Source organism: Cannabis sativa, chromosome 4, assembly GCF_029168945.1.
Source record: "Cannabis sativa cultivar Pink pepper isolate KNU-18-1 chromosome 4, ASM2916894v1, whole genome shotgun sequence".
Taxonomy (NCBI): Eukaryota; Viridiplantae; Streptophyta; class Magnoliopsida; order Rosales; family Cannabaceae; genus Cannabis; species Cannabis sativa.
This window is the reverse complement of record NC_083604.1, coordinates 71,627,830-71,689,337: the sequence shown is the minus strand read 5'-3', so window position 1 is coordinate 71,689,337 and position 61,508 is coordinate 71,627,830. Positions and strand designations below refer to the sequence as shown.

Sequence of the window (61,508 nt, the reverse complement as noted above, 5' to 3'; positions counted from 1 at the left end):
TAATCTCCTCCAGCAGCTTCATGGTCATCTGGTTGATTCAGAAGCCTCAGCGTTTTGGAAAAATCTTTGGAAATTAAGAGTTCCTCCAAAACTTTAAAACTTGCTTTAGCATGCTACTATGGGTTCTCTTCCAACAATGAATTAACTTCGTACAAAAACATGTAGAGGTAGCTTCTCTATGTTCTCTTTGCAATGTGGAAGATGTGTCTACCATTCATCGTCTAGTTACTTGTATAAAAGTGCAATTGGCTTTCAATAGAGTTGGAATTGGCACCTTGGTTTCACTAGGTACGAACTTCTACGAATGGTGTATGGACTCTTAAGAATGTGGATAATGAGTTGAATTATTTAATTTCTACTATTTGTTGGGCTATTTGGGGGACAAAATGATCTAGTTTAGAATAGATAGAGTTTTATGGCTGAGAATGTTATTACATATGCTAGAGATTATCTTGATCAATGGAGAAATACTTAAAACTCTAATAAAGAGTCGTCTTGGTCTAGCTTACAGGCAGGGGACAATGCTGAGCAATGAACTTTACCCCATGCTAATAGCATCAAGGTCAATGTAGATGTAATGATATTTGAAGTGGGTCGAAGTTATGGGATTGGAATATTAGCTCAGGATTATAAAGGCCTTCTCATTTAGGGATGTACCTTGTTGAGTCCTTGGAGGTTAAGGAAGTCGTGAGTTGGATCAAGAAAAAAGAATGGACAAACATGTATGTGAGACATATTGTCTTAAGGTTGTACACACTTTACGGAGTCCCATTATTATGATTTCTTTATTTGGTTGTGTTATTCAAGATCATACATCTTTACTTTAAGATTTGAGAAATGTTTCAGTTTTTTCATTAAGCGATCAACTAATAGGGTGATTTATAGTTACGCTAGATCTTTTATTTTATACCTTAGTCGTTGTTTCAATTTGGAGTCCGTTCCAACTAATTTTTTACCTAGTTTGATAACAGAGTTTAATTATTAATAAAGATGATTTTTTTATTTAAAAAAGAAAAAGATAAATACGTGAAAAATACATAAAGTTTTTTTTTTTTTTTGTGCTTAGAAAAATATCCAATAAAGATCTAAATAGTGTCAACTTTGATTAATATATTTATATATTATATTTTTTACTGTAATTATACTCCAATACATAATAGTATTTTAAAATAAAAATTAGTATAAAAAGTAAAATATTATTGTGATTATTAATAAAAATATTTAAGAAATAATTAGTAAAATATTGTAATTAAAAAATTTGTATTAAAACCAATCATTATTAATCTTATGTTAAATTTAATACACAATTTTATTTTATTTTATTTATTATTTTTTATTTTTGAAATGATAACACACAACAATTCTTTTTTTTTTTTTTTTTTGAACAGAATAATTCAAAATACCTAATACCAACTATTATTTTTTCTGGCGTTATTTAGTTCATAAAAATATAATGTGTAGAGATAGAGGACATGGTCATCCGAGTTGGAGAAACACATCCATTTGGATAAACCATGTGGAGCCACTTATGTGATACATTATTTGGAGTTGGAATTATTCAATGAAATCCATTAATTAATGTGGTTAAGTCGCGCCATTCACTATCAACGCTCGCTAGGAGTTGTAGTTTTCAATCATCACTAAAAAAAAGGGCCCTTAAATTGCATGATGGCCATAACTATTTCCCACAAGAAGCCTATTAACCTTTAAGAGCATCTTCATCCTAAAAATTTGTTGAGTTGTTTGGCAAAATAAATGGACCCATATGGATCCCCATTTAATTTTGTAGCCGAAGTAAACATAATTTGTGACATTGCTATTGGGCACTACTAGTGCTTAACATTTTCTAAACGTGTAACTTTGTGATTGACTAATGATACTCTCTAAACATTATTAAATAAAATTATATGAGACTCGATACTTAGTTGGATCAATAACAATATTGACACGTAAGAGGGTGTTTGACACCACTAGTATCTTTTAGCATTTCTCTTTGCAGCTATAACATTAACACCGTTGTTGCTCAATTTTTTTTTCTCTTTTATAATTGGCTAACATAATTAAAAAAACATAAAAGTGGGTGGAGCATTGTTGCCTCCACTCGTAGATGATTTTTTTTTTTTTTCTATTATTGATTGAGTTGTGAGTTTATATACAAACAATAGATAACAACTAATTGAACCAAATCATAACAAATTCTCTAATGATATCTAACTAGAATTAACAGCTCTAACACTCATATATAGTCAGTGGCTAGCTCAAATTAGAATAATATACTCATTTTGTTTAATACAATAGATAAGACTATTGCATAGTATGAAGAGAATTATACATTTATTAATCAATTATTTCAACAGTTATATATAAAACTTAGTCTACTAGTACTAATAGTTTGGTTCTATATTCACTCCCATCTGAGGTGAGGTAAGCTAGCTTCTTCCTAAAATAGGAAAATGAAAATAGAACTAGCATCAATCCTTTTGTTGTGAAACTATTCTTCGATTCGATCATCTTTTGATGTAGTCGTGTATATTTTGTAGGCAAATTCAAGTACTCAAAAAAAAAAAAAAAAGTACCCCATTGCAAAAATATTTATGCTTAAGATACCCAATTAATAAGTGACATTTACAATAAAAGTATCCAAGCTGTTGAAAAATTTGTGTACCGTGCCTTTATATTTAATTGAGAAAGGATAAACTACAAAGATATTAGATAAATATGTAAAATGCTATTAGAAATAATTCTAAATTGAGAATATATGGGAAGCAATATAGGAATTGAGCTACTCCACTTAGTACCAATTGATTTTAAGTTGGAACTTAAACCCCTGTCCAAGAAACATTCTCTTTCAATTTGTAAAAAATGCAACAAAAGTACCTTATAGCAAATGTATCAGCATCAGAGCTGACTTTATGCTAATTTGAGCCTTAAGCAAAAATAAAAAATGAGACCCAATAAAAAAGAGGATAAGTTGAAAAATACTTTTTTTTATTAATCAATTAACTAAATTTAGCTTTAATTTTTATTTAATTGAAACATACCTCTTTTTATATATACAGTACCTAAAATATTTTGACATAAAGGAGTCACATGGAGAGTATCTTGAAGTGACAGAGGCAAAATTGGTACAATGTTTTAAAAAAGAAGTAAAAATGATAGACTTTAAAAAAGAGGATAAAAATAAAAGAGACAATATAAAAAATGTATAGAGTCTAATTTTCTCATAAAAAGTAAGATTGTTGGAATTTGAATACCGAACATCTTAGATATTACTCTAATTAAATTACCACTGAACCGTGTAACATGTATTTGGTATTATGTATTATTTTTTATTTTATTTTATTATTAACTATATTTTAATTTTTTTTTCAAAATAGATGCCCTAAGTGGTGGGGGCATAAGGTGGCTGCCTCCTTCGTCTCGCTTCAGAACCGACCCTGATCAACATGAGTCATTTCTTCCAACAAAAGCGAGAACGAGACCCCCTATATATTGCTAATTGTATTACTTTGTGTAGCTAGCTAGCTTCTTCCTAACAACATACCCTTGAAAATAATTTAAGTTTCTAAGGACAATTAATCAAGTACCAATAGATAATTGATGGGCTTATCAATGTATAATATGTTAACTCAACGTCCATAATGGGTCCCTTGTACAATGGTTGGAAAAACTTTCATCTCATCTTAATGGAGCAGTTGTTTTCATGTATGCCCATCTTTAATTTATTATGGATTAAGTTTATTACATTCCTTGTCGTTTGCAATAAGTTAATAACTGTGTATAGTATTATCTTTTTTGATAATCAACTGAATAGTATTATCTAGTCTAAAACGGTTATCCTTTAATTTAAATCATCATATTTGTAACGATAAAAGGTAGGTGAGAGACTCACAGAGTGACCCATATATCCCATTACTATTGCATTCTTTCTTCTTTTTTTCAGGCAAAATAAAAGAAATTCCCTTCATGAATGAAAACATGCAGAAATATTTGGAAAATTATTAGTAGGAAAAACTTTACATAAGAGTACAAAAAGAAAAGGAACATAATAGTAAAAAGAAGTGGTAGATAGCTAGTTTGAACTTGTGCATTTTAAATGCTTGTCTACTTCCATGTGAGAATATTAATATGATTATGGATTTGACCAAAGTGGTAAGGAGTTTAATTTAGTTAATTATATATATAGCTTTATGGATACATATGATTCTCGAAAGATCACAGTTTCTACTTGGGGAGTTTATTAGAGTCTGTCACCTGGTTCTATTTTGCCTAATAATGTACTTAAAAAGCAACTTTGGTGATATTGTTTTGTAATATCCGTTTGTACTGTTGGGAAACAACTTTTTCTCCGAAAATTTTAATAACTCCACCTTGTTAGATTCTTGGTTTTTTTTCTGTCAAAATCATGAAAACTTGTGTATATATAATTTCTCAGGCTAAGGCTTTCATAACCCTAATATTGGTCATTTTTCTCTGGACTGAATCTCATTAGCTAGAGTAATGGAAATCTCAAGGGAAAAATGGGAAAGATGGGAACTTTTGTGGATGGGATTGGTTCTCAAGTGGGAACTTTATATCATTAGCAGCCAATCAACATTCAACTATCTGATCCTTTCACAAAATCCCCAACCCAACACCACACACTGTGAGCACCATATGTTCCTTTATTACCCCTTTGAAATCCACTAATTCCATTTATACCCTTTATTTGTTATCCCACTGTCCTCTCACAGCCGGAGAAAAAGAGAGAGGGGTCATTTTGGATAATTCATCAACCGTTATTCGTAACGTGAGGTGTTGTTTAATGATGCTGAAGAAAGATGGATAATTTAGTTACTAAAAGAATGACCAAAAAGTTTTGAGCTTCATTTTTTTTTATCCTTTTTTTCCCTCAGTACTGGCTATATTATTGCATAATGTTTTAGTTTCTGTTGCTGAATGAAAACTTTTGAAAAAAAGGTCCAAAAGAAACAAAAGAGTACCCTGGATTAGACATACAATTAGTGTTGCCTCATCACTACCTTTTGGGACAGCAGCATCTGAACTGAAGCTCTCTCTCTCTCTCTCTCTCTCTCTCTCTCTCTCTCTCTCTCTCTCTCTCTCTCTCTCTCATTATTTCACTCTGTAGTTTAGTATATATGATGCAGAAATGATCATGACAAAGGACTCTTCTGTCACTGCCATGGTAGATCTTGATCAGGAGCAACCTGCACCTATTGATGTAAATATGACCTCCAAAAAGAAGGAACTTCTTTCCACTGCTCTGAAGAGAACCAGTGAATGGTCTTATTTCCATTAATATTCTTTTCTTTTATCTATTTAGTTTCCCAACTCTTATTTATTCAATTATTATGTCATACTACTACTCGTGCTACTATATTGGTGACCTTTTCTTACCAAGATTGACTTTAAATTTTGCAGGATTTTCTCTCAAGAGATTCCCAGTGATGTTACTATCAAAGTTGGAGAAGTTTCATTCTCATTACACAAGGTATTATTCATCTCAATTTCAAACACTAAATTATGAATTTGTATGGTAAAAGAATACAATAACTATTCATATAGAACTAACATGGCTATACTATTGCACATAAACTATTCATATAAGAATTGAGCAGCACCAAGTTTTTACTCAGTTATCAATTGTATGACAACTATAACTTAATTCATTATCTATTGCATACTTTATTGGCAGTTTCCATTAGTTTCGAAGAGTGGACATATACGAAAACTGGTATCGGATTCTAATGATCCTGATCTTTGTGTAATCGCTCTTGCTGATGTTCCTGGTGGGGCAGAAGCGTTTGAACTTGCTGCCAAATTCTGCTATGGAATAAATTTCGAGATAAGCACAGAAAATATTGTCATGCTGAGATGTGTAGCAGAGTATCTTGGGATGACTGAGGAGTATGCAGTTGGAAACTTAGTTGGAAGAACTGAAGCCTTCTTGAGTGAAGTGGCACTCAAAACTCTTGCAGGAGCAGCCTCTATTCTACATATTTCAGAAAATTTTCTACCAATAGCAGAGAAAGTTAAATTGGTCAGCAAATGCATAGATGCAATTGCCTATATAGCCTGCAAAGATAGCCAATTCTGTATGTCCGGAAGGAGCACTGAAAGTGGAAGTGAGGGTGTGATTTCTTCCTTAGTTTCTGGTTCAAAACCAGTTGTTGATTGGTGGGCTGAAGATCTGACCGTTCTTCGAATCGATATGTTCCAAAGAGTTCTAGTTGCCATGATGGCAAGAGGGTTCAAGCAATACGCTCTTGGGCCAATTCTCATGCTTTATGCTCAAAAATCACTGAGAGGTTTGGTAAGAACTATGCTGTTTTTCATTGTTTCAATCAATGTTAAGAACTGAAAGCTAAAAGTACTCTTTTCTGGTGCAGGAAATATTTGGTAAGGGAAGGAAGAAAATCGAGCCAAGACAAGAACATGAGAAGAGAGTTGTGCTAGAAACAATAGTTAGTCTTCTACCAAAGGAGAAAAATGCTATGTCAGTTAGTTTTCTTTCAATGCTCCTGCGAGCAGCGCTCTATCTCGAGACAACAGTTGCTTGCCGCCTAGATTTGGAGAAAAGGATGGGAATGCAGTTGGGGCAGGCTGTTTTGGATGATCTCTTAATTCCTTCATATTCATTCACTGGTGACACATTGTTTGATGTGGACAGTGTTCAGAGAATCATGACAAATTTCCTTGATTACGAAATGAGTGGTACTCGTTACGTGTTTAATGGAGATGAGGATTATGTCTCCCCTCCACAAAGTGAGCTCGAACGAGTTGGGAAGCTAATGGAAAACTACCTAGCTGAAATAGCTTCTGATAGAAACTTACCTGTTTCAAAATTCAACAGTCTTGCTGAACTTATTCCAGAGCAATCAAGGGTAACCGAAGATGGGATGTATAGAGCCATTGACATTTATCTAAAGGTGAACACACTCACCCAACTCTTTCTTCAGTTTAACATTCTTAAAACTCCATTAACACAATCAGCATTACATTTATCATCAATAACAGTTATGTTCATTTAAACAATTATCACTTATCTCATGAAAATGTTTTGACATGTGAATTAATCAAAGAATATTAGACTCACATACATTGGTGAAACGAGTTGTGATTTTTTTTTTCCTTTTCTGTTAAACTCACAAAACGATAGGCTCATCCTGCTCTAAGTGACATGGAGAGGAAGAAGGTATGCAGCTTGATGGACTGCCAGAAGCTGTCTCGGGAGGCCTGCGCCCACGCGGCTCAAAATGATAGGCTGCCAGTACAAACTGTGGTCCAAGTGCTTTACTACGAACAACAAAGATTCAGAGAAGTGATGAATGGTAGCCTATCAGGCAGCGAATCACCTGCTATTCCTTCAGTGAAGATGAACTTATATTCCAATGACATGCACCCGATTTCAGACGAGCTCTCCAGCCTGCGCAGAGAAAATGATGAACTCAAATTAGAACTAGTGAAAATGAAAATGAAGCTAAAAGAAATTGAAAGATCAAACACAGGAAGGTCAACTGCTGCGAATAGTCCTATTGGAACAATCATGTCATCACCTGCTGATAAGCCTCCTCAGCCAAGAAAATCATTCATGAACTCAGTGTCAAAGAAACTTGGGAGGCTTTACCCTTTTGTCCGCTCAGATGGAATGACACCTTCATACAAAACTCGGACAAAACCAGCTAAAGATCGGCGGCATTCAATATCCTGATGAGCCATTGTTTTACTTTCTGAGCTATGTCATACACTGTAAGAAGTTCAGTTTTTTCTTTATTGTTTTGTCTTACAACTCTTGAGAATGATTACTAGCTAAGAATGTGTTTTTTTTTCTTTTCGGTTTTCGTGATTAATTTTACTTCTTTCTTTTGTCCTGTTCTGTATGGAAGATTGTTGTAAATAATAATTATGTTTTTGTGTAAGATGAAGCCATATAATTTAATAATGGGGTGGAAGAATGTAAAGTAGAGTGGAATCATTCAAAGTATTTTGATTTTTGGGACTCTGATGATGTTTCTAACATACTAGACAAAAAACAAATGCTGACTCCCCTTGTTCTTAGTGCCATTCTATTAATCACACGGATTGACATCATAATCAAGGTGAGTGAAACAGAATCCAATGCTTGGAATCACTTTTTAATTCGGTAATTTTTATTCATACCTCTCTCTCAACACATGTGTAAATGTAATGATAGATCCAACTTTGATGAAATCATAACTTTTCGAATCTATTTTTTTTTAAATCCAAATAGTTTGTCCTTTGAATAAACAGGTAGATGGTTTTAAAAACACCTTCCATCTTGATCAGTTAAAAAATGATTAAATTCAATTTAGAACCTGTATGTTCTAAGCTGAATAAGTTTACTACTACTTTTATTTTTTTGGTGGGGGGGCAGAAGAAGGAGCTTGTGTTGTGGGGTCTGTATATGAATTATTGAATGCTTTAAGATAAAGAGCTTTTACGAAAGTAAGACTCGCTTGCGAGACAGGCTAGGAGTGTTGAGCATGTTAATGTCGGGGCATATCATCATGGAATCTAAAAGATGGCTCCTTAAATTATGAGACTCTTTCAAATGATTTTACATAAATAATTAAATTAAATTATCCTACTTTATTATAATTGTTTCTTGATGGACTTTGTTCAAAGCTTTTTAGAGGTCTTTTTCTGCTTTAAATTTTATTATTGATATGATGTTCTTCTTTTGCTTCTCTATTGATGATGAAGTTTATATCTATATCTATGGATACCAAAACACACACACACATGATCACACTTAGAAACATTATAGATCTGATAAGAAAAATTAACACACAAATGAAGAATATGGCTATATGGTTCAAGAGTCAATGTCTCAACTCTCGAATCAGCTTTAATATGATAATTTTACATATAGTCAAAATGGAATCTCAGATCAAATCTGCTTTTAAGCTTAGTAGCCTGCCACTAACTGATGAAGCAGCCTGCCACAGACACCAGACTGAAAATTGGTCAAATTTTCAGTACTGTTTGTTATACACACACACACACACAATATACTAGAGCGAAATTCCAAGAACTAGACTAAGGTAAATACAATAAATTTTATAATAAAGAAACCCATTTGGCAATACTTCTATTCAGAATCTAATATTTTAAATAATTTTTGTTTCTGTAAATATAATTTGCTGTACAACATTGAACAGTCCTCCATTGGATTTTTTATTTTTTAAATGTAAATTCATGAGCTGACAATAGCTAGATTAGTGTCCAATACAGTGAATGTCCCAGTTGTTTAGATTTCATTGGATTTTATTCTTATAATTAGTAATTAAAAAAAAAATATATGCAAGAAGAATATGTATTAGTAATCAAAGAGTCACGTTTTTAGATTAGATGGGGACTTTGCATAATAATAGCAAGCCAAGGAAAGACAAGTGCTAAATTCTATACAAGACTTTCCATCACCATATTAGGCTATTACAACATTGAATTTCTGAAAAATAAAACTAATTAGAAAATTCCACCCCTAAAAAAAAAAATCAAATCAGAAAATTAGCCAAAAAAAAAAAAAGGATGGAAAATGAAAAAAGAAAATCTAAAAATATCCAAATGACCAAGAATTACAAAATATATTCTCATTCACAAGTCATATTCAAGCTCAAAACTTGAAATAACCAAGGTGGTTGATGTTTTAGTCTCTCCCGTCGCAATTCCCCTCCGACGACGCCATGGTATCCAGACGGCGTCGCATCAGGGACCTGTCCCCTACCACCACCGCTGTCGTTTAACTCTACTCTTGTCGTTTCTCTCGATCTGTTGTTGTAATGATTTCGAGAGTTCATCTGGCTGGATCCAGTTGAAGAGGAAGAGAAACTTGGGCCGGAATCTGATGTTTTCCGGCTTCGACTTCGACTATAACTGGTGGGCCCAAGGCCCAAGCCCAAAGTGAGCTCAATCTCACTCTCGTCTATAATCTCCAGATTAACAACATTATTATTGTTGTTATTATTATTATTGTTGTTACTGTCAGTATTGTTATTATTAATATCACCGTCGTCTGAGTCTTCTGCGATGTTAATTTTATTGAACTGGTCTTCAGTTACTGAAGGCTGCTCCAAATCCAGTATCATAAATTGTCGTCTGTTTTGAGATTCAAGCTGATTATTGAAATGGGTTTCTTTCATTCTGCTCCGTCCGATGTTTTTCATCAAAATCTTCTGGATTTGGTATAAACGATGAAGTTCATACACCTAACAATAATTTTGAATAAAAAACACTATATGTTAATTTCGACCCCATGAATAATTACCATGATATAGATTTTTCCTAAATTAGTATATAATAATGTATAATATTAAAAAAAAAATACCTGTTCTTTAAAAGTTTCTTCATGCTTTATCATAGCCATCTTCATGAATTCCTTGTCGTATGGTTTAAAGAGGGGTTTCTCCATTGTTGTGCTTTAGATTTCGAATCTTTATATATATATATATATGGAGGTTGACCTGTATATATATATAATTATCTTCTTGAAGAAAAGCTAGTATGTGCTCAGAAATGCATATATATCCGGATCTAGCTAGTATTAATGCCCTTTTCACCTCTCACGCTTCTATACCTGTCAAACGAGGAAAAGTAGTAAACATTTAAAGCAGACTGAATAATAATATATATTTATAATAATATCAATATCAGCACCATCCTCCTCATTCATGGTATATAATAGGTTTATGAGAATATTTCTTTTTAAGAAAAGAAAGAAGAGTAGTGAGGTTTTCAAATACCTAAATCAATATAGAGATAACGAAAAACAGTACTGGGTACTACTTTTAGCACAATTTGTCGGTTTGTTTTGATTGTCCTCCTTCATGTTAAAGCCATTTTGGGCCACAATATAATAGTTTGATACAAAAAAATATCTCCCTGGCCCCTATATACAGTTACAAAAAAGTGGGACACCATCTCCATCATCATAGTAGTATAAATACCTAGCTAACTAAATATCATGTGCAGCTTCTTAATTTGTTATATTTATATATAAATATATTATTATTATTATTATATGTACACATGTTCTCCAATCTTGATTTCTGTAATCCGCATTCTTTGCCGATTATATACCCTACTGGCCTGAATTTTGAATTTTCTTCTTAAAATCAAAATTTTCAATTTTTTTATGACGTAGATTATACTCTTGCCTAGATAGCTATGTAGCAAACTATATATGACAAAAGCTATGGTGTGTTTGCTAATATTAAGGGTTGGAATACCAATTATTTTTGGTTGGTTGTACATACATATCAAAAAACAGCTACATTCTGTCTTATATAGGAAAACTTGTGAATAATATCGATCATAATAATAAGGTTCTTATAATTTGGCTATAGCCTATCTACGCTTAAATGTGGTATATATATACACACATAATATTGATGATCATGCGAACAAGTAATTATTTTAGTAAAAAACCAAAAACAAATCACAATATCTTAATTATTAGTAGTAGTACGTACCAACCCAAATATATCAGTTAGCTTCATTATTTTAGCATGGTTATAATAAATCCGATAATTATTATCCTTTGAAAATATTTTTGGCTGATGGATCAGATCAATTACGTACAGTTCGAATTATTAATGTTTCTAAAAGCAAGAGTAAAAATATAAACCATAAACCCCGGCACTAGTGTAGTTTTGTTATGTGTATATAGATCGGAGGGATAGAGAGAAATAGAAAGAGAAAGAGTATTTGGAACTTATTATATATACTCAAAATATATAGACAAAACTAATCATCAAAGCCTGCAAATTCATCAACTAAGCAGTTGTAGATCCTATACTAAATTATGATTCAAACAGAAGATATACAAAAGGAAAACTAATATATGTATAGTATAATAGTAATAATTCTAACCTGTTATTTTGGTTAAAAGGAGCTGAAAGAAGAGAAGACTACTAGCTAGAAGCCTAGAAAGCTTTTTCTTTGAGAGTCTCTTTTTGTTTCAGATCAGAAGAAGAAGAAGAACGTAGAAGAGAGAGCACTGTACTTTTACTTCCAAAACCCCAACTTGAAAAACAGCTACATGTGTCTTTATTTGATACAGAGAAAGAACTTATTTATCTTGCTCTCATATTCCCCATCAGTATATACTGCAACACACACATATATACATTTATATATATAAAATATAATAATTAATAAAGGAGAGAGATGAAGAATTTAAGATTCTCTCTCACGCAGAACCCAAAGTGTTTGTTGCACTTGGGTTTTGAGGCATGCCAAACAAATCCCAGTGCCTTAGCCAATCTGATTCAAGTTTTGTGAAATAGATGCCCCAGACAACTCCAGCAATGCAATAAATATTAAATTAAATATAATAATAATAACAAACGAGACATAATTTAATTATTAATAATTATTAACTTAATTACAATTAATTTCTATATGAAAATTTGTTGAGAATCACAAGGGTTTTTATTTTTTTTAAAAAAAAATTATTTAGATAATAAACACAAAGACATTAATCATCAAAATAACGTATATACAGCTTAGCTAGCCTGCCAAGGTGAGAATCACATGCACCCGAGAATATTATATGTCTGTCTTTGATAACCACTAATATTATAAAATTTATATATATATAAATATTTAAAAATTTCTCTCTATCTCTATATATATCTAATTAATCTATTTATTATTGTGTTATTTGTCCAATTCAAAGGCACATTTATATGAAATAAAAATGATTTAATATATAAGTTGGCATGTCCTGGCCCGCCGACAATTAGATCACGACCGTACGATAAACTAGGTACCTCTTTGAATAGTCCAAAAGCTTGATACTGGCCACAGGATCTCCATCAAATATCCAACATTATTAAGCACAAACTTAATTATTGCTATATCTTCATATATTATTATATAATATAATTTGTATTATATATAGATCAGGATAATACCGAGAAATTAAGATATAATTTGGTAATGAAATACAAGATTAAGAGATATTTTGCTTATTTTTCAATAATTTAGCTAAAATATACCATGAAAATTATGCACTAATATTAGTGCATCATCATCAGTAGACAGTAGTGTATATATATTATTTATTATAATTATATTTTTCATATATATATATATAGTATAGATTATGATGAATGAGATTATTGGTGGGGGTCTGAGTTGTTATACTTTATCACAACCCACAAGGAAGACCCAGCACAATGATTGTAACCGTTAATTGGCCATGTGGGTGTGTAGAGGTGTCAAAAGAATCAGAGAGGCCCATATATCGAATCGGACGGTCCTTATTTATAGGGCCCTCCTCTGAACATAATTTTCATTTCATAAAAATTGTGCACGACTAGACTGTGAATGAATGAATGAAACTGCAATGTATGACAGGTGGATAAACATGATATCTCTTTTTTCCTTTTTTCTCACTCTTTTATAATTTTAAGAACTTAGGTGGGTTTCCATCCTTGTTGAGTGGTAGCTGTACAGATAGATATATGAATGATAAGAATAGAGAAAGATTTGAGGTCAAAATTAGACAAGGGATGGATTTTGTTACAAACTTACAAATCATTAAAGCTGTATATCTTTATCTTATAAATATATGTATATATATAAATAACTACATTGACATATATAAAATCGGTAATTAAAAAGTGATCCGTAAGGGGAAATACGGAGTAATGCAATCCCACCGCCCTAAGGTCAAGTGGGATGATTACGAAGCTTGTGTAGGTATGGGACTACACAAGAGGGCTTAAATGTATTGATTGGTACTACCTATGTCAACAAGGTGCATCTTGTTTTTCGGTAGCCCATCACGAAAGAACTCCACAGTTAAGCGTGCTTGGCTTGGGAGCAATTTCAGGATGGGTGACCTCCTGGGAAGTTTTTCCAGGAAGCGTGCGAGTGAGGACAAAGCACGCTGGAAACACTCGTGTTGGTTTGTAGGGCCAGTCATCAGTCCATGAAGCAACCTTAGTGACGTACTCGTGTATAAGAGCCATGATTCCGTGGGTGTAAGGACCCAATGGAGGCTTGAAGCGGGGACGTTACAAATGGTATCAGAGCCTTGACCTAGCCGGAAGTGTGGTCGACGAGGACGTCGGACCCCGTAAGGGGGGGTGATTGTGACAGTCAGTAGTCCCGTGATCCGTAAGGGGAAATACCGGGTAAGCTGTGCAATCCCACACCGCCTGGGGAAGGTCAAGTGGGATGATTCTGAGACTGTGTAGGTATGGGACTACACAGCTGAAGAGGGCTTAAATGTATTGATTGGTACTACCTATGTCAACAAGGTGCATCTTGTTTTTCGGTAGCCCATCACGAAAGAACTCCACAGTTAAGCGTGCTTGGCTTGGGAGCAATTTCAGGATGGGTGACCTCCTGGGAAGTTTTTCCAGGAAGCGTGCGAGTGAGGACAAAGCACGCTGGAAACACTCGTGTTGGTTTGTAGGGCCAGTCATCAGTCCATGAAGCAACCTTAGTGACGTACTCGTGTATAAGAGCCATGATTCCGTGGGTGTAAGGACCCAATGGAGGCTTGAAGCGGGGACGTTACAAAAACAAATGGATTTGGATCCACATGTCTTCTCTAACTTCTCCCTAAATCTAACTTAAGTCTCCCATTAATTATCAGAAAGCAACGTTTTGGTTCTCAGTTATATATATAGAATGAAAAAGTTGTCTTAAGTAAACACATTCTTAGCAAATTATAATGACATATATACTATATTAAACGTTGATGTGATATTTGAGACTTGTGATATTTTCCCTTTCATATGCTCTAATTTTTTGCACAATTAGAAAGAAAAAAGAGAAATTCTTTTTTATATAATACCAACTTTTGAGAAAAAAAGGGTCCAATATTAAGTAACCTTAAAGAGAGAGAATTATTAGGGAAAGAAATTAATACTGTTTTGCCATACTACCATAAGTCGGTCTATAAATATATGTGTTGATGATTCTATATTATATAAATGAGAAATTCGTGTGAAATATTCATCATATATATATATAGTGCTTCTGAATATTGAGAGAGAGAGAGAGGCATGTATTTATGAACTTAATTAATTTTAATAATTCGGATGATGTTCGAACAACAAAGTTCGTTTTTTAAAGAATTTTCAATTTCTTATTTTGGATGAACAAACAAAACATTGATAATTTTTGCATATTTAATAAAACATTGAATAATTACTGAAAAAAAAAAGAAAAAAGAAATATTGAATAATTGAATCTCAAAAGAAAGGGTAGAAAGAAATGCAACTATATTTGGTGGACTTGGTGAGGATGACGATTATAAGCTATAGTAAGAAGACTTTTCTAAGTCGAGGTATTTCTCTACTTTATTGAAAGCCATTAATTTTGATTGATTGGAGAGAGAGAGAGAGAAATGGACATGGAAAGCACGCGTTGCCGGTGTGGGGAGGTGCAGTCGTATGGGGCGGTGGGTCCGATATCGAGTTTGCTGAAAAGCCTGAGCCATGGCCTTGCGCTGTTTTTTGGTCCCACCTCGATACACAACCTTATCAACACATACAATTTATTTTATTTTATTTTATTATTATTTTAAATAAAAATATCATTATCGTATATACTGAGGTGGAAATATTAATTCGAATTAATGTCTGTTTTTGAGTGATCACAGACTAGCTAATATATTTTCATCACCATCATCATCCCAACCCAACGCTAGCCGAGTCTCAATACATTTTATGGAATTTGATGAAATAATTTTTAATTATCAAATTTAAAATATATATTTAATTTTTTTAGTGTATATATAATATACCCCAAGCAATGAATGGGTAGGTCCCTGATTACCGATTGTCATCATAATAAACAGATTTAATTCAATTTTTTTTTTACGAATCTCCCCAAAGAATATTCGAAATTGATCAAGAAGTTATTATGTTGAACAGTACATATATAATAGGGAAAATTGTAATCCAAATCAGTTATATTTTGTTTAATTAGTTATGTAAAATAGCTATACCTCTCAGTCTGAGCAAGTGTTTCAGGATTTGAATACATAAATCAGAATGAGAATCTGATTGCTGCCATAATGTCGGTGTGATCTAATCAATATATAAATATACAAATTTGTGTGTATATATATACTAATACTTGGCAACGTCACCTACTCTCTTGCGAAATTTCGTCACGATATATTATTCATATTGAGATCGTTTATAGTCTTTATTTAATAGTGATTATATTATTGCATCTACACATGTTATGATCTTGAATTTTTCATAAGATATATCTACCTTCCAATTAATTTGTAAAGACCAAAACTAAAAGATAGATATGTTACCAATTATTTATATAAATTGTTAATTTAATTTCAATTTTTTTAAAAAATAAAAATAAAATGAAATGATTCATGAACGATTAAGGTGTTAATAGCTAATCAACGCGTCTTAAAAGAATAAAATTTATGAGGCCAACTATGTATGTAAGTGTATATATATACGTACTCTCCTATTAATAATTAAATATTGGTATAAATAATTAATACGTAATTTGCTAAAAAAAAAATAATATTCAGTACGATTGAGGCTTTATTTAAATACACATTTATATAATGATAAAAACTGTTCAACTTAATTAGTTTTGCTTTAGTAGTTTTGTAATAATATTAAATTACATATATTGGTAAATTTTGGAAGGAATATTAAGCAATAAGATTTATTTTTTTTGGATACATATGCTCTATATTATTATGAGTTTTAAGCTTGTTATATTAATTTTCCTTGAAACTTTTTCAATGAAAAATCATATATTGAACGCAGAATTGTAGAGTCGTAGTAGAGGATTAATGTAAAAAGTGAGAATTAATGAATTTAGAAATTCCTAAGTGTTGACTTAAGAAGGCACAAACAATAATAATCCAAAACTACTTTTTTTTTTTAACTTTAAATAATACAAAGATTCGATCGAAGAGAACTACTCATGATATTTCCTCCTTTCCCATGCCAAATGCCAACATCCTCATAAAGTTGTAACAAATAGGAACTATTAATATGGCCAAACCACATGTTTGATAAGATTTTTCATTCTATAATTTTAGAGATTTAAGGATTATACAATTAATAAAGATTATTCTTGTATGAGATGTACTACAGATTATATGTATTTCTATGACATGGATTTTATAATTTATTAATGTATGCTTAACTCTTGAGACTATCAAAGAGGCACGACCATCCGACTGCGCTTATTATTGTTTTTTTTTTTTTTTTTTTTGCATTAATTAATTAAATTATATATACTTTGAGTTTGTTAATTATAAAAAACAAAAGCTCTGTGTCAGCCATTAACCAGTACTAATCTTTCTCACTCTCTCTCATCTATTAATAAGAATGGTAATGATGATCAATGGTGGAATCTTTATTAATTTAATAACAAAATGTTAGATAGCTAATCTGTAGTTTTCTCATTTTTGAGCTGTGAGATTAAATTAATAATAAGATTATTAATTATTAATAATGTGAGATCGATCTATAGTAAGTGGTGGGACACGTGGTGCTTGCCCCTCCATCACATAGCACATTCAGATATTTATTAAATATGGTTTATGAATTTTGGTGATAACATTAATTATTAATTATATATTCTACCTTTTTATTAATAAGACAGTATTATATGGACTATGAAGTCTAACATGGTTGTCTCTGTCCCTACATGCACACTTTGTGGCACGGGCTAAAAAAAAACTTACAATATATCCAGAAACAAGAACTATTCTCTTTATCCTCCCAAAAAAATAACATAAATAATAAATATTATAATTAATTAAAACAAAGGAAAAAATAATAACATGAAAACAAGAAACGAAAAAGCGTGTTGATTTATATTCATTGTATCCTTGTTTTTATATTCTGTTCTTGAGAAATCGAGATCTTCGAGTGGTGTTATATGCTCAGGTTTTATTATATATATAGATTAAAATATAAATGGATCAAAATTATTTCTGATACAAGCACTTTGAGATGGGCTACGTTTGGTAATTGGTCTGATCTTGTCCTGTGTGCCTAGATTCTAATAGGTATGTTTATTACCAACTAGTATAAGAGACAACGAGGCACTCTTTTTGTATAATTATAATAGAAATTAATGTCACCACCTTTGTCAAAATCAAATAATTAAAGCTATACTTATATTTCTTTAATATATAGCATGCATAATCCACCTATATCTATATATATGTACATTTGATAAAGATCAAGATGACGTGATAAGTAGTGAGTTTTAGACTTACTTTAGGACACCATTTTATAGGTTGAGTCTTATACGTGTTTAAGTTTATTATTTTGTGTGGTGTTATACTTGTTTAGATGTGTTTTCAAATTTAAGGGCTCGTTTGGAATGCCGTATTAAGTCGTATTGTATTGTATTATATTATATTGAATTGGATTATACATTATATTTTTATATAATACTATGTCAAACTTTAAGTTATACTAAAATATTATATATTTAGGTGTCTATAAAATTTAATACCACATATAGTTTTACATAAAAATATTGCATAAAATATAATTCAATATAATACAATACAATACAATACAATACGACCTAATACGGCGTTCCAAACGAGCCCTAAATAAATTTGGAGTGACTTGGAGTAGAAACAGTGCGAAAATCTCAAAGAGGCGGTGAAAATGAGGAAAATTGAAAAATGTTTTTTCTGTGGAGTTGTATAGTCGTGTAGTATTTGGGAGGAAATTACATTGTATATTCATTTTATTTTATTTGTTTTTAATTTTTACTTTCATTTTCATATTCATATTCATTAGTATATACACACTTTTATAAATGATGTCTCTATTAAACCCCTTAAGTTAATGTAAATTAGTGCTAAACATAAGTGGAGGGTGAGAGTATATTAAGCAACTCACTCACAAAGGTAGGTATATTTTAATAAAATATAATAGAGGATATTTGTAGTTGATGAATACAAAAAAAAAAGTATTTCTCAACTTATCCTTAGTATTTGATGTGACCGCGCACATGTGTTAGAAATGTGTAACGAGCGAAGAATTTAATGATTATTTTTGTTATTTAACATGAAGAAAAACGATGCAATTAATTAGGTTTTAAAAATGATGAGACTTCTTGGGCCTTCTGAATCAGAAAAGAGTGCATGGGTTGCTTTTAGAGTTTTTCTTCCTTTTCTTTCTTTTATTTTTAGTTTAGTGGATGTTTTCACCGTGATGATGAACTAAATTACTTTTCTAGAATTTCAATGAAGTATTTTGAAACTCTAATATAGATTAATGAAATTTCTTTAATTTTCTTCTTCATTATTGTAATATATGACATTTATGTTTAATGTTTGTGAATGTTTGAGCACTAATTTTGTGAAGACAGATAGTCAATTGTCAGCTAATTAAATGTTAGTTGCGTTTGTTTAGAATTAGTTGGGAGTTAGTTACAAGCTACTTGAGTATAACAATTTCTAACTCAAGTTGTTAGCTTCTTAAGCTTATATATATAGTTGTACATTTTTCATTAATAAACTAGATGATTCTTTTTACTCACAACCTTTTCAATCTTTCTCTACCTTTTTCTCTATCTTCTTCTCTCTTTCTTTATTTCTCTCTCTTCTGTTACTCTAATCTTATTACTTTGTAAAAATGGCGAGGAATCCTCACAATTCTAATATGGTATCAGAATCATTCACTCCCTTAACGGTTACTAACATATGTATTCGCTAACATTGCTAACATAGGTGTTATTTGATTTTTCAGACACCAACCAGTGTTAAACTGGCATTACAATTAGATAAGTGGAGAAATATAATGTCAGATGAAATGGGAGCACTAAGGAGAAATGTAACTTGGACCTATGTTCCTCTACCAGAAGGAAGAACACCTATTGGCTGTAAGTGGGTGTACAAAATTAACTTAATCCTGACACTATTACAAAGTTCAAAGCTAGATTAGTTGTAAAAGGATTTCATCAAAAATCTGGCTTTGACTTTACTGAGACCTTTAGTCCAGTGGTAAAGCATGTGATTATCAGGATTGTGCTATCTTTATTAGCTCTAGCAAATGGGTGGTGCATTCAACAACTTGATGTTAATACTACTTTTTTGAATGGGGACTTAAAAGAGGAGGTCTACATGACTCAACCTCTAAGTTTTGAGTTGCCTAATGTGTTGGGTTTTGTGCCCTAAATAAAATTCATTTCAATATAATCAAATTTACTAATTAATAAAAGATCAAAAATTATTTTATGTTGCATGGTTTACATAATTTATTTCATGATTATATATGCTTAATGCATAAATTTCTTAAGTCCAGAACATATATTTCTTCATGATTATAGTGTTGTCCACACAGTGGAATGTAATCATGATTATATGTTCAAAAGTTTGAGTCTCATAATTTGTCAGTAGACTTGATTTAGACTGACATGATAATCAGCGATAAGATATACTTACACTTTGGATAAGTGTTATGTCCTTTCCAAGACATTGACAAAGTATGTCAGTATAGGATGTATGGAGTATACATTGGATTGAACCGATATTGAACTTGGATAAGATATCATAAACTTACTGTTATATCTTTCTAAGTCAATATCACTGGTTGATCTTAGGTCGATAGATCTTAATCCTAAGATGGTTAAACTCGGTCTTAATTGTATTATTTGTATTCTTCAATTTGCTCGTTAAAGTCGACTAATTGGATCGTGACATACAGATTAAGGACATGATAGTTCAATTGAGTGGGAGCGCTAATCATAGATATAGAATCTATAGCTTCTATAAGTATTTAAAAGTGAAACAGTGATTTTCTTTGAGCTTGGCTTAATAGAGATAAATTATAGAGACCTCATTTCAGTAATTATATTAGTTAACTAAAATATCATTTATAGGTAGCTAAGTATTTTAAGGATAAAATACATTGAAGGGAAGAACGGTAAATTTGTCCCTATTCGATGTAGATCATCTATAGAGGATCTTTGACTATTTGGATTGTAACAATAGATAATTCATAATATATTTATATCTTGGTACAAGCATTCTATATAATTAAGAGTGTAATTCCGAATCTATAGTGGCGAAAGGAGAAATTAATAAGTTAGAGAATTTACTTAGTAAATTCTAGATCTACTTATTGGAAGCTTGATTATATAGGCACATAGTCCCCACACTAGTTAAGATAATACTACTTACAGACTTAGTTAATTGGTTTTAATTAATCAATTATAATTCTAAAATTAAACTATGTCCTATTTGTAAATTTTCACTAAGCAAAGACTTAATTGTGAAGAAAAGAGATTTTGAGGTTTATTTGTTTAATTAAGAGACTTTGTTAAGTCTAATTAAGAAATAAAATAAATGATAATTTTATTTGACAATTAATTATAATTATTAAATAAATATTTTTTTTTTACATTTATAGGATTAAAATTAGAAAATATGACATTATTGAAAGAAGAATAAGTGGTTGAAATAAAGTGGAAAAATTATAACTAGTGAGGCCTATTAGTGTGGTCGACCACTTAGTGATTTTTGCCCATTATTTTATTCTTTTTTAATTCATACAATTAAATCCTAAACCCTAGTTGAAATACTATAAAAGGAACATGATGCTCTCATTCTCATCCAACTCTTTTCAACATACCAAATCTACTTTTCTAACTCTATCAGACAACTAGTAGATGAGAGACTCCTTTCATAGTGATTTTGCACCTTATTTATTGTTCTTCACCAATTCGAGCTATAGTGATAGAGTACCATGCCCACACATAGCTTGTCAAGTACTCAATCATAGTATTGATAACCAACCCAAATGAGAGAAAGAGATCCAGACTCAGATCTTGTTAATACTCTGCGACAGAAAGAAACAAGGGTTAGAAATCTGAGCGGAAGAAATCATTATTATTATGCTGCATCAATGTAAAGTTTCTAAACTCTTATGTGTTTAATTTTATCGTATTAGAGAATTCATATTTAGGGTGTTAATGAAACATACATGTTAATAAATCTAGATTCTAGTAAAATAAATCTCAACATAATGCTCCTCACTTGGTCTGCAAATTGAATAAGGCTTTATATGGGCTCAAATAGGCACCAAGGGCCTAGTTTGAGAAGCTGCAACAATGCTTGATGAATTTTGGTTTTGTCTCCTCCAAATCAAACCATAACTTTTTTATTCAACACACTTCCAGGTATGTGACTTAAATACTTGTGTATGTGGATGACATAATCATCACAGGTAATAATCCAGATATTGTTTCAACATTGATCAAAGCATTGGACTTTAAGTTTTCACTAAAAAATCTTGGTAGTCTTCATTATTTTCTTAGTATTAAGGTTCACCACATTGAAGAAGATTTGCATCTATCCCAGGCAAAATATATATGTTCGAGACTTACTGTCCATGGATGAATACTCCAGCTTTCATAGTAAGATGCATGTGGCTGATCAAGAACATACTAGTTTCCAAACTGACAAAGACATCTATTGTTACATGGTTATACATTTTGGATTGAAGAATGTTAGAGCCACATATCAACATCTAGTCAACAAAATGTTTAAAGATGTAATGGGGAAGAATATAGAGGTCTACATCGACGATATGCTGGTAAAGTCAAAGACTTCTGTAAGCCATAACAAAAATCTAGAAGAAGCTTTCTCCATTATCTGAAAGTATGGAATGAAACTAAATCCAAAGAAATGTACTTTTTGAATTTTCTTAGGGAAATTTTTGGGTTTCATTGTTAGTTCTAGAGGAATCGAAGCGAATCTAAAAAAAATTAAAGCCCTTCTAGGCATGCCTTCACCTAGGAAGCACAAGGATTTCTAAAGTCTAACTGGAAGAATTGCAACACTCAGCAGATTTGTTTCCAAATCAACAGACAAATACATTCCATTCTTTAATGTCCTCCATGGAAATAATAAGTTTTAATGGACAACCGAGTGTGAAGATGCCTTTTTAGAAACTCAAGGAACATTTGACTAAGGCTCCAATATTGTCCAAGACAATCAGGGGCATTTTCTTTGTACCTGTCATTGTCAGATCATACCATAAGTGGTTCCTTAGTGTGAGAAGAAGGAAGGGTACAACTTTCAGCATATTATGTGAGCAAAAAATTGTTGGGCGCAGAGTCCAAATATCCAATGATTGAAAAGCTTTAGACCGTACTTTTAAGCCCTTGCAATCAGGGTACTGATAAATCATCCTCTCCATTAAGTATTGTAGAAGTCAAAGTCATCTGGAAGACTCTTGAAATAGGCAATGGAGCTAAGCCACTTTGATATTCAATATCAACTGAGAATCTCCATCAAAGGTCAAGCCTTGGCAAATTTTATTGTAGAGTGTACAGGGATGAACAACAATGTTGAAGAATCCATCCTGAAGCTTGAAATCTGGAAGATTTATGTAGATGGAGCGTCAAATGAGAAAGGATCTGGAGGTAGAATCATTCTAATTTCTCCGCAAAAACATCGACTTCAAAGTGCACTCCAGTTTGAGTTTGAAGCCTTCAATAATAAGGCAGAACATGAGGCAACAATGATAAATGGCTTACAATTAGCTAAAGAAGTCGGAGCCCAAAATATTGAGCTCTATAGTGACTCACAGTTGGTATTCAACCAAATTTACAGGTAGTACCAAACCAAAGGGGAAAAGATGGCTAATTACATAGCAAAATCTAGATAGCTATTGCAACATTTTAAGCATCATTTCGTTATAAGTGAATCCCCAAGGATGAAAATGCTTTCGTAGATATGCTAGCAAAATTAGCAATTGATCTAGAAATAGAAAAATACAAATTAGTCCCCATCGCCCATCTATCGGTTCCAAGCACAAATACACTAGGGTAACAGTATTTGATCATTTAACTTCCTGGATGGCTCCAATCTAAAAGTACCTAGAATTTGGAACACTTCCGGATGATAGAGAAGCTTCATGGTAGGTTCAATATCAGGCCCCAATATATTTGCTCATGGATGGAAATTTATATAAAAGAGGGTTGTCAATACCATACTTGAGATGCATCGCTAGATAAACTACTGCTTGTCCTCAAGTAATGAAAAAGAATGAAACTAAAACTAAAAACTAAAAACTAAAAAGTCAATTATTGGATGACAAATCAAGAAACTTAGACCAAAGGTAATTTATCTCAAAATTCAAACTCGCTTTCCATTATTCAATATGCACTTTAAACAAAGGACTAAAATTTAAACCCATTTAAACTTAACTTTCAATATTGTATGCCAATTCTACTAACTCTATATACATGTAATTCATGTGCATAAAGACTTCCCTTACCACAAAACATTCTAGATAACTATAGGCATGTATATCCAATTTATCTCCACTAATGTAAACCAAAGTTATGTAGATCAAAATGACTTTATAGGCATGTAATGTTACGCTTAGATAAATGGTAAATAAGAATGTTATTTAGTTTCACACCATAAATTTACAAATCTAATCAAAAATAAAAAACTTTCATCATAAATCATCTTTTCTCCCGATAATATTTTTTCTCATTTGATGCCCCTTTGTTCACATAATTAGAGTTATAATCCTATCAAATTTATCTCTTACTATTTTTTTTTTTTTTTCATATTATGAATTTTTTCTCTTCAAAGCTGTTGTTGTTGTATTTTTTTTTTTTTTTTTTTCACAAGAGAGCTTTTTAGCATAATGTACTTAGATCATAACTCTGTACGCACAAGAAGTACTCTGAAAGATTTCAACATCAACTTGAAAATATTATATATTATCAAATTAGCTAGTAAGTTTAAATTCCTATGAGAAATGTGTTTTGTTGTTGGTTGTTGATGAGTAATTATTGATATATTATACATCACTTAATAATTCTCACAAAAGTAAATACACAAAAAGAAAAAGAAAAAATACATATCCTGATGTTGATGTGTAAGTTACTATAATATGTTCAGTTTCCAAAAAAAAAAAAAAAAAAAAAAATTATCTCATATACTGTTTTTTTAATTTTTTTTTCTTTTTAAATTTACGGTTTGAGTTTCTAAAGTGGTTGCAGCGCTAGTTGCAATAAGGGTTTCTATACGATTTTTTGTTGCAATTTAGGTTGCAGCGCTAGTTGGAATAGGAGTTTCTATGTAGAATTCCGTAAAAATACAAAAAAAGCTATTTTGAAGTGTAAAAAAGCTAGTTACTCTAATATGTGTAGTATTACACTTACGTATAAATTATAACATTTGTCTAATTATTTATTAATATAAAATGGTAATATTTTCTTGGGGCTTTTTTTATTTTTAAACTTTTAAACAGTTTTTTTTTTTTTTTTTTTTTTTTTTTTTAATTTTTACGAAATTTTATATAGAAACCCTTATTGCAATTAGCGCTGCAACTTAAATTGCAATAAAAAATCGTATAGATTCTCTTATTGCAACTAGCGCTGCAACCACTAAAAAAATCCAAACCGTAAATTTTAAAAAAACTTAAAAAAAAATAGTATATAAAGTAATTCCCTTTATCTTCTTTAATTGTTTAGAAGAAAAAAAATAATACATCTTTTCAAGACTCCTTTGATTGAGGGTCGACTCCATACTTTGGGTCTGGCCTCATAACTAATTCTCAGCCTGAGCGAATGCTATCTAGGGCTAAGATTTTTTTGTCGAGATTTTAGGAATTCAATTTTAATTTTATACAGTTCAAAAAATAAAATAAAAATAAAAAAATTTGATTTTATATTTTGAGTGGTAATGTAGTATTATTTTTTATCACTTGAATGAGAGAAGTTGAAAAATACTTATTTTTTGTATGATCATTAATTAAAAATACCCTCATATTATATATACTAGGTGATTGTTACGTGCCAAGCCACGTAGTGTTAGTTTTATTTAATATTTTAGTTTTTTTATTTTAATTAATAATTAAAATAGTATAATTATTTGAATGATTTGTTTTATAAAAATAAAATATGTGTCAGTATATTTAGTAAGTAAAACATAGTTGTGTTATAATAATGTAAGTTATTAATAGTAAAATGTATATTAATCTTCTAACTGAAAAAAATTCTATTATTTCATTTCATATCTAATAATAGCTACACAACTATATATTTATAGATTTTCACATTCTTTGCAAAATTACTAATAAGCATCAATAATATTTTCATATTCTAATATTTTTCAACCTTCTCCTTTTAGTGGTAAAATTAAAAATAAAACTAAAAATAAACACAAACATATAAGGTAAATACTAATTACAGCCAATTTCATCTTCTTTTTATTTTTTTAAGCTATTTTATCTTTTCTAGACATTTTATCTATATTTTTTCTTTTTTAAAAAATAAATAAAAAAAATTATTAATATTCTTTTTTAAGATAAGTTTGTTAGTGAGATATGTGGCTAAGATGATTTTTTTAATTTAAAAAGAGATTATTAATATTTAAAAGATTGTTTGATTTTTTGGGTTTAATTATTGGGTTTATTTGTTAAAGGCAGATCAAACCTAATCGTTAAATTTAACAGAATATTCTTTTATTTTTAAGTATATTCTGTTAAACCAAGAAATGCCGTTAGATAGGCACTTTTAATATATAAAGATATATATATATATTTTAAAAAAATATACACCAACTTTTTTGAGTGGGTTGCCCAATATACCTTCACTCTCTACTTAAGCTTAACATATAATTTACATTAACCTAAGAGGTTTAATGGAGATATCATCTATAAAAGTGGATAAAGAATATGAAAACAGAGGTAAAAATTAAACAAGTAAAATAAAATGGGTATACCATGTAATTTCCTCTATTTTATTTGTTATTATTGTAAGTCCATCATCTAGGTTGACTATGTAAGTTATTTTTTTTTTTGGCTAATTTACACCACATACTGAAATTTTTCACTTTTTGTTTTTTTTTTTTATTGTGGGATAGAATTTTTTTTTCTTTCTAAATAAGTATTATACTGTGTATTGTGTTAAGTTTTTACTGTTGTTCTACGGTTATTTTTTAGTTGTTCTACTGTTGTTTTTAATTGTTCTGTTTTGTTGTTTTACGATTATTTTAGGTTTTTTTTTTGAAAGAAACGATTGTTTTAGGTTGTTTTATAAAAAAGATAGTATTTTTGTAAAAACAATGATGTGTAACACTAAAATTGTAAACTTTTGCCTAAAATCCAGTATTTTTGTAAAATCCCATTTTTTTTTTTGACATTTGATCAAAAAGGAAATTTAATTTGGAAATTTTACACAAAGTACCTAAAATTATTACATATATTATTTGGGGTAAGTTGAAAAATGCCTCTTTTATTCATCAATTAATCAAATTTACCTCTAATTTTATATTTATTTAAAATATACCTCTTTTTATATGTATTGTACCCAAAATACCCTTACATAAGAGAATCACATGGAGAATATCTTGAAGTGACAGGGGCAAAATTGGTACAATGTTTAAAAAAAGAGGTAAAAATGATAGATTTTAAAAAAGAAGGTAAAAATGAAAGAGGACAATATCAAAAGGGTATAGAGTGTAATTTCCTCATATTATTTTAACAATTTTTCTTAAAAGTTTCTTTAAGTTACATTTTTACAAAAATAACATTATTTTCATGCTAGGGCAATACAGTATAATGTAACAGTAACATAAAAACAGCACAAAAAATCATTCGTCTTTTTGTAGAAAATGTTTAAATTCGTTAAAATATTGAAAAACTATAAATCTGTATTTTTGTAAACTTATTTTGTTATTTTTAAGTATTTATAAAAATAGTCCTTATATTGTTAGTAGTAGAAAACGTATCATTTGACTATGACCACTTAGGTTGAGTTTAATCACTTGTATCATTATGATAAAGTTTCTCATGATGACCCAGCCAATTACGAATACATTTTTGGGCCATGTAAAACTTCTAGCTGCCCGAATAGTAATATTAAAGATATCATTTCACAAATACACAAAAACAATAAAAAAATTACAAAAATACAATTTATGAAATTTTAAACATTTTTTATAATTTTTTATAATTTTAATTTACAAAAAATACGATCTATTTATGTTGTAATCTTATTATTTTGTTGTTGATTTTAAGTTATTTGTATGTTATTTTTTGTTATTGTTTTGATATTATTTATATGTTATTTTCATGTTACGTTTTTGTAATTTTCTTGTTGTTTTCCTATTATTTTTACGGAAACCCGTAAAAATATAAAAAAAATTCTTTAAACATAAAAATGTAATTTTTTAAAAAAATAGTGCCTTATGTAATTATAAAAAAAAAAATAGAAAAAAACAACAAAAAAATTTATAAATATACAGTTGTATGAAATTTTAAATATTCTTACAATTTTAAAGATTTTATTTATATAAAATACTTCTTTTGATATTTTTCTTATGTTGTACTTTTGTTATTTAGTTGTTAATTTTTTGTTATTTGTATGTTATTTTTTATGTTGTTTTCTTATTGTTTTATGTAGTTTTTTTGTTATTTTGGTGTTATTTTTATGTACACTATAAAAAGTGTAAGAAAAAAAAGGGGACTTTTTTAGGAATATACTATATTAGGAAACTTTTTACAAAAGTAACGTTAAATATATATCAAACACATAATGACGTGACACGTCATCATCTTCTTTACGGGAACCTTCAAACTAAAATCAACTGCTAATCCTAAAACGCCCAATATAGAAAACGTTAAAAAGAGGAAAGTACCAATAAAAACGACAACTACATATACAGAAAATTAACACAACAAAAACAACGTCATTTTTATAAATAATTTCCAAATTTAAGTGGCCCATGAAAATTTCCCAAAAAAAAAAATCTTTAAACATAAATGCGTACAAAATTTGCTAAAAATAATAGTTTATGTAAAATTTTCAAGCATAATTTATTAGTTTGTTCCTTACTTTAGAATAGTACTATTTATTTAGGTGAGGAGAATTTCAGAATTACCAAAGATTTTGAAAAGACAAATTACAAATTTGTAACAATTAATACAAGTTGTCAGAATTGTTACAAATTATTACTTATACTTTATAATTGTTTGTTTTAACTGTAAATTGCATATATATAATTTTCTAAAAGACCGTGTGATTTTTATTTTTGGATTTTTTCATATAATATCTAAAATGATACTTTTATTTTATTTTTCAGTTATATTTTTACGGAAAACAATGTAAGAACAACAGTACGTATTGTTCTAAGAAAAAATCAAAGTCGTAAAAATATTGAGGAAACTGTAGATCTGGATTTTTCTTAGGTGAGAGTATCATTTTTCTCTCACCCATAAGAGTATTTTTTAGTAGTTTTGATTGGTTGAGAAGTGGAATGTATGGAGTTATAATGAGTTGTTAAACATAATATCAGTTATTTTAATATTATTTCATTTTTATATTATTATTGTTATTATTTTTTTTAAAAAAATTAACTTTATCAAAATAGTTAATTTGTGAGATCTTTTCCAAGAATCTTCTCAATCGTTTTTTCACAGAATCATGATTTTTTTTTTTTTTTTGGACGTATTAGAGAACTATGAATTTTATTCAATGAGAAAATGCAATAATTGTAAACCCAAAATGGCACATGATTTAGTAAATGCCATGCAATATTTATATTGATATTTTTCAATCTAATACATTAGTTAGCCAGCATTTAGCCACATCTTGAAAATAATTTTAATATTCCTGAAGTATCTCTTGTGCTGTTTTCTTTTGGTCTTGTATTTTGGTATTTCAGTCTCAATTTTTTACTCTAATTTTTTTTTCTTCTTTCATACAATATTTAAGTGATATTCATGCAATTTTCATTAAGATCATAAGGCAATATATATAGTGAGGAAGCTTTCCATTCCATGACAGTAATAGTACACAAAAATGACATGATGGACAATATGTGGCAGAAACTGAGATAAAGGTGATGATAAAAGATTTTTGGGATTTTTGAATTGATGAGAAGGATAGTTTTTTTTTTAAATGGTGGAATTTAAAAAAAAAAAAAACAAACTGCATTCTCCTTGAAATTTGGCAAACAATGTAACAGAAAGAAGATCATTGGTGGTTAGAATATATGTGGATGGAAATTACAACCTAAATAATAATAAAAAAAACTTATTAATTTTCTATTCCATGGTAAGTAAATAAACTACTATTGTTAGATTAAAAATTAAGGGCCAAAAGAATGCCCTCACGTATGAGAGCAAAAGTGATGCTCTGAAATTAATTTTCTATTCCATGGTAAGTAAATAATTTCACTTAAGTAGTACCTTATAAATATATATATTTCTTGTAATTTGAGGGTATATACGAAAATATCCCTTTTTCTTTAAGGTAATGATCGAGCTATGCACTATAAATATGAAAGTTATTTATTTGTAATATTACATTGAAAGGTTTTATTTTGTTATATAGACAGCCTCATTTTGCATTGAGTACCACTACACTACTAGTCTAGTCGCTTTTTACGGCTGTATTTACACTGAGTAATATACATCATGGTCACTCGGCTTAGACTTTGGACTTTTTCTTTTTTCCTCTTTTAAATTTTCAAATTACTATTTGGAAATGTTTTTTATTGGGTCTAAATTATTATATATATATATATATATAGATATTACAAAAGAGAATGGGACCAACTTTTATATGATTTTTACTCAAAGCAACACTTTAAGGGTCAATATTGTTCAATTATGTATTAGGATTTACTGGTCTATTTTACTGGTTTATACTGTTTTATAGGAAATAGTTCAATCAGTTAATTAACTTCTTTGTTTTCTTTTAGTCAATAGTTAGTTATGTTTAACTAACTTTAACTGAATGTTAGTTGGGTTGTTAGGGTGTTCCTACTGTATATATATTGTACCATTCTCTCATTTGTAAACAAGTCGAATATTACATTCTCAATAAAAATGTTTTCTCCTTCTTTTCTTGATATGGTATCAGAGCAGGAAAGATAAACTTTCCTGTCCGATCCAACTCTTCCAGCCATAGTCGTGTTCTTCTTCTCCGACGAAGCTGTGCATTCCTCCGCTGCATCTTCCTCTTCTTTCTTACCTTATCTCAATCGTATTCTTCTCGATTGAAGTTCTGCGATGTCTTCAAATTCCAGTCAATCGAACCAAGGAACTCAAGATGAGTCTACGCTTGGAACCAACATCGGAGATAACCAGAATCCATCTCTGCAAATCTCTGCTTCAAGAAATCCTCTTGAAGACCCTGCTAATCCTTACTTCCTTCACCATGGAGACAATCCAGGGCACACTCTCGTCTCTCAGCCACTCACTGGACAGGACAACTATGTATCTTGGAGCAGGGCTATGCAACTCGCCATCTCAGTAAAGAACAAGATTGGGTTCTTGGACGGTTCTATTTCTAAACCTTCTCCCTCTGATTCAATTCTTTATAATGCCTGGATAAGAAATAACAATATTGTTATTTCATGGATTCTGAATTCCGTGTGCAAAGAAATATCATCAAGCATTTTATATGATGAAAATGCCTCTGCCATTTGGAATGACCTCAAGGTCAGATTCCACCAAAGAAATGGCCCCCATATATACAATTTAAGAAAAGATTTGATGAATCTCAAGCAAGATAATCAATCTGTTGGGATGTATTTTACAAAACTTAAAACTATATGGGAAGAACTAACCAATTTCAGGCCATCTTGTACTTGCAATGGGTGCACTTGTGGTGGAGTCAAAAGACTTCAAGATCATTATCATATGGAACACATCATGTCGTTTTTAATGGGGCTCTCCGATTCTTTTTCTCAAGTCAGAGGCAGCATTCTATTAATGGATCCACTACCTGAAGTGAACCGTGTGTTTCACCTCGTCACCCAGGAAGAACATCAGAAAGGTACTGTTTTTAGCTCCAATAATCCTAATCCTGCCATGGCTTTTGCCTTTCAAGACAATAAGAACACAGGGCAGAAAACAGACAATCAAATCCCAAAGAATCAACCTCCTAAAAGAAACAGACCCTTCTGTACTCACTGCAACATCTTGGGACATACAATCGAGAGATGTTACAAAATTCATGGTTATCCACCTGGTTTCAACAAAAATAAATCCAAAGAAGCCAGTGCAAATCAAATTCTAACAGCTGATGAGAATAGTGGCAGCCAACAAGAAAATCATGCTTTACTTCCTCAACTAACCACAACTCAATACCAACAGTTGCTCAATCTTCTTGCATCTCAACAATCGGGCATAAACACTACAGAACCAAGCACCTCATCAGGTAATTCAGGTATCGTTCTCTCTCATATTTCTGAAACTCCTTTGGAAAATTCATGGATTATGGACTCTGGAGCAACAAGGCACATTTGCTCTAATATAAAACTCTTTCAAAGCATTTTTAAGGTACCTGCCACCAAATTAATTTTGCCTAACAGTACATGTTTTCATGTTAATCAAAGTGGAACAGTGGTGTTAAATGATAAAATCATTCTCACTGATGTTCTATATGCCCCTAATTTTAAGTACAATATTATTTCTACTAGTTATATAACTAAAAATGCTCCTATTTCTGTGAAGTTCAATGCTGATGACTTTTACATTCAGGACAAAACCAACAAGAGGATGATTGGAAAAGGTAGCAATGTCAAAGATCTCTACATCCTTGATACTGCACCAGATCCCTCTCCTATTTTCTCTGTGTCTGCAGAAACATGGCACTCTCGGCTTGGACATTTGTCTCACAAACGTTTAGAACTTCTTAAAGATACTTTACATTGTAACACTTCAAACTTGTGTAAAGATAAACCTTGCTATATTTGTCCTATTGCCAAACAAAAGAAACTTCCCTTTCCAAATAATAATAAATTGGCTGGACATGTTTTTGATCTAATACATTGTGATGTTTGGGGACCTTATCACATAAAATCTCACACAAATCACAGATATTTTCTCACTCTTGTGGATGATCACTCTAGGTTTACTTGGATTTATCTTATGCAACATAAATCTGATGCTAACACTATTATTCCTCAGTTTTTAGCTTATGTACAAACTCAGTTCAGGTGTATTTTCAAAGTTTTCAGATCAGACAACGCCCCAGAACTTGTTTTCAAAGATCTTTTTGCCCAACATGGCATCATACATGAATTCACATGTGTGGAAACACCAGAGCAGAATGCAGTTGCTGAAAGAAAGCATCAGCATCTGCTCAATGTGGCCCGTGCCTTGTATTTTCAAGCTAAACTCCCTATAAAATTCTGGAATGAAAGTATACTTGCTGCTGTTTTCTTGATAAACAGAATTCCAACACCATTACTCAAAAATAAAACTCCATACGAATGTCTTTTTCAAGAAAAACCAGATTACAATCACCTTAGATCCTTCGGTTGCCTTGCTTTTGCCTCGACATTATCTGCTCATAGGACTAAGTTTTCTCCACGTGCTCGCACTTGTATATTCATGGGTTACCCTCAAGGAATTAAAGGGTACAAATTATATGATATCAATACTAATCAGTTTTTTATTTCTCGTAATGTTGTTTTTCATGAGAATGTCTTTCCCTTTCACAAACTTAATACTGATTTTTCTAGTGCTGACCCTTTTTCTCAAGTGGTTCTCCCAAGTATTACCATTCATAATACACCAGTCTGTGATTATCCCACAGACAACAACAATAGTGTCTCTTTGCCCCAACAGGTTCACACTGATCATTCCACACCAGATAGCAATTCTGGCAACACTTTTACACCAGAAAACATCACCAACGACAGCACACAACCTGCCCCTGACATCTCTTCAGCAACACCATCAGGATCTCATCCAGATCCTCCACCAAATCCATCCAGACGATCTAATAGAGTCACTAAACCACCATCATATCTCAAGGATTTTGAATGCTATTCAATTCTTCAGGATCAATCCTCCACACCTCACTATTTATCCAAGTTTTTATCATATTCTCAACTGTCTGATCCTTACAAAGCTTTTGTTTTTGCAGTTGCTACTATGAAAGAACCACGGACATATCAAGAGGCTATTCAATTCGAACAATGGCTCAAAGCCATGAACCATGAGCTCACGGCACTCATACGAAACAAGACTTGGAGTATTGTCAAATTGCCTCCAAACAAACGAGCCATCGGATGCCGCTGGGTCTATAAAATCAAATTCAATAGCGATGGTAGTGTCGAAAGACTTAAAGCCAGGCTTGTTGCCCAAGGCTATACGCAACAAGAAGGGCTCGATTTTTTCGACACTTTTTCTCCTGTAGCCAAAATGGTTACACTAAAACTTCTTCTTGCCATCTCAGCTGTAAAACAATGGCATATATTGCAACTTGATGTTGATAACGCCTTTTTAAATGGTGACCTCAATGAAGAGGTCTACATGACTCTACCAAAAGGCTTAACTCTTCCTTCTTCTCTTATTGCAGAAAATGATCTTGTCTGTAAGTTACACAAATCCATATACGGGCTCAAACAATCATCTCGCCAATGGTACAAAAAGCTCTCCGATGCCTTACTCGAAGAAGGATTCAAGCAGTCCCAAGCAGATTATACTTTGTTCACAAGAGGATCCAATGATACTTTCATCGCTCTCCTAGTTTATGTCGACGACATCATAATTACTGGACCTAATCTCACACTTCTACACCAACTTCAAGCCTCCTTGCACCAGAAATTCCAACTCAAAACTCTTGGAAACCTGAAATACTTTCTCGGTTTCGAAATTGCTCGTGCACGAGAAGGCCTTTTCATCTCTCAAAGGAAGTATACACTTCAACTACTTGAAGATACCGGGTTTCTTGGCAGCAAACCCAGCAAGACTCCAATGGATCCTAAGCTTAAACTCGACAATGAACATGGCGAGACTCTAGACAATCCATCTATTTTTCGACAACTCATTGGCAAACTTTTGTATCTCACATTGTCTCGGCCTGACATCACGTTCGCCGTTAACTGCCTTAGCCAATTCATGGCCACTCCACGCACCTCTCATCTTCAAGCCATACATCACCTGCTGCGTTATCTCAAAGGAAACCCAGGTCAAGGACTGCTCTATTCATCTCATTCCGCTCTGACTCTCCGTGGCTTCTCTGACTCGGACTGGGCATCCTGCCCTGTTACTCGACGATCCACCACCGGATACTGCATTTTTTTAGGCGATAGTCTCATATCCTGGAAAACTAAGAAGCAGCCCACCATTTCCAAGAGTTCTGCAGAAGCAGAATACCGAGCCTTGGCTGCTACCACAAGCGAGATAACATGGCTCCAATACCTTTTACACGATCTTCAAATTCCACAGCAACACCCTGCATTCATCTATTGTGACAACCAGTCTGCAATTCACATTGCCAACAACCCGACATTTCACGAAAGAACAAAACATATAGAACTGGACTGCCATTTTGTTCGTGATAAAATCAAAAACTCCACTATCCGACTCATCCCTATTTCCAGCTCACTTCAACTGGCCGATGCATTCACTAAGCCCCTCACTTCTCCAATCCTCAATACACACATTTCCAAGATGTCCATTCACAACATTTATGCTCCATCTTGAGGGGGGGGTATTAGGATTTACTGGTCTATTTTACTGGTTTATACTGTTTTATAGGAAATAGTTCAATCAGTTAATTAACTTCTTTGTTTTCTTTTAGTCAATAGTTAGTTATGTTTAACTAACTTTAACTGAATGTTAGTTGGGTTGTTAGGGTGTTCCTACTGTATATATATTGTACCATTCTCTCATTTGTAAACAAGTCGAATATTACATTCTCAATAAAAATGTTTTCTCCTTCTTTTCTTGATAAAATATGTGTCTAATATAATCAAGTTAATATAATTGTTGTGTAGATCTTATGATGGCTGGGCTGACCCCAACATATATTTATATATTTATATATATTATACAATATTATTATGATCATCTTTATCACAATTTTATTTTGTTTTATTGTTATTGAAAGAAAAAAGCAATAGCAATCAAGAGAGGGATGACTAGCTAGCTAGGGTTTAATAACGTTCATGCATGTGGTTCTTCCCTACTTTTTAAGTTCCGCGCCATCTTTTCCTTCTGTAGGTCTTTTCAATATTGGCAACACTATTAATTTATTTATATATATAATTAAAAGATACTTAAAATAATAATAGTAATGTAAATTAATATTCTAACTCTTACATGAGATTATTGAATAATAGGTCAACTTTGCTCAATAATATATTAATTTAGCTGAGAGATGTACGTAGTTCATCTAAAAACTATTATATACATATAATAAAATTAGATTTTATACATCACATGATAATTATTGTCCTCATGTTGGGGCCGACTTAATTATTAATTAACTACAAGTTTTATATTTTCTTGAATAGAAAACATGTATAAGTTAAATAATAAGTTAATTAGATTTATATTTTATCCAAATCCAGATAATTAATAATTTTAAAATTAAAAAAAAAAAAAAAGTTTCTTTACGACGTCGGACAAAACCATGACAGCGTTCTAATTAACGAGCTGTATTAATTTAGCATGAACTCACATGAATGGGAAGGGAAAAAGAAAACAATCATTAACAAAATTACAAAAACGTTTGATGAGTTACGTATTAAGATGGCTTAACGGTATATAATAACATTAATTCATTATCTATGTAATACCACTAATAATATTTCAATATTCCTTCTTATTTTTTTATTTTTTACTTTTTTGTCAGATAAAAAAAAAAAACTATTATCTTCGTGACTACTTTTATAGTTCTTGAAAAACCGTGTTTTTGCAAATGTCAGTTGTATATAAGAAACTATATAAACTGTAAGCGTTTGCAGCAGCAGAAAGTAATTCTGCTACAGCAAAACTGAACAGGCAGAATATAAAATATTTGCAGAAAAATAAATAACTTGACACAAGAGATTTATACGTGGTATCAGTGTTCTCACGAACACTCCTAGTCCACGGGGCCACGCCCAGAGAATGAAATCAATTAATAAAGTATCAAAATTACAAAGACAATTGACTTAAACAAGTTTAGACTCCCTCTAAAGTATTGCCGCAATCCTTTGTAATCCACTTTATGAATCTGACTTCTTGAAACACCTTCAAGCCCGAACTCCCTTCGTCTTTGAAGTGTGAGTGCTTACTTCCTCCCGAAGTAAGGCTTTAGCAAGTCTTCTCCCGAAGACCAAGTGCTTACTTCCTCCCGAAGTAAGGCTTAATCAAGTCTTCTCCCGAAGACCAATCTCTTGTTCAGTCAAGTAGTTCTTCACAACCTCTAGGATAGAGTAAGAACAGAAATAGAACAACTAGAACCTAGGTGAACAACTAGGCTCTCACAAAACAAAGAAAGACTCTCTTCTCTCAAAAGATAAATGTAGAAAATGAATAATGGAAGAGGTAATCCGAATGGTTGCTCTCTAGGCTCTATTTATAGATCATAGAAACCAAAGAGGCAACCACAAGTTCGAATTAGCAGCTGTATAAAAACTTTCCAAAAGAAACACGATCTGCTACATCAGATTCGGTTGCTGACGAAGCAGATCTGCCCAGAAACGGGAAACTTACTAAAATCGGGTCCGATCTTCTTTCAATGCTTGATTCCTGCCAAAAACAGACTAGATATTCTGATTGTATCAAGATACAATCGAAATCAATAAGGAAAAGGCAATAAACAAGGTTTCCCTAAAAAAGACAACTTTCCAAAAAAGAATTCCTTCTCTTTTGAGCAGTTTTCAACAAAGGAAAGTTCAGCTGAAAGTGCAACTTTCCAAACAAGGAAAATGGCAACTAAAAACCGAATAAAAGAGGTAAGATTTCGAAAATTAATGCATAGCAATCTTACCATAAAAATGAAAAATTATTTTGTCACCTAACTTGCCAAAAAAGGACTTTACAATCTCCCCCTTTGGCACTTTAGATGAACAAAATAATTTTTTCCATAAAGTACCTGCAATGCAAAGTTAGCAAGAGCAAACAATACTACTCCCCCTGAGTAACACAATCGAATATCACAATGAACACAAAGAACATGCTAACTTTAAACATTAAGTTCATAAGTACTAACAAACCACAACTCCCCCTGAAAAAAGGGTCCAGAGTTGGGCAACACAAACCAAAAAATATAATATCTCTCCCCCTTTTTGTTTATCGGAGTGCCAAAGTAAACAAAGAACAAAAATAAACCAAAGTTTAAGTAAAAAGAAACAAACTATAACACTTTAATGTTTGTAGAGTTGAATTAAGGTGGACAGTTGCCTGGACATGTCATGCTGGACATCAGCCATTGCTTCAAGACGAGTGTACACATTCTGAAGTTCAGACTTGACTTCCAGGAGCTCTGCGGCGGCGAGCACGAACTTGCACCAGCAGAAGCAGCAGCAGCACCAGCCTTTGGCCGTTTTTGGAACACACCATCAAAATACTCAGAAGGTTGGAATGTAGGGCCAGTGATGGGAGGCTCAAGTGTTTCATGTGCTTGGGCCACATTCTTCTGAGAGGATAAAACCTTATAGATTAAATTTGGAAACACAAGTTTGAAGGTTGGCTTTTTACCTCTTCGAAAGGAGACAATCTGGTTGAGAATATGAGAGGCTAGATCAATGGAAGTTCCAGAGGTGATGCGGTATAGGAGTGTAGCCACTTCTTGAGACACCACGGTCTTGTTCGAATTTGGAACCCAATTGCTTAGTGCAAACCGCATAAGGGAAGCATGAGCAAAAGTGAGGTGAGTAATTCGAAGACTCTCCCCTGGTTTCAATTCTGAACGTGCACCAGTGAGTTCAGAGTGCATCAAGTCACGATCCATGGACATCACAGCATTGGAAACATTCTCAGGCAATTGCAGGGCCTGAGCAATGTCCTTTTCAGAAAATGAGAACCAATGACCCCTAACATACACTCTTCTATACAGTCTAGAGTTCTCATCAAGGAAATCATCAGTAAGATTAGCATAAAACTCTTTAATAATGTTAGCAATGAATCCAATAAAACCAGTAAGAGTGTGTTCCCATTGATGAAATTGGATGAACTTTACAATACCATAAACACGATGGGCATGCAAATCATAATTCCTCTCACTTTCAAACTTACGAGTTGCATAAAGATTCCAGTCACGCTCATTGTCTCGATAGTAAAAAGTTGGACAGCCAGAGATAGAGGAAGGGATATTACCAGATGGAGGATCTTCCATGGGCTGCTTGCCTTTGGCGGCGGCGAGGCCTTTGCTGCGAAGCGGTTTTGAACGAGGAGGCTCTGGCTCGAGTTCTGTGTCCTCACTGTCCTTCTCAGTATGCAGAGAAACTGATTTGTCTGAAGAGACTTCCATTGGATCCTCTTCTTCTGAACTGGAACTCGAGGAAGCCGAGGGAGGATTGGTCTTGAGTTTCTTCTTGGCTGGAGGAGCAGACTTCTCTCGAGATTGAGAGGCTTGAAGTTCTTTCTCAGCCGAGGCTTGCTGGGCTCGAGTTCGAGTGGAAGGGCCTGTTGGAGTGGTGCCAGCCATTGATGCAGCAGGAGGAGGAACGGCCAATGGAGGAGGAGATTCCTTCGAGGATTCAGACGACGAAGTCCAGGTGCGATAGGGCCTTACAGATTTGCGAGCAACTTGCTTGGGTGGACGTTTTGACTTCACGGCTTGAGATTCACGCTGGGGAAGCGATGAATCTCCAGGCTTTGCAACAGCAGGAGGAGGAACTGAGGCAGCAGGGGGTGCACTAGAAGGAGTTGGGACGGTTTCTTCTAATTTTTTTGAGTGCCCTAGATTCTTGGTTCTCACCATTTTGAAACTGAAGGAGAAGATGAATAGTGTTTGACAGAGAAACAAGAAAGAGGGTTCGGGTAGGTGGTGAAATAAGTGACAAAATTTGGTTTATATAACCTTGGAATCAAAACAAGAAAAAGGAAACCAATTTTGAAAATTCAAAATGAAACCGCCAGCCCATGAACCAAAAGAGGAAACCGCCCACTTCTCAACTCATTTCCCATTTCTTTTTTTTTTTTTAAAAAAATAAAGGAAACTAGAAATGCCAACAAATTTTTCCAAAAATAAAGCAATCTTTCAAGAATAAAGACACATTACCATATAAAGATTAATCTTTACTTGGAAAAATATCATAATAAATCAAAGAAAGAATGAATGTTGATACTTACCATTTATGCACAAGATTTTCCTTGACCCATGAAGCAAGTCACACGCCTCCCTCTTTTTTTTTTTTTTTATTAAAATAAAACCGAAACTAAAAAAAATAATGTGTACAATGAGTATATGTGATTCGAATCAAGCAGAGAAATCAAATATCATTGACAATTGACAAAGTAGATTACATGTTATGCTTTCAAGGAAAATAACTAATTAGAATCTCATGAGATGATCATACTTAATTGATGTTGAGGAAAAAGATATGCATGTTACTGAGAGTTGTGAACCAGGATTATTAATTTAATTTTAATAGAGGAGACTTACAGAGTTGAACACACTTGTCAGACATAAGTGTGTGCAGTGAAAATAGGATCATTGTCCTTGGCATGATTTTTCATTTTCGCCTTTTTCAAATTGATCCCGCAACTGGATGCTTTCACACCATACTGAAGGTAGCCCTTTTCTATGGTAGTGCATCCTCATCATAGTTGCTAATTACAATGTTCCAGCTTACTCATCAGATGGCTTTCACACTTCAGTATGGGTAGCTCTATTCCAGCAAGGGGCCTGACAAGCATGAAACAAAAATTGCTCAACTCTGTATAAGAACATTATTTAATCCCAGACACAAATAAAGAGTAACATGAATCTTTTAACACAACATCACAGAGTATGATCAGACAGAGATCCTAACTAATTATATTCCAACAGCATAAACATGATTTGTCAAAAACAATGATAGAAGAATTAGAGCTAGAGAAGAATCACACAACACTATTGTACACGAATGATGAACAGATAAAATTAAACAATGCAAACTCCCAAAGACTTTCTGAGGGAGTCAAAGCGACTTGCATCTAGGGCCTTTGTGAAAATATCAGCTAATTGTTTTTCAGTATCAACATATTCTAATTGCAATGATTTATTTTCAACAAGTTCCCTAATAAAGTGGTGTCTTATATCAATGTGCTTTGTTCTAGAGTGTTGAACAGGATTTTTGGAAATATTTATGGCACTAGTATTGTCACAAAAAATAGTCAAAACACCCAAATCAAACCCATAATCAATCAACATTTGTTTCAACCACAATAGTTGAGTGCAACAACTGCCAGCAGCTATGTACTCAGCTTCGGCAGTGGATAAGGAGATGGAATTCTGTTTCTTGCTATGCCAAGATACTAGATTATTCCCAAGGAAGAAACACCCTCCACTTGTGCTCTTTCGATCATCAGCATTTCCTGCCCAATCTGCATCACTAAAACAAGCAAGATTTGAATTGGTATCTTTCGAGTACCAAATTCCATAATCAGGAGTGCTATTAACATATCTAATAATCCTTTTTACAGCTGATACATGAGATTCCATAGGATTACTTTGATATCTAGCACACACTCCCACACTGTAACATATATCAGGGCGACTAGCAGTTAAATACAAAAGACTTCCAATCATGCTACGATAGAGTGTAGTGTCGACCTTTACTCCATTCTCATCTTTTGTTAATTTCAGTGTGGTGCTCATAGGAGTACTTACCTGCTTAGCCGATTCAAGGCCAAATTTCTTGACAAGGTTCTTAGCATACTTGCTTTGAGATACAAATGTACCTCCTTCCATTTGTCTCACTTGAAGACCAAGAAAGAAATTAAGCTCACCAACCATGCTCATTTCAAATTCACTTTTCATTTGATCAACAAATACCTGCACTTCATGGTTAGATGTAGACCCAAAAACTATATCATCAACATAAATTTGAGCAATGATAAAATCAGATTTTATATGTTTGATGAAAAGAGTTTTATCCACACTACCTCTGTGATAGCCATGAGAAAGTAAAAATTGAGTCAACCTTTCATACCAAGCTCGAGGAGCTTGTTTCAGACCATACAAAGCTTTTTCAAGTTTGTATACATGGTCTGGAAATTGAGGATCTTCGAATCCTTTTGGTTGCTCAACATAAACTTCCTCATTCAAAATACCATTAAGGAAGGCAGATTTCACATCCATTTGAAACAATTTAATATTGAGAATACAAGCAATACATAAAAGTAAACGTATTGATTCTAATCTTGCAACAGGAGCAAAAGTTTCATCAAAATCAATACCTTCTACCTGAGTGTACCCTTGTGCCACCAAACGAGCCTTGTTTCTTACAATTGTACCGAACTCATCACTTTTATTTTTAAACAACCACTTTGTTCCAATAACATTTATACCTTTTGGTCTTCGGACCAAAATCCATACCTTGTTGCGAACAAATTGGTTGAGTTCCTCTTGCATTGCGTTGAGCCATTCCTCAAAGGTCATGGCTTCCTTCACATTTTTCGGTTCATATTGAGAAACAAAGCAAAGAAAGCTGATTAAATTAATATACCTTCTGCGAGTTACCATGCTTTCTTCAGGATTTCCAAGGATGAGATCTTTTGGATGATTCAGTTTGACTCTGGTGCTTGGTTCTTTCTGAATAGAGTCAGTGATGATGTTTGGATGAGTCAAGATAGGCGGTTCTGGTTCTCCAGTTTCAGTTGCAGCAGCAGATTCGTCATTTGCAGCATCAGCAATGGGTTCTGCTGCATCAGGATCTGCTGTTACAACTTTTGGAGGAGTATCCATGAGACTATCTATCTTGGCTTCTGTGGAAAATTCTGAAAAATCTCTAAAATCATCAACAACCACATTAGCTGATTCCAAAACAGTTTGAGTTCTCATGTTATAAACACGATAAGCTCTACTGTTTAAGGAATATCCAATAAACACACCAACATCACTTTTAGCATCAAATTTACCAATATGCTCACGATCTCTATAGACATAACACACACATCCAAAAACATGAAAATGACTTACATTGGGGCGCTTACCTTTCCAGATTTCATAAGATGTTTTTGAGGTACCTGGACGAATAAACACTCTGTTTATTATGTAGCAAGCTGTGTTAATAGCTTCAGCCCATAATCGCTTAGTCAACTTCTTGCTATTTAACATCACTCTTGCCATTTCCTGCAAAGTTCGATTCTTCCTCTCAACAACTCCATTTTGTTGAGGAGTTTTGGGAGCTGAAAATTCATGAGTTATACCTGTAGACTTGCAAAAATCATCATACACAGAATTTTCAAACTCCTTACCATGATCACTTCGAATTCGAACAATTTTCCCAATATTACAACCTTTCTCAACTCTTAATCTCAGACAAAGAGTTTTAAAGGCATCAAAAGTGTCAGATTTTTCTCTTAAGAAATCTACCCAAGTAAAACGAGAGAAATCATCAACACACACAAAGATATATCGTTTACCATTCAAACTTTCAACTTGGATTGGACCCATAAGATCCATGTGAAGCAATTCCAATACCTTTGAGGTATTGATATCAGACACAGGCTTGTGAGTGATTTTTAATTGCTTTCCAAGTTGACACGGTTCACACTTACCTTCACTTTCCTTACCAAGCTTGGGAAGACCTCGAACAATACCTGCATTTGACAATTTTTTCAGGTTTTTAAAATTGATATGCCCAAGCTTGGCATGCCACAGATCTGTGGTGTTGTTGATAGCTGAGTGACAAGTAAACACAGGGGTTAGAGTGTAACAGTTATCATTGGATCGAAATCCTTGCAAGATACATTCATTGTCATCATTCATAACATAACAATGATCACTATCAAAAGAAACAGTAAACCCTTGATCACAGATTTGACTGATGCTAAGTAAATTAGCCCTCAGTCCTTCAACTAACATCACATTTTTCAGTCTAGGTAACCCTTCAAAATTTAGAGTTCCCATACCAACAACTTTTCCTGATAAGCCATTACCAAAAGTGACTTCTCCACATTGCATAGGCCGTATGTTAGTCAAGAAATCCTTGTCACCTGTCATATGTCTAGAGCAACCACTGTCAAAGTACCACATTTGAGATGCAGCAGTTTTATCAGAAAAACCAGCTAGACACTTCTTTTTCACCCATATTTGTTTCAAACCTTTATGTTTCTTTTGAGATTTTTTCAAATTATCAAAATAATTTGTTTTAAACAGGTTGTTCAATGTGAAACATTTAGGTCTGATATGTCCTTTTCTTCCACAAAAATGACAAATGGGAACAAATCTTTTTACCTGAGATCTTACCCTTTTCGAAAATCCTGGAGATTTTACAGCATCAGAAGCTGTTCTTGCTGCCACAGGCTGTGAAACTGTTACGGCAGAGTTTGTAGCCTCATGGTGATTCGTTGGAACACTAGATTTTACAAACTTCGTGACTCCAGAACTTTCCATTCCATTAGAACCAAGGCCTGCAAAACCTCTCTGACCTGCATTCTGAGCTTTTTCAAAAATAGAAGATCCAGGATTAAGCATTTGAACATTTTTCTTAAAGTTTTCAAGTTCCTTCTTCAATAGAGAGATTTTTTCATCTTTATCACAAACACTTGTCTCATATTCTTTTATTTTCAACTCACACATTTCAATCTGATGAGACAATTTTTTATTCAATTTATTCAACTCTCTATTTTCAGAAGCAACTTTGAATCCATTTTTCATACATGACTTTGTATGATTCAGCAAGAGATTCTTCACAGATTTCAGACTCATCTGAATCTGATTCCTCTTGTTTGGTGGTATTATTCAGACATACCAATCTATCTTTCACCTGTGAATCACACAACACATTAGTCATAACAGAGGTTAGGGCAACATTTTCAGTAATATCTTCATCACTTTCGGTTTCATCATCACTCCAAGTGACATTGAAACTTTTCTTATTCTTTTTCAAAGTGTTTGCACACTCAGATTGAATATGCCCAAAACCTTCACATTCCCTGCACTGAATTCCCTTTTTGTTAGAGACAGATGGTTTAATGAAAGCATTACCTTTTGAACCTTTCGAAATATTCTTTTTATTTCCCATCTTTTTCATATATTTCTGAAAATTCTTAGTTAATAAAGCAATCTCATCATCACATTCACTATCAGAATTTTCATTATTAGCAACTTTCAAAGCAATACTTTTACCTTTATCAGCAATGGATTTGGGTTTGTCCTTTTGTTTAATCTGTTGATTTAATTCAAAAGTACGTAAGGAACCCATCAATTCTTCCACTTTCATAGTGCTAAAATCTTTAGCTTCCTCCATTGCCAAAAGTTTCGTATCAAACCTCTCTGGAAGAACTCTAACAATTTTTCTCACAAGAACAGAGTCATCAAGCTTTTCTCCAAGAGCAAAATATTCATTAGCAATGTCAGATAATTTTTCATAGAATTCAGTTAAAGTTTCATTATCAGACATTCTAAGCTCATCAAATTTAGTTTGAAGCATGATAAATCTAGATCTTTTCACATCAGAAGTTCCTTCAAACTGAGTTTGAAGAATCTCCCAAGCTTCCTTAGCAGAAACACAAGATGATATAAGTTTAATGTAACCCTCACCTACACCATTAAAGATAGCATGCAAGGCTTTGCTATTGTAGGCAGATAGTTTATCATCTTGATAGACCATTCCAGTTCGGATTTTATAATAGTATTACCTGAAGAATCTGTCTCAACTGGAGGAGACCAACCTGATAGAACCATTCTCCACGCCTTCTCATCTTGAGATTTGATGAAGGCTCTCATTCTAACTTTCCAGTAAGGATAGTTAGAGTCATTAAGCAATGGTGGTCTAGAAATAGAACTTCCTTCTGCAAAAAATGACATTCTAACAAAAACGTTATAGGACCACACTAAGAGTTTAGTGTCCCGCTCTGATACCAAATGAAAAACCGTGTTTTTGCAAATGTCAGTTGTATATAAGAAACTATAAAAACTGTAAGCGTTTGCAGCAGCAGAAAGTAATTCTGCTACAGCAAAACTGAACAGGCAGAATATAAAATATTTGCAGAAAAATAAATAACTTGACACAAGAGATTTATACGTGGTATCAGTGTTCTCACGAACACTCCTAGTCCACGGGGCCACGCCCAGAGAATGAAATCAATTAATAAAGTATCAAAATTACAAAGACAATTGACTTAAACAAGTTTAGACTCCCTCTAAAGTATTGCCGCAATCCTTTGTAATCCACTTTTATGAATCTGACTTCTTGAAACACCTTCAAGCCCGAACTCCCTTCGTCTTTGAAGTGTGAGTGCTTACTTCCTCCCGAAGTAAGGCTTTAGCAAGTCTTCTCCCGAAGACCAAGTGCTTACTTCCTCCCGAAGTAAGGCTTAATCAAGTCTTCTCCCGAAGACCAATCTCTTGTTCAGTCAAGTAGTTCTTCACAACCTCTAGGATAGAGTAAGAACAGAAATAGAACAACTAGAACCTAGGTGAACAACTAGGCTCTCACAAAACAAAGAAAGACTCTCTTCTCTCAAAAGATAAATGTAGAAAATGAATAATGGAAGAGGTAATCCGAATGGTTGCTCTCTAGGCTCTATTTATAGATCATAGAAACCAAAGAGGCAACCACAAGTTCGAATTAGCAGCTGTATAAAAACTTTCCAAAAGAAACACGATCTGCTACATCAGATTCGGTTGCTGACGAAGCAGATCTGCCCAGAAACGGGAAACTTACTAAAATCGGGTCCGATCTTCTTTCAATGCTTGATTCCTGCCAAAAACAGACTAGATATTCTGATTGTATCAAGATACAATCGAAATCAATAAGGAAAAGGCAATAAACAAGGTTTCCCTAAAAAAGACAACTTTCCAAAAAAGAATTCCTTCTCTTTTGAGCAGTTTTCAACAAAGGAAAGTTCAGCTGAAAGTGCAACTTTCCAAACAAGGAAAATGGCAACTAAAAACTGAATAAAAGAGGTAAGATTTCGAAAATTAATGCATAGCAATCTTACCATAAAAATGAAAAATTATTTTGTCACCTAACTTGCCAAAAAAGGACTTTACAGTTCTCTTTCTTTTCAATCATAATTTGAATTTGTTTTTATTATTATGTTTTCAACTCTTGATAATTAAGTTTGAAAACGAACGAGAGGGAATATATATTTATATAATTAAATATATTGATTTATATAGGGGGAATTATCCCATATATTATTTTTTTAACTTTTTTTTTTTTTCAAATTTACGGTTTGAGTTTCTTAAGTGGTTGCAGTGCTAGTTGCAATAAGAGTTTCTATAAGATTATTTGTTGCAAATTAGGTTGCAGCGCTAGTTGCAATAGGAGTTTCTATGTAGAATTCCGTAAAAATACAAAAAAACAAAAAAACAAAAAACTATTTTGAAGTGTAAAAATGAAAAATATTATTACTAGTTTATACGTTGTAAGTGCTATATTTTGTAGTGTGGTAAATTATGTGCTATAGTATTATTTATTTATTTGGTAGATGAATTTAGATTTTTTGAGTTTATACATTTACTTTGCAAGGTTATTTAGCATTTAAGTTGAAAGTATCTTTGCCAATTGTTATGAGCTGACACCAGACCATTTGTCAACTTGGGCGCTGGGTACCCTAATCCCGAGTTCTCAAGATCTCGTTTTGATACTTATTCCAAGGTCTTTGAACTTGAGGATGAGGTCTCCTATCTTGTTTTGACCATTCCAGATTCATTAATGGTCAAATTAGATTTGATATTTGAGCAATTGAGCATCCCAGGTTGATTGTCAACCTACGCGCTAGGCCTAGCACCAGGTCAACTTGGGTGCTGGGCCCCATTTCAAAAGGCTCGTTTTTTGTAGTTTTCTCCCTGATTTTTCTTAAATCTTCATTTTTTCTAATAACGAAAAAAATACTGAAAACACTTTTTGGTGAACTTGATCAAAAACAGCCCAGGTTGATAATATGTCAACCTGAGCGTTGAGTCCCAGTTTTGGTCCTCCGAAAATTCTATTTGATTCTTGGAAATAGTTGAATCTCAATATTTTCTGAATATGGTGAAGATGCTTTGAAGAGTTCTTGGAAAATACCATTAAAATGGCCTAATTTGACAAAATGTCAACTTAGGCGCTGGGTCCCATTTTTGGCACCCAGAAAGTCATGTTTCTTCTTCAAAAGGACATATTCCCCATTTTTATGAAGATGAAGAAGATAAAAAAGTTAGATATTTGATTTGATACTTGGAAGGTGCCAAATTGACAAATTGTCAACCTGGACGATGGGTGCTCGGGACCCCAGTGCTCAAAAATGAACTTGCTCTGATTCTGATGCCTTACATATGTCTGTGGTATGTTTAGTTGATGTCCTAATGAAATTTTTGACCCATTTGCACTAAGACAGTATAAAAAATTGAAGCCTTAGTTGAGAACATCAACGTAGGCGCCAAGTGAAACCCTAGGTGCCCAGGTTGGCTTTCGAGTTGCAGGTTCGTGTAATTTAAACTCCCAAAGCTTAGATTATTAGGTTGCTCCATGTCTTTATGGTACAGAATACTGAATGATAGTGGATTCAAGTTATTAAAGTTCCAACTTCAATCCCGAAGATCCAAAGTCAGCTTGGGCGCAAGGCTAGGGTCACTACAAAAAAAAATCATTTTAGTGATAACTTTTTAGTCATAACAAAAAAAATTTGTGACTAAATGTAACTTTAAGTCACAACAAAAAAGTTCCTTGTGACTAAACATAGTATTTAAATACAAATTGTCACTAATTTAGTTTTAGTCACAACAAGTATTTGTTGGAAATATTTTACCAGGATCTAGATTTACTACCATGTATGTTTAATTAACATCCTAATATGAATTCTAAAACAATGAAATTAAACACATATAAAGTTTAGGAAACCTTACATTGGGTGCAGCGGAATATAATGACTCCTTCCGTTCAGATCTCTAGCCCTTGATTCCTTTCTGTAGCAGAACATAATCAAGATCTGAACCTGAATCTCTTTCTCTCCTTCCTTTGATGCTGATTCTCCTTCTTGATTGGATTCTACACAATCTTCCACACTATGATTGAGATACCACTTGATGTGTGTGGGCACTACTCTATCACTAGGGTATTTCGAAAATGAAGAGAAGAAAAGAGAAGATGAGTGGGGGCTTGAATAGGAGGCTCAGGTTTTTCTCTGAAAAAGAATAAGATGCATTGCATAGTTTCCTGAAGCCATCACTTTCTATTTATAGAAAGCCATCTAGGTTTAGGTTAGAATTATATGGCACTAAAATAATGAAAATATAAATGGTAAACCCTATACAAAGTGGCTAGCCATATTAGTGGATAATGGGCCTCACTTTGCAATTTTGCCATTTTGTCATTTCTCAATCCCATTTTCTCAAAAATGCCAATTTTCTAATTCAACCATTTAAATGTCAATTCTAATTATTTAATAACTAAAATTAATTATTAAATAATATTGTCATTTAATATATTTATTAATTAGACATATAAAGTCTCTTAATTAACAAATAAAACCTAGAATCTCTTTTCTTTATAATTTCGCCATTGCTTAGTGAAAATTCATAAACTAGACATAGTCTAACTTTAGAATTATAATTGATTAATTAAAATCAATTAACTGAGTCTTACAAGCAGTATGGTCTCAACTAGTATGGGGACCATGGGCCTATATAACCGAGCTTCCAATAAGACGAACCGAATTTACCAAGTAAATTCCCTAACTTATTAATTCCTTATTGAATCCACACTTAAAACTTGGAATTGCACTCTCAGTCATATAGAACGCTCTATATGTTCCACGATATAGATACACTATTAATTATCTATTGTTATAATCTTAATTTGATCAATGACCCTCTAATAGATGATCTACATTGAATAGGAACTAAATTACCGTTACACCTTTAATGTATTTTATCCTTAAAACACTTAGCTCCGTATAAATGATATTTCAGCGACGTGAAATGAGATCTCAACCATTTATCTCTGTTTATCCAAGCTCGAAGGATATCATCGTTTCACTTCTAAATTCCTATAGAAGTTATAGACTCCATATTTATGTTAGTGCTCCCACTCAATTATACTATCACTCTGACCCAAAAGTGGGCTTAACTAACAAATCAAAGAACATGTATAGTACTCTTGAGATCGAACCTAACCATATCAGGATTAAGGTCATTTGATCTAGGATCAACAGGTGATATTGAATTGAATAGATATTACGGTAAGTTTTAATATATCTAATCAAAGTTCAATATCGGTCCCTTCCGATGTATACTCCATACATCCGATACTGGTAAACTTTACCAATGCCTTGGAAAGGACATAACACTTATCCAAGGTGTAAGAATAGCTATCGCTGATTATATCATGCCAGTCTAAATCCAGTGAACTGACAAATTAAGGAATAAACTTTCGAACATATAATTAAGATTATATTTCACTGTGCTGACAACACTATAATCATTAACAAATTCATATGTTCTGGACTTAAATAGAATTCATACATTATATGCATATAATAATGAAATAAATCATGTGAACCATGCAACATAAAATTTTATTTCTGATCTTTATTAATAAGTAAATCTGATTATATTGAAATGAGTTTTATTTAGGGCACAAAACCCAACAGTATTGTGACTAAAAACACATTTAGTCACAATAAATTGTGATTTTTGTGACTAATACTTTTAGCTACGGACTTTTTAGTCAAAATATTAAGAATAACAATTTATAATTAGTCACAACTTTTTTACTTTTAGTCGCAAATTTTATTGTGACTAAAAGTAAGATTTTTTGTAGTGGGTCCCCTCCCAGGTCGATTGCTATGACTCGGGTCTACTCAACTCCATAACATCATCCTTCTTGCCAAGTGTCAAACATTGATGTCCACGTCACCAGAGAAAGTTTTTGAGTTAACATTTATAATAAAAAAAAATGTGTAAAAAATTTCTATAAATAAAAAAATTGTGTAGAAAAGACTCTTTATAAATAAAAATCTATTTATAAAATAAATACAAAATTTTCAAATATACAAATCGACACAAATAAGCTTTTGATAGCTAATATACCAATCAAATATTTAATAATAATAATTTTTTTTATATATATATATATAAAATTTGGATTGAGAATGTATGGATGATTTCAATGCTTGAGAATTTCCTCTAATACTATTTTGTTTTATGGTTTGAAGTTTTTAATCCTGTATTAATGTTCAGTGAGCAATAAATTTTTCGCAAAATTACCAAAACAAATTTTGTAAAAATTAAAAATTCATTATAAATAAATTAAACTTTTTATAAATAAAAAAAAAATTGTTTAAAAAAAATTCTATCGATAAACAAAAGTGTTTATAAATAAAAAAAAATTGTGTAAAAAGAATGTTTGGGAGAAAAATCAGCAAGCCCAAATTATTATTAAAAAGGCCCAAAAGTTACAAAATGCCCATTCTAAAAAAAAATACTATATAAGATGTATTCTAGATAAAATAAGCATATAGGTGGGAGAGTTACATACTAGATAGATAACATATCTCAGTCGACGGGCGTATCTCGGGCGACAGGCCTGTCTCGGTCGGCCGGCGTATCTCGGTCAGCGAGCGTATCTCGGTCAGCAGGCCTATCTCAGTCGACCGGTGTATCTCAGTCGATGGGCCTATCTCGGTCGGTGGGCGTATCTAGATCAGAAAACCTGTCTCGGTCGACGGGTGTCTCAGTCGACGGGCGTATCTCGGTCGGCCGGCCTATCTCGGCGGGCGTACCTCAATTGACAGGCATATCTCGATCAGTCGACAGACGAGGTGACATACCTTACATGGGATGACATACTCCGGACAGGATGACATAAACATATCCAAAATAGATGATCACTTACATTCAAGATAGAGAACATATACAAAACTAATGACTTAAATATCCTAATTAAGAAAGTTACACATTATGGATAGGAGAGATACACAATACGGACACCTAACATAAAATAAAGGACACTTGTCAAAATATGTAAAGACACCTTATAGAAAGTAATAGACATATGTCAAAGTAAAATCTTGTTAAGTTGACACTTAAAGGTAAAAGAATGAGATAAATAAAGGAGGTAGTATAAAAGAAGAGGGTCTTCTTTTGGCGGGAGGGGGAAAGAAAGGAAATGGAGAGATAAAGAATGAACAGGAGTAGAGGGTTCCAAAAAAAAAAAATTCTTGTTTTTTAGTCAAAACAAGGAAAAACTTGTCTTTTTTTTTTTTTTTTGCAAATAAACAAAACTCTTTATAAATAACAATTTGTGTAAGAAAAAAAAAAGAAGAATCATGATATTATTGTCAAATAAAAATACATCCATTTAAAAGTAATTTTTTAAAATTTTTTTCTCATAATTAAGTATAAAACTAAATTAAACATTCATGTTTATATATTTAACTATGTCTACTAAAAAAATATATAATTATTCCAACAATTAAAAAATTTATAAAATAAATTCCTTAATTTTAGTTATAATGTATTAAATAAAATATATAAAATTAAATTAAAATACCAATAAATATCAATATTTATAAAAAGGTGGTATTGAATCAATGAATTGAATAAAAATATCATGGATGTAGTGCTTGGCATTAATTCATTGCAGACCTTTGATGATGATGAAGCTGCTATAAGAGTGTCGCAAGGGAGAAGAGGTTCTGAATCATATCCATTTATGTCTCCAAAATTCTCATTACGAGACATCAGGAAGATGTTAAAATTGTCCCAATTTAGGTGCAGCTTGAAGATTTGGACCTGAAGTATCGGGGATAAAGATCACTATTCAAGATTATAGGCTAACTTGGGACCTCTATCATGGTCGACTTTGTCACGAGAGAACGTGATAGGGTTAACTTCCCTGAAATACTAATTGAAGTTATTCTGAACCAGGAGTTTCTAAATACTTTGAAGTTTAAAGATGAGCATGGAATGAATACTCAAGTAGGAGTTAAGTATGAATGGAAGCCTATTACCTACTCTCATTGCTTTGGTATGGGACATTTGACAACTGAGTAAGAAGAGCTTGAAAATGGTTATCAAGGAGGACAAAAGAAAGGTATACGTAGTTAGTATAGTCCAATCCAACAAAGTGAATGTTGATAGATTTCAAATAGTGACTAAAAGAAAGAAGACTAAAGAGGTTGAAAAATTAGTTGATACACATACTGAGAACTCATTCCAAGCTTTAAATGTGGAACCTGATGTGCAAGTTGAAAATGGAAATACAAGTCTAGGGACAACCAGGACTGAAAGGGATAACACAAGAGAGGGGGGAGATCCCTCTCTTGTTTTTGGATAAATTTTCATGTTGGAGTGTCTAAGGAGCCAATAACTAACAAAAACAGGGTCTAATTAAGCAATTTATTAGCTGTCAAGGTGTTGGGTTTTGTTGGTCTCTTTGAGACAAGGGTCAAGGCCCAGAAGCTTGGGGCATTGTACTTGAATGTATTTGTAGGATGGTTCTTCTCATCTCATATAGCATGGCACTTAGGAGGAAGACTTATTATAGCATGGAACCCTTTGACATTCACAAGTTTGGTTACTTTAATCTATGCTTTCAATGATCGAGATGAAATGAAGGAATTATGGAATGACTTACAAGAATAAGCATCCTTAGAGGATTGGTTAATAATAGGGAATTTCAATGATATTTTAGCAAAAGAAGAGAGAATTGGCCACAAAGTTAAATTCCATGCTAATAGAGATTTCCTTGATTGTGTAGAATACTGTCATCTTGAAGATGTCAAGGCTAGTGGAAACTTTTATACATGGAGCAACAAATAGCATGGGAAAGATAGGATTTGTCAAAAATTTATAGGATTATGGCTAATTAATCTCGGATTGATAAATTCTCTAATGCAAAAGTTGCTTTCCTTAGTGAGGGTCTCTTTGATCATACTCTTGGGGTGCTAATTCTGTATCCTAAAATTTCTAGTGGGAGGAAGCCTATCAAGTATTTTAGGATGTGGAAGTCCCATCCCGAGTATGAAAAAAAGAATACAAGAGGTATGGTCACAGGAGGTAACTGGCACTAAAATGTACCAAGTGTGTGACAGTCAGTAGTCCCGTGATTCGTAAGGGGAAACACTGGGTAAGCTATGCAATCCCACACCGCTTGGGGAAGGTCAAGTGGGATGATTCTGAGACTGTGTAGGTATGGGACTACACAGTTGAAGAGAGCTTAAATGGATTGATTGGTACTACCTATATCAACAAGGTGCATCTTGTTTTTCGGTAGCCCATCACGAAAGAACTCCACAGTTAAGCGTGCTTGACCTGGGGCAATTTCAGGATGAGTGACCTCCTGGGAAGTTTCCCCAGGAAGCGTGCGAGTGAGGACAAAGCACGCTGGAAACACTTGTGTTGGTCTGTAGGGTCAGTCATCAATCCAGGAAGCAGCCAGAGTGGCGTACTCGTGTATAAGAGCCAGGAGTTCGTGGGTGAAAGGGCCCAATGGAGGCTTGAAGCGGGGACGTTACAAATGGTATCAAAGCCTTGACCTAGCCGGAAGTGTGGTCGACGAGGACGTCGGACCTTGTAAGGGGGGTGATTGTGACAGTCAGTTGTCCCGTGATTCGTAAGGGGAAACACTGGGTAAGCTGTGCAATCCCACACCGCCTGGGGAAGGTCAAGTGGGATGATTCTGAGACTGTGTAGGTATGGGACTACATAGTTGAAGAGAGCTTAAATGGATTGATTGATACTACCTATATCAACAAGGTGCATCTTATTTTTCAGTAGCCCATCACAAAAGAACTCCACAGTTAAGCATGCTTGACCTGGGGCAATTTCAGGATGGGTGACCTCCTGGGAAGTCTTCCCAGGAAGTGTGAGAGCGATGACAAAGCACGGTGGAAACACTTGTGTTGGTCTGTAGGGTCAGTCATCAATCCAGGAAGCAACCAGAGTGGCGTACTCGTGTATAAGAGCCACGAGTCCGTGGGGTGTAAGGGCCCAATGGAGGCTTGAAGCGGGGACGTTACAAATGGTATCAGAGCCTTGACCTGGCCGGAAGTGTGGTCGACGAGGACGTCGGACCTTGTAAGAGGGGTGATTGTGACAGTCAGTTGTCCCGTGATCCGTAACGGGAAACACTGGGTAAGCTGTGCAATCCCACACTGCCTGGGGAAGGTCAAGTGGGATGATTCTGAGACTGTGTAGGTATGGGACTACATAGTTGAAGAGAGCTTAAATGGATTGATTGGTACTACCTATATCAACAAGGTGCATCTTGTTTTTCAGTAGCCCATCACAAAAGAACTCCACAGTTAAGCATGCTTAACCTGGGGCAATTTCAGGATGGGTGACCTCCTGGGAAGTTTTCCCAGGAAGCGTGCGAGTGATGACAAAGCACGGTGGAAACAGTTGTGTTGGTCTGTAGGGTCAGTCATCAATCCAGGAAGGAACCAGAGTGGCGTACTCGTGTATAAGAGCCACGAGTCCGTGGGTGTAAGGGCCCAATGGAGGCTTGAAGCGGGGATGTTACAAAGTGATTTGTAAATTGAAAGCTCTCAAGTTAATCTTCAAGGAGGTCAATAAGAAAAGATTTTTTAATCTACAATCAGCAATCATTCAGGTAAAAAATTGACTTGGAGGCTATCCAAAGTAGACTTTAAATGCTGAATTGCATGACAAAGAATTCGAAGCCAGAAATAAACTTGTAAAAGTGCAGAAAGATTACAATTTCTTGCTGCAGCAAAAAGCAAAGGCTGCCTTGATCAAAGATGGAGATAATAATATTGCATTATTCCATGCTAGTATTAGGCAAAGATTAAGGCATAATTGAATCTTCTTAATTGAGCAGTAAGATGGACATAGGGTGAGTGATCCCCATCAGGTAACTGAAGCTTTCATATCTTACTATAAGTCTTCACTGGGCTCTCAAATGAAAAATAGGAAGTCTATCTTTACCAGGGTGGTTAATAGGGGACCAATTTTGATTCCACTGTAAGCTGAGATTTTGGTTCAAAGATTTACCAAAGATGAAGTTAAACAAGCTCTTTTTGAGATACCTGGAAACAAATCATCAGGCCCTTATGGGTACTCTACTAATTTTTTTAGGACAATTGGAATTTAATTGGTGATGATATATATGTAGCTGTAATATCTTTCTTGGAGATAGGAAAGATTCTAAAAGAAATCAACTCTATTGTTCTCACCCTGGTTCCAAAAATCAAATGTCCTAACACAATAAAGGATTTTAAAACAATAGCTTGTTGCAATGTGATCTATAAGATTGAAACAAAGTTATTATGCTCTAAACTCAAGAACATACTTCTTGATCTAGTGGCTAAGAATCAAGGGGAATTTATTAAAGGGAGGTTCATAGGACACAACATTATGATATGTCAAGAACTAGTAAGGCACTATGGAAGGAAATCTAACAAAGCTAGCTGCATGATCAAGTTAGATCGGCAGAAAAAGGCTTTACGATACCATTGAATTAGATTTTTTTTAGAGGAAATGCTCTATGGATTACAATTTCCCAATGCATTCATTCATTAAACTAGTGATGAATTGTGTTAGAACTCATAAATTCTCACTTATATTTAATGGTTCTATGCATGGCTTTTTTGAATCTAAAAGAGGCCTAAGGCAAGGTGATCCCATGGCTCTATTTCTCTTTGTATTGGGAATGGAATACTTGTCAAGGATAATTGGGAAAATAGGAGATGAAAAAGATTTATATTTCCAAGATAGATTTGAAGCTCTTAAGCTAAATCATCTAACATTTGTTGATTATATTTTACTATTCTGCAAAGTAGACTTCAAAGTGTGTACTACATGTTGCAAGGCCTCAAACTTTTCTCTATGACCTCTGGCTTACACCCTAATCCTATTAAATTTGTAATTTATTTGTAGTAATATGCCAAAGGAAGATGTTCAGCGCATCCTAGAGGCTTCTAGTTTTTCTAAACAAGAAATGCCATTCACCTATCTAGGGGTTCCTATATGTGCAAAGAAGATCTCTGGTAAAGAATGCAGTATACTAGCTGAGAACATGACTGTAAGAATCAAGACATGGAGCTCCAGGAACTTGTCATTTACAGGCACAGTGGTGTTCATCAACTCTATTCTGGTTGGCATACATTCTTGTTGGAGTCAGGTAATGATACTGCCAAAGAAAGTGATTAAGAACATAGAATCTATCTGTAGTGCATTCTTATGGAAGGGCCAAGAAATGTTTCAAGGGTCTGGATCCATAGCATGGGATACAATCTGTCAATCAAAGGCTGATGGAGGCATTGGTTTTATAAAGGTGGTAGAGTGGAATAAGTCTGCGATGTGTAAGTATGTGTGGGTAATAACAAATAAGGAAGAAAGCCTGTGGATGAGATGGATACACAATGTGTGTATATTAAGGATGAGATTTGGTAGAGATACAAAGCTCCAATTCAAGGGAGCTGGTACTAGAAGAGTCTTATCTCCATTAAAAATCAGTTCAAATCCTTACTAAATGGCTAACATTCTTTACAAACACAAGTACACAATGTCTAATGGCTATAAAATGTTTTGTCCATCACAAAACAAAGCTCACTGGAGGCAGGAAGTTTGGGGGAGACTCAATACCCTAAATACGGTTTTGTATTATGGATGACTGTACAACTCAAGCTAAAAGGAAAGGATCAACTTCTCAGATTTGGTATCTTGTGTAACCAGTAGAAAGAAATAATATTGCATTTGTTCTTTGAATGTCAGTGTTGTCCAGTGTTTGCAGGAGATTAAGAATTGTCTACAATGGAGAACTGTTTCTACCTATCTTCCTAGTCTAATTCGATGGATTGGCAGAGCAAAGGCTAGCAACTTTCGAAAACTTATAACGGCAGCAGCCTTGGCTAGTTTGGTTTACAACATTTAGAAAGCTGGAAATGATAAGATATATATGGAAGGATGAGCTAGAGAATCCTACAAAACTTATATGTGATGTTACAACAAGCTTGATGCAGAGAATTGATTTGATTTTGCCTAAAAAGGTCAATGAGAAAGACAAAGAATAATTTAATTCATTGTAAAGTTGTTGTAAAGTTAAAAGGAAATGATTTGTATAGTTGATATAAATATGCCCTATTGTTAGCGTGCCAATAGTTTGTAAATGAATATTTGGAGCAATATAATCATCTGATTCATCAAAAAAAATTGTTCATAAAATATAGTAGAATTTACACAAAATGTGAACAAATTTAAGATTTTATTTTTTATGGCATAATTTTTAATGTATTTAGATTATAGGGCTTTGGTTTTCTTTACATTTTAAATTATAATTATTTCAGAGTTATCATGTGTTATTTATTTTTAGTCATTTTATTGTGAAACCAGTTCTATTTTAATTATGTCTCTTTTTGTTTTTTTATTTAGTTATTTTAGAAAAAGATTCTTAAATTATTTATTTCAAAAATCGATTTTTGATTTAATTAATTTAAGAAATTGGTTTTTAATTTAGTTATTCAAGAACCCATTTTTGTTTAGTTAATTTAAAGAATTAGTTTTTGATTTATTTATTTTATTTAACTGATTTTTATGTGGAAGTTTTCATCTTGGTTGTTTTACGAAACTAATTTGTTTGTCTCAAATTTTTAACTAGTTGATAAACATAACTGGTTTTTTTATCTTATATTTTGAGTTATTGTGTGTTTGTTAGGCTAAAATTAGTCTAAGTTTCAGGTCATATTTTCGGTTAGTTTTCACTCTTTGTTTCTAGTTTTAGGGCTATTTTACGCTTGATTCTTTTGTTTCAGGTCCTTGGGTGTTTAAAAAAAGTATGTACAAGAATTGAGGACAAGTGGTGAAAGAATCGAGAAGAAAAACTAAGATTGGTGTCTCTGCCTGTTCCAGTCGCGACGGGGAATTTGCCAGTCGCGACGGGAACTGGCAGCGAAAATCTCAAAGTTTCAAAGTTTAACCCCGTCGCGACGGGGGCTTTGCCAGTCGCGACGGGGACCCGGTGACGGGATTTTTGGACAGTTTCGTAATTTCGCGAATTTTAAGGATGAGACTTGGTTTAAATAGATAGAGTTCGTGAAAATTAGGGATTATTCAGAATTGGAACCCTAGAAACAAAGGAGGAGGCTAGAAGAGCGGCTTGTGGCGACCCGAATCAATTGCTTCAACTAGTTCTTTCTCTTCTCTTTAATTTTTCTATGTTATTTTCTGTTTCAATGTTAATTATGGATTTGATTATGGATGTTTTGAACTAAACTCCTATTTAGGGAGAATGATGAATGTTGTTTAAGTTTTTTTCTAGTTAATGAATAATTGCCATTCCTCCATCTTGATTGTGAACACTATTCATATTTGTGTTTAATTTGCATGTGCAAGATTGATCACCTTTTACATGTTTTATGATCTCAATTCGAAATCTGAAAAGTGAGAATTGAGAATGCTAAAATTGGATAGTCTAGGTTTTGATGTGAAACGAAAGTATTTACATAGCCTTTGTGACATTTAGATTATTGCTTAATGCTGATTTCATGTTAGTTTAATTCAGAGATTAATTAGAGAGCATGAGATTTAGAACCTAGAAGATCTGAAAAGAGCTAGGTTAATTTATAATCTGTCATTCACTTCAAGAGAAGGATAGCAATTAAACATTAACATTGGTAACTTAACAACAGGATTCGTCTCCCTATTCTCTCATCTTGATTAATATTCACTTGTTTCTTTAAGTTTCTTGAATTTCTTTCTTCCTTTTTCAATCATAAATACTTTTGATTCGCCAAATAGAATTATAAGTATAGTTTAGTAGTAATTAATCCAATTCCCTGTGGTTCGACCTCACTTGCGTGAGTATACTACTTGATTGCGTGCACTTGCGTAGTAATTAATAATTTTCGCAACAGTGTTCTTTATTTTTATTTATTTTGTTATGGAACCGATTTTGTTTATATTTATGCCTTAGTATATTTGAAATTGATCCACACCTTTTTATAATTATATCAGTTTATGAAATATTATGTGTTACTCATTTTTACTCAATTTGTTATAGAACTAGTTTTGTTTTTAATTTATATGTTTCAATATTTTAGGAACTAATTTCCTCTTTATTTTTTAATTATAATCGATTTGAGTTATTTTGTGTAATTTTTTTTACTCATTATATTATAGAATCAGTTCTATTTTAATTATATTCAGTTTGTGTTATTTTGTGTTATTAGTTTTTAGTCATTATGTTATAGAAACGGTTCTATTTTAATTATAATCGATTTGGATTATTTTGTGTTATTTGTTTTTATTCATTATGTTATAGAGAACCAGTTCTTTTTTAATTTGTATCTAAGATATCTAACTCCGGTACTGATTTTTTCGATGATGATAAAAATTCTGGTGCTTTTTCTAATCACTTTTCCAGTGATGATGAGTTTTCTGGAGACTTTTCCAACAATAATATTTTTTTCGATGACTTTTTCGTACACCGACGACTTTTCTGATGACTGTGTTTCTTGGGCGGAATTTTGCTATTAAATTTTTTTAATAACCTAAAATATATACATTAGTTTCGTATATTAATGTTTGATTTTTAGAAAAATTAATTAATCACATATATATGTGCATATTTTATTATAATATCATATATATACCATAAGTACATATAGTGGCGAACATATCTATATAGCTCATAATTACATAGACCATTATGGCTGTAGATACAAAAGTCAACACACAATCAGTCTTCATATTTTATTCTTGCAAAAACACATTAGATGGATTAGACACGATTGTGAATTTGTTACGTGTCTAGCTAATTTCATCATGAGCATTGAGCATATGCATGTTTGGTCCAATCGCTTCTAAGGGACTATATTATAACATATATGTATATATATATCTCAACCGATTGTCTTGCAAGTGCCTTGCAAGTATATATAAATATATATATATATATTTATATATATTAGTAATTAAGTCAAGTTGCTCAAAGTAAATACATAACCAAATAATTAAGCTGAATAAATTCAAATAATGATGGAACAATTTGTTTTTTTTTTCCAACTTAATTCGTAACATGATCTACCCAACTATGTATTAGCTAATAGTCATATCTTTTGGGTTCGGACTGGGGAAGCCCTAACGAAGCAGCCTTGACGTGCATGCTACTTACTAATTATGCCCAATTCTAACTTCTGTCTTTTTTTTTTTTTTTCTGTCTTTCCTTTTCTGTTTCCCGTTCTCTTCGTGTCCCTTTACTTTGGACCACGTTTTAAGGATATTTACTTTTCTTTTTTCTTTTTTCTTTTTTCTTATTTGGGGGCTTCAAAATGAAGGTAGATATGTATACTCAAATATTTGATTGGACAACGAGTCTATACATATAGTGAAATGTTAAGGGCGAGTGCCGAGCACCACAAAAGTTCCATACCGTTATATCGTTATTTATTAGTGTAAATTAATATTAGATATTACAAAATTTAATTTAATAAATAATATAAAAAATCACTTACTAATTTTAAAGCCTCGTATTGACAGTAAATGATGGTGACTAAAAGCAATGGTCATAAGGGCGGCTTTTAATTAGTTATCTGACAGTGCCAAAAATTAAGAAACCATTTAAAAATTACACACTTGTGAAAGTTGAAACTCTCTTATATATTCTGTTACTCATCAGAAATCTTCTTATAAATCGT

The 61,508-nt window shown here is 32.8% G+C and overlaps 3 protein-coding genes across 5 annotated transcripts in view; 2 read left to right on the top strand and 1 right to left on the bottom strand.

Moving 5' to 3' along the window:
* The first annotated feature begins 3,895 nt into the window (after positions 1 to 3,895).
* LOC115712843 (BTB/POZ domain-containing protein SR1IP1) lies at positions 3,896 to 7,919 on the top strand. Its single transcript, XM_030641232.2, has 5 exons — positions 3,896 to 5,283; positions 5,422 to 5,491; positions 5,696 to 6,313; positions 6,390 to 6,929; positions 7,160 to 7,919. The coding sequence occupies exons 1-5, from the start codon at positions 5,150 to 5,152 to the stop codon at positions 7,709 to 7,711; spliced, it is 1,914 nt and encodes a 637-aa protein (XP_030497092.2). The 5' UTR covers positions 3,896 to 5,149; the 3' UTR covers positions 7,712 to 7,919.
* A 1,421-nt stretch (positions 7,920 to 9,340) lies between these two features.
* LOC115714331 (uncharacterized) lies at positions 9,341 to 12,673 on the bottom strand. 3 transcript variants are annotated; one of them, XM_030642996.2, is made up of 3 exons: positions 11,893 to 12,673; positions 10,349 to 10,597; positions 9,341 to 10,229 (listed from the first exon to the last, which is right to left on the bottom strand). In XM_030642996.2, the coding sequence occupies exons 2-3, from the start codon at positions 10,430 to 10,432 to the stop codon at positions 9,615 to 9,617; spliced, it is 699 nt and encodes a 232-aa protein (XP_030498856.1). In that variant the 5' UTR covers positions 10,433 to 10,597; positions 11,893 to 12,673; the 3' UTR covers positions 9,341 to 9,614. The 3 variants fall into 3 exon arrangements, with proteins under 3 accessions (XP_030498856.1, XP_030498857.1, XP_030498854.1); XM_030642997.2 differs by lacking the exon at positions 11,893 to 12,673 and adding an exon at positions 10,764 to 11,850; XM_030642994.2 differs by having other exon boundaries at positions 10,349 to 12,673.
* A 48,761-nt stretch (positions 12,674 to 61,434) lies between these two features.
* Positions 61,435 to 61,508, top strand: part of LOC115714377 (peroxidase 35) — a 2,345-nt gene continuing 2,271 nt past the window's right edge. The window contains exon 1 of the mRNA XM_061114434.1: positions 61,435 to 61,508. This exon is cut by the window's right edge and continues 448 nt beyond it. The gene's annotated coding sequence lies outside the window, so the exon portion shown is untranslated.

What these genes read in the sequence shown, in the direction of transcription:
- LOC115712843 (XM_030641232.2), top strand. Translation starts at nt 5,150, where the DNA reads ATGATCATGACAAAGGACTCTTCTGTCACTGCCATGGTAGATCTTGAT. An exon ending in TTTCATTCTCATTACACAAG is followed by an intron (nt 5,492 to 5,695) that starts GTATTATTCATC and finishes CTTTATTGGCAG; the next exon opens with TTTCCATTAGTTTCGAAGAG. An exon ending in AAAAATCACTGAGAGGTTTG is followed by an intron (nt 6,314 to 6,389) that starts GTAAGAACTATG and finishes TTTCTGGTGCAG; the next exon opens with GAAATATTTGGTAAGGGAAG.
- LOC115714331 (XM_030642994.2), bottom strand. Translation starts at nt 10,432, where the DNA reads ATGGAGAAACCCCTCTTTAAACCATACGACAAGGAATTCATGAAGATG. An exon ending in AAGAAACTTTTAAAGAACAG is followed by an intron (nt 10,230 to 10,348) that starts GTATTTTTTTTT and finishes AATTATTGTTAG; the next exon opens with GTGTATGAACTTCATCGTTT.